We start from the raw sequence: 72,089 nt of genomic DNA on the forward strand, positions 1-72,089 counted from the left end.
AAACTACGCCCAGGAAAACCAAAATATGATTCAACATGGGATCCACATCCCGTCTTGGAACACATTGTTCAGTGGGGTTCAAATGATACAATTTCTTTAGAACACCTCACCTTCAAATTGGTCACGCTTTTGGCTTTAATCACAGCACAGCGTATGCAAACTCTAGCTCTAATTGATGTTAGAAATGTGGAAAGGACAACGGAACTCATCGAAATCAAGATACCAGACAGAATCAAAACCTCCAGGATAAATAAGACACAGCCAACATTAATAATTCCTTATTATACAAAAAACCCAGCTGTCTGCGCGGCTCTAACTCTGGAAACATACATAAATAGGACCAAGGAGTTACGTGGGTCAGAGAACCGGCTATTCATAGCCCTCAAAAAACCCCATAAAGGTATATCTAGTCAGACTCTAAGTCGCTGGATTAAATCTACGCTCCACGATAGTGGTATTAACACAAATATATTTGATGCGTATAGTACTCGTCATGCTTCGGTGTCAGCGGCAAAAAGAGGAGGTGTCAATATTGATGCAATTATGAGAGCAGCAGGTTGGTCAAAAAAGTCAGACACCTTCGCGAGATTCTATGATCGCAATATTGCCAAAGAAAAAGCGACATTCGCGAAAACTATACTAAGTAAAACACTTAAGTAAATCTATATATATCTATATATATATGTTGTTACATGTCAAGTTTAATTAATATAATAATAAACTAATATATTAAAATAATAATAAACTAGTTCATAGAATTTCTGAAACACTAATTTTCCGCCGTAAAAAGCTTTAAACATCTACAATATGATCTTGAGGAAGAGGCGCGCAATACAATTTAATGATTAAACGAACTTACCTGTAAGTGAAGTTCTATCATAATTGTATGAAGCGCCTCTTCCGAAAAGATCAGTCCCACCCGGTTAACAACCCTTTTTTCCTCTTTTTTTTTTACAAAAAAAAAAAAACCCTATAAGTTTTACGGCGGCACTTTGAAAACATGAGAAACTCACCGGAACGGATGGAACAGGAACGGAAGTAAAAGTTTTCAACTGTAAATATTGTGGCGACATCGGTGCATCGTAGAGGCACTACAATATGATCTTTTCGGAAGAGGCGCTTCATACAATTATGATAGAACTTCACTTACAGGTAAGTTCGTTTAATCATTAAATTATTTTGCAAAAAAAATTATTTATATTAAAAGAATTTTAAATGCATAAAACAAATAATAATAATAATTTTTATTGAATAATTTAAAGGATTAAAATATAATAGATAATTAAAACCAATATGAGAAAATTTATTTTACGACAAATATATATGTACAGGGTGTTTTCCTTTAATTTTCGTAAAAGCTCGAAAACATGGCGTTTTGATAAAAAATGTTTAAAATAAAAGTTGTAGGACTTGGAGGGGGAAAAAAGATAGGGATATTTGTTTGACCTTGGGTGGAGGTGCTTCGGAGATTTGAAGGTCATCTCTATTTTTTTTAATGGAAGCACTCGTTTTTTTATATAAATCGATTCCTTCCAATATTCGCGGTAAAAAGTTATTCTTCCATTTAAAAAAATAGAGATGACCTTCAAATCTCCGAAGCACCTCCACCCAAGGTCAAACAAATATCCCTATCTTTTTTCCCCCTCCAAGCCCTACAACTTTTATTTTAAACATTTTTTACCCAAACGTCATGTTTTCGAGTTATTACGGTATGAAAACTAAAAGAAGACACTCGACACACACGCGCGCGCACACACACACACATGATGAATTTATAAACAGAATCATATTTGTACAATAATTATTAATAAAAAGCAATATAATCTGAGCATCGATGATATAATTTTTCCCTAGGAGCGGAAACGTGTGAAAAGTGAAAGTTTCACGTGAATTCGACAAATAGAATTGTGGAATTCACATAAGTTTTCATTTTTCACGTTTTCGCACCAAGGGAAAAATTACATGATCGATGTCCTGATGCTGAAATATTCCTCAATTGATGATAAATAACCTTTTTAGCGATCCTTTCCTCAATGACAGTCGCTAACGAAAAAGAGGCAATTTTTTGCTGCTATATATTTTTCACATCTTCTTTCTTCTTTTCCTTCTTCTTTTTCTTCTTTTCCTATCTTTTTTTTTCTTTCACTTTTACTCACTAAACACTATAAATATACACACACGAGTTTATTACGCGGTGTTATAACTGCAATAACTTTTCCCGCTACTTTGACTATCAGCTGTAGTGTATCCAGTAATGTATGTACCTTCGCGCGGGTCCTAGAAATTTTAACGCAAAATACTTGTGCTAACAAAATTAATAAAAACTAAACATAAAAATAAAAACATTACTTTTATTTTTATTTAGTTAATATTTTTAATAATACATTTTTATAATATGCAAGATGATATAAAAGCATAAAAATATTGATATTTTCGTTGAGCACACTTAAGAGGTCAGACGTCTCACTTGGTCGAGCACAAATCTTATTCTGAGCAAACGGCAAATTCAAAAAGGAGAGGATAGGTAGGAAGTTAGGACGCAAGAAGGGGGGGGGGTATTTAAAGAGGGGATAGTAAACTAATGATATGACTGTATGACGCTGGTAACGAATCCGTATCACTTTGAACATTTATGCCATGTGACTGTCTCTTGATGAAAATCATTTCAGAAATTAATCTTTTGTTATAAGAATGTTCTATATCACAGATCTCTGCACCGTCCCAATTAAAATTATGATTAAGTCGACTGCAATGTTCCGTAATGACTGAATTTTGACCTCTCCTGACAGAACTTCTGTGTTCATCGACTCTAGTTCTTAATTGTCTTTTTGACTGTCCTACATAAGTCACGTTACAGTCATTACATGAAATCTTATAGACAATGTCATTGTGGGAGTTTTTTTCTGCAATGTCTTTATGTCTCTTAATAAAAGTATTCAGTTTGTTAGGTATAGTATGTGCTAATCTGAATTTGTATTTTTTTGTAATATGTTTAATTTTTTCTGACACAATGTTAGCGTAAGGAAGAACAAAGAAACGTTTTTTGTCCTCATCATTGACATCATTATCCAACAATAAGCGTCTGTTATTATATATGTAATATTTTATTCTTTCTCTAATACCGTTAAAAATGAAAGGTAAAGGATAACCATTATTCAATAAAATGTCAATAATGAGAACAAAATTCTGTTGATAAAATTGTGGATGAGACAAACCCAAGACCCTGTCTATCAGGCCAACTAGCACACCTCTCTTGTGTGATATCGGATGTTGAGAGTGGAAATTCAAAAATCTGCCAGAGAAAGTAGGTTTTCGATACCAATTAAACATAAACTGATTGTTGCCTCGATATAATGTTATATCTAAGAAATTGATATTATCTCCCCCTATCTCTGCGGTAAATCGCAGACGATCGTGTACGGAGTTGAAAGATCTGAGGACATCCTCAATATGTCTTCTAGGAACCATAGTAAGAATGTCATCAACGTATCTAACATAAATCGGTAAGCTGAATTCTAAATTTTTCATTGCTCTCAATTCAAGATCCGTCATGACGATGTCAGCCAAAATAGGAGAGAGGGGGGAGCCCATTGGACTTCCAAAGGTCTGTTTATAGATCTTGTTATTAAAAATGAAAAAGGTTGAACTTAGAACAAATCTTATGGCACTGATGAACTCCTCCATAGAAAACAATGTGTTATTAGAAATAATTGGCCATCTGTTAACAATACCTGCAATAGCCAATTCCGAAGGCACGTTGGTGAAAAGAGAAACAACATCCAATGACACGAGGTCCGTATCATCATCAATTATCTTATCCTTTAACATATCAATTGAAAACTATTTTTTATGTGACTGTCAGGTTTAGGAATACTGTTATGCAAAACATTGTGTAGAAACATGGCTAGTTTATATAACGGGCTATTAATACATGAAACAATGATTCGAAGCGGACAGTTATCTTTGTGAACTTTAGGAAGTCCGTATGCTCGTGGTAAGGTGCCGTCAGAGGATAGTAAGGACAAATATATAGATTTGCTAATGAAACCTTTCTGTCTCCATCTGTTAAGGTGTGTTTTAAGACCATTAATAATCTTTCTTGTCGGGTCTACAGTCACAACCTCGTAAGTGCTCTCATCGGAGAGAAGCAAATTCATTTTGTAAAGATACGTATTCTTGTGTATGGCCACGGTCATGTTGCCCTTGTCAGCATTCATAAAAAGAATGTCTGAATGATCTTTTAAAAAGTTTTTTGTCGATGACATCCAATTTAAGATTGATTTTTCCGTGGTGTTATGTAAAAACGGTTTGTGATAAAGGTCTTTAAGAATAACGATAGATCTATTTCTTATGTCATTCTTTTGATCCTCCGGCAGTTTCTGAATATTAGACTCAATGCATTTTAGATGATCCATTATTAATTTGTCTTTAGTTCTTTTATTGTACGGAGCGCTGAAACGTTCACCCAGTTGAAGTAGACACTTGACATGACCGTGGCCATACACAAGAATACGTATCTTTACAAAATGAATTTGCTTCTCTCCGATGAGAGCACTTACGAGGTTGTGACTGTAGACCCGACAAGAAAGATTATTAATGGTCTTAAAACACACCTTAACAGATGGAGACAGAAAGGTTTCATTAGCAAATCTATATATTTGTCCTTACTATCCTCTGACGGCACCTTACCACGAGCATACGGACTTCCTAAAGTTCACAAAGATAACTGTCCGCTTCGAATCATTGTTTCATGTATTAATAGCCCGTTATATAAACTAGCCATGTTTCTACACAATGTTTTGCATAACAGTATTCCTAAACCTGACAGTCACATAAAAAATAGTTTTCAATTGATATGTTAAAGGATAAGATAATTGATGATGATACGGACCTCGTGTCATTGGATGTTGTTTCTCTTTTCACCAACGTGCCTTCGGAATTGGCTATTGCAGGTATTGTTAACAGATGGCCAATTATTTCTAATAACACATTGTTTTCTATGGAGGAGTTCATCAGTGCCATAAGATTTGTTCTAAGTTCAACCTTTTTCATTTTTAATAACAAGATCTATAAACAGACCTTTGGAAGTCCAATGGGCTCCCCCCTCTCTCCTATTTTGGCTGACATCGTCATGACGGATCTTGAATTGAGAGCAATGAAAAATTTAGAATTCAGCTTACCGATTTATGTTAGATACGTTGATGACATTCTTACTATGGTTCCTAGAAGACATATTGAGGATGTCCTCAGATCTTTCAACTCCGTACACGATCGTCTGCGATTTACCGCAGAGATAGGGGGAGATAATATCAATTTCTTAGATATAACATTATATCGAGGCAACAATCAGTTTATGTTTAATTGGTATCGAAAACCTACTTTCTCTGGCAGATTTTTGAATTTCCACTCTCAACATCCGATATCACACAAGAGAGGTGTGCTAGTTGGCCTGATAGACAGGGTCTTGGGTTTGTCTCATCCACAATTTTATCAACAGAATTTTGTTCTCATTATTGACATTTTATTGAATAATGGTTATCCTTTACCTTTCATTTTTAACGGTATTAGAGAAAGAATAAAATATTACATATATAATAACAGACGCTTATTGTTGGATAATGATGTCAATGATGAGGACAAAAAACGTTTCTTTGTTCTTCCTTACGCTAACATTGTGTCAGAAAAAATTAAACATATTACAAAAAAATACAAATTTAGATTAGCACATACTATACCTAACAAACTGAATACTTTTATTAAGAGACATAAAGACATTGCAGAAAAAAACTCCCACAATGACATTGTCTATAAGATTTCATGTAATGACTGTAACGTGACTTATGTAGGACAGTCAAAAAGACAATTAAGAACTAGAGTCGATGAACACAGAAGTTCTGTCAGGAGAGGTCAAAATTCAGTCATTACGGAACATTGCAGTCGACTTAATCATAATTTTGATTGGGACGGTGCAGAGATCTGTGATATAGAACATTCTTATAACAAAAGATTAATTTCTGAAATGATTTTCATCAAGAGACAGTCACATGGCATAAATGTTCAAAGTGATACGGATTCGTTACCAGCGTCATACAGTCATATCATTAGTTTACTATCCCCTCTTTAAATACCCCCTCCCCTTCTTGCGTCCTAACTTCCTACCTATCCTCTTCTTTTTGAATTTGCCGTTTGCTCAGAATAAGATTTGTGCTCGACCAAGTGAGACGTCTGACCTCTTAAGTGTGCTCAACGAATTTAGAGGTTTAATTAAGTCTTTTAACGTCAATAATGACTAACAATCTGTATTTCGAGCTATCTTTATCAACGGACTGTATAAAACATTGACCATTAATTATGTTTTGAGATTTCATTCTGGTATGTAATTTATTTATTTTATTTTATTATCCGAAAATTCGACTTAATGATTTCATAATATTATATACTATTATATTTGTCATTAGATTTAAACTATTCTGAAGATGGTCAAAATCATTGACCGAAACGTCAATAAATATCACTTCATAAAAAAAACTCTTGGCACGATCAACCAGCCTGACCCTTGATCTCCTATCTTTATTAAACAAGTTTTAATTTACTGTGGGTCTTCTTCTCAATATTGATATTTTCTTATAGCGCATTTCATAAATGCATATATTGCAATCACATGCTTTTACTAATATGTTTAGTTTTCTATCAATTTTGTTATATTTTAAAAAATGTGCACGCATAGAATTTTATTAAATTACTTTAAAATAAAAATAAATATCTAAAAAAAAAAAAAAAATTTGTGTGAAAAAATTACGATAAGATGAAATGGGATCGAAGCAGAGTATAGATATATAACTATCATTGAGTATCAGGAGACGCGGTAGTATCTCCGGCCAAGTTCAAAAAACGACACTACTAAGTCAGGAAAAGAATCTCTGGCAAAGTTCAGAAAATGACACTACTAAGTCTCTTATCCTGGGCGCACAAAGTCGACTTTTCGGGGGTTTGTAGCAACTAAAATATAAAAAATTTTATAAAAACACATAGTATATCCTTAAAGGCGGCATCGCCACGACTAATTTGAGCCAAAAAAAATTTAAATTGGTCCAGCCGTTTCATAGATACAAGCGGTCAAAAAGTGATGTTGGTAATGCAAAAATTAAGAAACGTCGTCTCCTTATTCTTCTCCTCTGTCCGCAGGGGCGGATGAAGAATTTACGGGGCCCAGAGTATTATCATTATCATTAAAATTTACGGGAATTTCTCGCATCAGGTGCCAAGAGTCGACGATTTCGACTTCCCCGAGTTGCGCTACGAGAATTCCTCGCACCAGGTGTCAAGGGTCGACGAATTCGACTTTCGCGAGTTGCGCTACAGGAATTTTTCGCACTAGGTGCAAAGGGTCGACGAATTCGACTTCCCCGAGTTGCGCTACGGGAATTCCTTGCACCAGGTGTCAAGGTTCGACGAATTCGACTTTTGCGAGTTGCGCTACGAGAATTTTTCGCACCTGGTGCCAAGGGTCGTCGAATTCAATTTCCCCGAGTTGCGTTACGAAAATTTCTCGCACCAGGTGTCAAGGGTCGACGAATTTGACTTTCGTGAGTTGCGCTACAGGAATTTTTCGCACTAGGTGCAAAGGATTGACGAATTCGACTTCCCCGAGTTGCGCTACGGGAATTCCTCGCACCAGGTGTCAAGGGTCAACGAATTCGATTTTCGGGAGTTGCACTACGGGAATTCCTCGCACCAGGTTCCAAGGGTCGACGAATTCGACTACCCCAAGTTGCGCTACGGGAATTCCTTGCACCAGGTGTCAAGGGTCAACGAATTCGATTTTCGGGAGTTGCATTACGGGAATTCCTTGCACCAGGTGCCAAGGGTCGACGAATTCGACTTTCGCGAGTTGCGGTACGAGAATTTTTCGCACCAGATACCAAGAATCGTCGAATTCGATTTCCCCGAGTTGCGCTACGGAAATTCTTTGCACCAGATGTCAAGGGTCGACGAATTCGACTTTTGCGAGTTGCGCTACAGGAATTTTTCGCACTAGGTGCAAAGGGTCGACGAATTCGACTTCCCCGAGTTGCGCTACGGGAATTCCTCGCACCAGGTGTCAAGAGTTGACGAATTCAATTTTCGGGAGTTGCGCTACGGGAATTCCTCGCATCAGGTCCCAAGAGTTGACAAACTCGAGTACCCTGAGTTGCGCTACGTGCATTTTTTGCAACAGGTGCCAGGGGTCAATGAATTCGACTTCCCCAAGTTGCACTACAAAAATTTCGCAAACATAAAAAAAAGAGAGAGAGAGATATGACATTTTGATGTAAAATCTAAAATTTTTTAAAATATTTAGTTATCGATAATCTTACCGTAATATTTTTATACGCAGAATAATAAAACGAATCAATACGTGTAAAAAAACCCATTGTTATTTTGAAAAAAAAGTATGTAATTTACAATGTACTTTTTTAACAATTATGCGTTTTCTTTACTACTTCTCATCATTCTAATCATAAAAGTATTACGGTAAGATTATTCATAACTTAATATTTTCAAAGATATTTTAATTTAAATTTTATATCGAAATATGTCAGATTAAAATATAAAATAACTCGAAGAGTATTAAAAAGAACTTCTGCAAAGTATGAAAAAGAAAATTATTATATCCTTTAATCTTGTTAATATTTTATTAACAAATAAACTGCCATGTAATAGAATTTTATTAGTATTAATGAACGAAGAACATCTCATCGACGTCGACATCGATCCAGTCGCAAAACTTATAATGTAAAATAATTTAGTTAATATGTTATTAAGTTAATATAAATGTTATATTCGAAATGTAGAAAAATAATTTAAAAATAATTTAAATTTTGTCACATAATTAATTTTGTACATTTCTGTACATTTTTATGTTAACTTAATTACATATTAACTAAACTATTTTACATTATAACACGTCTTGTGTTTTATATAGCATTTAAGTCATGTGAAACAGATGTTTTATTAGTAATATTAGAAAATAACTAATTACATAAGTCTTGCGTTTGATATCACAGTTACGTTATGTAAAACATAATAAGTGTCATTTCGAATGTTTTAACTAAATTATTTTATGTTTAACATGTCTTTGATTTGATATTATAGTTTTATTTCGTATATTTTGTAAAAATTTTAACAAAACTGTGATATCAAACCAAAGATATTTTATATCAGCTATCCATGACTTTATATCAATGGAGCAGTCAAACCGAAGACATGTTACAACAAAAAATAGTTTAGTTTGAATATTCGAAATAAAACATTTGTTTCACAAAATGTAAGTGTAATACAAAATACTTGTGTTAAATGTAAGATAATTTAGTTAATATACAACTGACTTAAGAGAATGCTTAAGTCCTACTTTATCGACCGGTATTTTCAATTTTCTAAAAAAGGTGGCGTTTTTTATTGCTTTAATAGAATTACAAATCCTTTGATGTAAATAAAGTACATATGCTAATCTTTCGGCAGTTGGTCAAATTTAAACCAAAAAATAAAAAAAATTTTTGAAAATTTACCGACAATGTCACCTCAAAGATTTATATCTTTTATATCAAAATTATACTGCTTCAATCTGCAAAACAAGACCATGTGCCGAAGAAGAGCGTATAAAACAATAATAGAAAACCAAAAAAATAGAGCTTAGAGACTTATTTTCAAAACGCCACCCTTTTCCAGATTTATGTAAAGCATGTGTGCAATATAGAAAGAATAACGTAAAAAAGAGCTATAGATTAGTTCCGGGATTTTGGGATAGAGGCGCTATACAGTTATCAGTGCTATCTGTCATATACAGAATCTTTTAGGTTAGTTATGTGTGTTAGTTGTGCGTGTGAGTGTGTGTTTGTGTTATGTGCTACAAAACCCGGCTGAAAAAAATGGGTTGAAAACACTCTGAAGGATAAAAAAGTGTATGTATTATACATAAATTTTGCAACATTCTTGCAAACATTTATATTATTTAGTTACATACATTCATATTCTAATTTCTGTAAAATACTTTTATTTATGTGCTTTATGTGTATATATTATGTATATTATGTGCTCCATATTATGTATATTTACATCAAAGTATCTATGTAAAAAGTTAATATCATTTTGTATATTGTATAATAAATGTATATGTCATATAACTTATTTATAAAGCATGAAATATAAAGGTATTTTTAGTTTCTTGTATGTATCATTTGTAAAAAAATCTTGATAAAAAAAAAACATTAATTTTGTGACTTGCAATAATTTGTTTCAATATATACTTCTTTTAAATACTTACAATTAGCCTTATTTTATGCGTTTATCTTGGTATCTAAAATACACATCAAAATATAAAATTAATTTCTAGTTCAATAAAAAAAAAACATTGTAGTCTTACACCAGAGAAGAATGGTAAAATATCATGTATATGTAATAACAAATAAATCACTCTTCCACTGACATTATACACAACTTTGCAGAAATAAATTTATTCTGTAAATTTTGAATGTGTAGTGCAGTTTAAAACACACAGTCGAAATATGTCTATATTTTTGAAATAATAGTTCTGATTTTTCATGAATCACAGTGGTTTTATAAAATGTTCAATTTTAACAGTTTTTATTAGACTGTACTTTAGACAATATTATATTTTGCCATTTCTTTCTGTTGTAAGACAAGAATGTTTCTTTTCTACTGTAATAGAAATACATCTTTGATTTTGATATGTATTTTAAATACCAAGTTAATCACATAAAATAAGGCTAGTTGTAAGTATTTAAAAGAAGCATATAATGAAACAGATTATTGCAAGTCGTAAAATTAATGTTGTTTCTTTTATCAAAATTTTTTTACAAATGATAGACACAAAAAAATAAAAATATCTTTATATTTCATGCTTTAGAAATGAAAAATATGGCATATATCATATATCATATATTGTAAAAAGAGTATACAAAATGATGTCAATTTCTTAGAAAGATATTTTGATATGAATATAGATAATATAGAGCATATAATATACATTATATATATACATAGAGCATATGACGTAATAAAAGTATCTTACAATAAAGAATAAGACAAGCCAGAGGCGGTTTCCTCGTGGACTGGCAATATAGAATAAGACAAGCCAGAGGCGGTTTTCTCGTGGACTGGCATTAGAAAATTCTTATTCTTGTCTTCAAGCCAGAGGCGGCTTTCTCGTGGACTGGCAATATAGAATAAGACAAGCCAGAGGCGATCTAACGTCAGCTGACCGTTTAGAAAAAAGAGAGCTAAAGGCGATTAATTCGTGAACTGGCAAATTGTAAGAAATATTGTCAGAGGCGATCTATCATGAGCTGACAATTTTTAATAAATATAGCCAGAGGCGATCTAACGTCAGCTGACAGTTTAGAAAAAAGAGAACTAAAGGCGATTTATTCGTGAACTGGCAGATTTTAAGAAATATTGTCATAGACGATCTAACGTCAGCTGACAGATTTGAAAAAATACGTATTTATGTTAGTTAGCAATTTACTGCACGTGTGGTCTGTTTATATTTTATCGGATAATTTATAAGGTTATTGAACCTTTTTTCTCGCAATTGAAATTCTATCGTATGGCTGAATGATGTACATACGAGACAAAATAGACTTATACAAGGTGTCTAATAGATATAAGTTAGATATGATTAAATATTTTATTTGAAAAATGTATGTATAATACTATATATCTAATTGGAAAAATATGTTATATGCTTTTCCTATTTTTATTCTTATGTAATTAATACAAAATAAATAAATAAGTTAATTAATTATTAAATACATACATATACATATTGAATATAGTTATCTTTATTTTGTATTTTATATAACTAAAATAATATATACTTTCATTATTTCAGTCATTATCATATAAAATACAAAATAAAGATAACTATTTATTGAATATATGTGTATATGTATATATTAATTAATTGATTAATTAGTTATTTAGTATTTACTACATAAGGATAAAAATAAGAAAAGTATATGACATTTTTCTTTAGTGATATATATAGTATTATATGTATATTTTTCATTTATTATTTTGTCATATTTAGTTTGTATTTATTTGACACCTTGTATACGCCTATGTTTTCTCGGACATTATATTGCAGCCTTGCGACAAAATTTCAGTCGAGGAAACAAGCGCATCGTTTGTTTACAAACTTTCGATGACACACGTACACAGACCACACGTCAGTGTAGTGAGTCACCACTACAAACAAATGCGTACACACAGACCTACGCGGCATAGGTCCGTAGGCTGCGCCGATAATGTCATTTTATTTTTAGTATCATTGAAATGATGGCGCTTTCGCGTCGGAGTTCGCCCGTCACTTTAGCATCCTTTTAATATAAATGTTACATCCGAAATGTGCAAAACTTATTGAAAAATAATCTCAATTCTGTCACATAATTAATTTTGTACATTTATAAAAAAGTAGGTGATATAGCACAAAAATTCATAAATGATAAGGTCTGGCCAAGTTCCAAAAAAGACATTCCAATATGTTTATATTTTAATAATTATCTAAATTTTTAATATATCACCAACATGAAAAGTAACTGATATGTTATTCAAGGTGCAAATCTAAAATAAACATACATAAAATATTTATAAAATGTATAAATAAAACTGATCAAAATTTGATTAAAAAAAAATTTAGTTAAAATAACAAAATATTTATTAAAAAATACAAAAACACTTGGCGCTGCCAACGGGCTTCACTCATCCCCCCTCCCCTAGCGCAATCCCTTCACGCCATTTCCCCCTTTCCTCCCCCCCCCGTCAAGAGGCTCCACCACCCCTTCACCTCTTTACATCTTTACACCTATAGTATTATGAAACAACAAAAATGAGTAATAATGTAATAATAGCATAATTAATTGACATCATGTAATTAATTGACATTATGTAAGTTAACATGTTGTTCGGTGTGGCAGCGCCAAGTGTTTTTGTATTTTTTAATAAATATTTTGTTATTTTAACTAAATTTTTTTTTAATCAAATTTTGATCAGTTTTATTTATACATTTTATGAATATTTTATGTATGTTTATTTTGGATTTGCACCTTGAATAACATATCAGTTACTTTTCATGTTGGTGATATATTAAAAATTTAGATAATTATTAAAATATAAACATATTAGAATGTCTTTTTTGGAACTTGGCCAGACCTTATCATTTATGAATTTTTGTGCTATCGTACTTTACAAACAGTGGAAAGCCGATTGCGCGCGCTGCTCAGCGATTGAAAATCGGTGCACGGAAGGCGGAATCACTCTTGTGCGATTTGCCGTCCGAGGAAGGACAATGGGAAGATGTAAGTAACCTAACCTCATTTTTATTTTCCAATAATCGTAAATGCGTTATTTTTAGTTTATACACTATTTTCTTTTCAGCAAAAAGCGAAGGAAATGTGCCGAGGACGGAGACGTCCAGTATGAAGACGGCGATGGTACTGTCGTCGTCCATTACGAGAACGGCAACAGTACCGTTATCGCCTAGCACGAAAGCGATGACGATACCATCGTCGTCTTACAATACGAGAGCGATGAGGGTACCATCGTCGTCTTATAATACAAGAGCAGCGGTAGTATCAACATCGAGAGCTAACGCGGGTATGTCGCCGTCACCGCTGCCGCCGCCGCCGCCGCCGCCACTGCCGCTGAAACAATTGCAGCAGACGCAGCCAACGTGGGGTGCGAAAACGCTTCCAGCAGAAAAATGTAAGTATAAATTGAAAAATATAAGTGCAAATAAGTGAACGTGGTGAAGTGATGTATATATGTATTGCGTATGTGTATTATGTGCGCATGTGTGTACATATGTGTGTATTGTGTGTGTAATGAGTGTAAGGTAATAATGATGCGGCGCGTTGTTCTGTTTCTCATTGAAAAGATATATAAGACAAAAAGAGAGTGAAAGAAAACATTTCAATGAGGAACAGAATAACGCGCTGCATTATTATTGCCTTACACTCATCACACACAATACACACATACATACACACGCGCACAATACACATACGCAATATATATATTTCACGTTACATTTTTTAACTCTTTTTATTAATAATTTGAAATTTTATGTGTTTTAGCGATTGAATGAAGCAGTGCGGCGAGCGATAAACAAAGAGCGACGACGCACCGCAAAACAATCATCTGTTGGCAATGGAACACCATTGCCAATGATGATCTATGCCGCTCCTCCTCCACTGCCGCCTCCACCTCCATCACAATATGGATCGCCATTTATGTACACAGAGAAAAATATCATTCTATTGCCAAGAAAAGTAATTATTCGGTTTACTTTTCTTCTTTTAAGTAACAATTATCTTTAATAAAAAATATTTTCTTGATAATAGTCTTAAAATATACTCGTCACAAATTTTTGATAAACTCATCATCATATACTCAAAAAAAGTAATTATTTTCCGTTGAAGAATATTATAAAATTTTATCGAAGAAAAGTCAAATTTGGTTAATTTGAATATTTGATAATATATTAATATAAGAAAATTTATTAGATCAGAAAAATTTAGTGTATTTCTTCCAATTCCATGTGTGGCGACCGTTCGCCACATGCCCAACTGAAAACGCGAGAATAATAACAAGAAGACGGAGAAAGAGACAAATATGTACGTACGTACACAGGTAACAGAGAAGTAACGAATAAACATGTTTTCAAATTTCACGAAGGACACGGGCCCCCCACGGTCGAACGAAAGATATAAGGCAAGGCAGAACGATCTCGCGCTTCGGCCGAGTAAGAGGAAAAGATAGAGTCGCGTATATACTTGTAACTCGGGCAATTTGCTGATAAGTTTTATATTAAACAGACAGTTCACGCACTCGATTTCAATTTATTTAGTGTACGATCACTCACCACCATTCCCATAGATATCCCAAAGTGGCGACACCGACGTGATCATTATTTTTTTTATCGATTATTCGTTTTCTTCGGACTTTTAATATTTTTTTTTGTTTGGACGACCAAGAAAAAGATTTTTCGCTGAATTGGCGTGTGTTCGGTGAGTGATTTCAAGAGTGCAACGATATGCCTGTCCTCCGAGACGACGGGGAGCAGCCGCCTGTGCCGCCGCTGGCGCAGCCGGCGGGGCAGCCTGCGTTGCAACCGGCGGTGTTGGGGCCGCCGGGGCATTTTATGCCTGGACCCGAGGTGAGTCGAGTGGGCATGCGAATGCCAGAGTTTTTGCCCGCGGATCCGGAGCTGTGGTTCAGCATCGTGGACCGTAGTTTCCACGCCGCCGGGATAACGACCGACTCGACGAAATTCGGGTACGCGTTGACGGCTATCGGTCCGCGTTATACCACCGAGGTTCGAGATATTATATTGAATCCGCCGGAGGAGCGCGCGTACGAGACATTAAAAGCGGAATTAACCAAACGCCTCAGCTCATCGCAGGAGCACAAGACGCGTCGCTTGCTAGAGCACGAGGAGATCGGCGACCGCAAGCCGTCACAAATTTTACGTCATCTTCGTAGCCTTGCCGGTAACGTCGTCGGCGATAGGGTGTTGCGGACGATTTGGCTGAGCCGTCTACCCGCTCATATTCAGCCGCATCTCGTGACGCGAGCGGAGGATTCGCTGGATCAGGTGGCGGACATAGCGGACACCATCGTGGAGGCGACGCGTGCCCCGTCGCTACAGATCGCGGAAGCCGCGCGACCTTCAGTTTCGCGCGGCGCGGGGCAGGACGACGGGTCGGCATTGGAGGCGAGACTTAATCTACAATTGGCACAGATGCGTTTGGCGTTGCAGCAGGAGATGGCGGAGCAGCTGACGGCCATACGAAGGTCCATCGAGGCAATCGGTGAGCCCGATCAGGGCCGCGGCGGCGGGCGACGGCATTCGCGCTCGCACTCGCGCTCGCATCCGAATTCGCGTTCGCGTTCGCGTTCTCGACCGCGAAGTCACGGTCATACATCAAATGGCCTGTGCTGGTTCCATTGGAGATTCGGACCAGACGCGAGACGCTGTGAGACGCCGTGCTCCGCGCAACAGCAGGCGGGAAATGCAGGGGCCCGTCGTTAATGGCGACGAGCGATTCGGGCCATCTGACGCGCCGCCTCTTCGTAACCGATCGCGAAACGAGAATCGATTTTTTGATTGACACGGGGGCCGACCTGTGCGTCTATCCGAGGAGGCTGATACGGGGTCCGCGACAGAAATCGAGCTACGAGCTTTCGGCCGCGAACGGAACTGCAATTTATACATATGGAGCGGAGTCCTTGACATTAAATTTTGGATTGCGGCGAGTTTTTGCGTGGCGTTTTGTCGTGGCGGACGTCTCCAAGCCAATTATCGGAGCCGATTTTTTATCATTTTACGGGCTGCTAGTGGATTTGAGAAATGGTCGACTAGTGGACGGCACGACGAGCCTGACAGTGCAGGGACGCTGTTCGCGATGCGAGACTCCGAGTATTAAAACGGTGACAGGTGCAACTCCGTACCACGAATTATTAATGCAATATCCTGAGGTGACAAGACCGGAAGGACGACCGGGCGAAACTAAGCACGATACGCGTCATTTTATTAAAACAACGCCGGGTCCGCCGGTGGTGAGTCGGCCGCGGAGGCTTGCGCCGGAGCGTTTGGCGGCCGCGAAGAAGGAATTCCGGAGAATGATGGAGCTCGGAATCGTGCGACCGTCCAGGAGTTGTTGGTCCTCGCCTTTGCACATGGTACCTAAAAAGGGCGAAGAATGGAGACCTTGCGGAGATTACAGGGCACTTAACGCTCGAACGATCCCTGATTGCTATCCGGTGCGTCACATTCAGGATTACGCACAGAACCTGCAAGGAAAAAAGATCTTTACGACATTGGACCTTGCCCGGGCGTATCATCAGATCCCGGTAGCTGAAGAGGACATACCAAAGACGGCAATAACAACGCCGTTCGGCATGTACGAGTTTCCGTGCATGTCATTCGGGCTGCGAAATGCCGCGCAGACTTTTCAGCGCTTTGTGGACGAGGTTCTTCAGGGCTTGGAGTTTTGTTTCGCTTATATTGACGATATATTGGTCGCGTCGTCATCGGAGGAAGAACACGAGACGCACCTGAGAGCGCTGTTCGAGCGATTGAAAAAATATGGGGTTGTAATCAACCCGGCTAAGTGCGTATTCGGGCGGCCACAAGTAGAGTTCCTCGGGTACCTGGTGACCGGAGAAGGAACTCAGCCATTGCCTGGGCGAGTGCGGGCTGTTCAGCAGTATCAATTGCCAGCGACAGCCAGGGATCTTCGGCGATATCTGGGAGTATTGAACTTTTATAGAAGGTTCCTGCCGAGAGCTGCCGAGGTGCAAGCACCGCTTAATGACCTACTGCGAGATAACGCGAAAGGAAAGGAGCCGGTACCTTGGACGCCGCAGGCACGGCAAGCGTTTGAGTTATCGAGGGAGAGCTTGGCACGGGCCGCTTTGTTAGCACATCCAAGGATGAGCGCGGAGTTGGCTGTGTTTGCGGACGCCTCGGATCACAGCGTCGGAGCCGCACTGCAACAAAGGGGAGACAACGGTTGGGAGCCGTTGGCATTCTTCTCGAAGAAGCTAAGTCCAGCCGAAGAAAAATATAGCGCATTCGATAGAGAGCTGTTCGCGATATATCTCGCAATCAAGCATTTTCGACATATGCTAGAGGCGCGAACTTTCGCGGTGTATACGGATCACAAGCCGTTGACTTTCGCGTTTCGACAGAAACCTGATAAGTGCTCGCCGCGCCAATTTAGACACTTAGATTTTATAGGACAGTTTACAACAGATATTCGATATATTGCCGGTTCCGACAATGTTGTTGCCGACGCGTTTTCCAGGATTGACGAGATGCAGTCACCCATGGATTACATAGCTCTAGCGGAGTCACAGAGATCGGACGAGGAGCTCAGAACGTTGTTGAGCCAGGAAGCGAGTCTACGACTGAAGGAAGTAGAGGTCCCTGGAGCAGGGGTGACTGTATATTGTGATACAACAACGGCAGCGCCGAGACCATTTCTGACGAAGGCCTTTCGCCGAATAGCATTCGAGAGCATTCACAACCTGGCACATCCAGGTATAAGAGCAACGACCAAACTCATATCCCAGAGATATGTTTGGCCGTCAATGAACATAGATTGCCGGAATTGGGCGCGAGCATGTGTGCCGTGCCAACAATCCAAGGTCACGCGGCACGTCGTGGCACCCGTGGGAAAATTCTCTGCACCATCTAGGAGATTTGAACATGTCCATCTGGATATCATTTTGATGCCTATCTCTGAAGGAAAGAGATATTGCCTCACGTGTGTTGACCGTTTCACACGATGGCCGGAGGCGTTTCCGCTAGAAAACCAGGAGGCGGAGACGGTTGCCAGGGCCTTCTACGAGGGATGGATCTGCAGATTCGGAACACCTCTGCGAGTCACCACCGATCAGGGTCGTCAATTCGAGTCGCATCTCTTCCGTCAACTGAGCGAGTTGACGGGAACAACGCACCTGAGAACGGCAGCATACCATCCGCAAGCGAATGGTATGGTGGAGAGGTTTCACCGTCAGCTCAAGGCGGCAGTGAAATGTCACGGAGGTAGCCGTTGGACCCGAGTGCTGCCGACCGTTCTGCTGGGTGTGCGAGCGGCCTGGAGGGAAGATCTGCAAGCAACGGCAGCGGAGATTGTATACGGAGAGACTCTTCGTCTTCCGGGACAATTCCTAACTCCAAGGCCAACAGAGGACGCGGAAGGCGGCGCGAATTTCGTGAAGGAATTGCGCCGCCGCCTTGACGATCTACGACCAGTCGAGGGGACGCGCCATGGAGAACGGCGCCCATTCGTGTTCCAAGATCTGGAGACAACCAGTCATGTATTTGTACGGCATGATGGTCCAAGAGCGATGTTGCAGCCGCCTTACGACGGCCCGTTCACGGTTGTGAGACGCGGTGGCAAGGATTTTGTCATACGCGTACAGAAAAAAAATGTAACGGTCTCGATAGATCGTATTAAACCAGCATATTTGCTTTCAGAAATGTTAACAGATGCTGGGGAAACAAATCCAGCAGAAACACAACCGAGCGGCCGAGACAATAACGCACGGGACCGTGACCGACGGCAAGGCGAGAGCGCGCCAATTCCTGTGGAACGAGCGGGAGCGGTGACGAGAGCCGGCAGAAGGGTTCGTTTCCCGGATCGTTTCCAGGCAGGCCTCAGATAGCAAGATTTTTTTTTTTTTAATTTTATGTAATGGATATCTTTTCTATGTGACAAATGTTAAGTATATAAAGATATAAGACCCGAGACGCGTAGTAGCACCGTAAATAATTATCGCTACACTGTGTATATAATTTCCGTATTTTATTTTAATTTACTTCTCTTTAATTAGACGATTTTTCTTTTTCGGTAATAGCCTGGCGCAAACGCAGCGAGCTGGTTTAATCAATGTATTAGTACTCGTTATTATTTATTCATTTATGGCGGACTGCATATTATTTATAAGTATAATTCATGAGGTATTTCTTCGAATACTCTTAGCGCGATTGCGAGATAATAGCATAATATCGGGATGTACATCACTGGCAGGGGGGTCCTGTGGCGACCGTTCGCCACATGCCCAACTGAAAACGCGAGAATAATAACAAGAAGACGGAGAAAGAGACAAATATGTACGTACGTACACAGGTAACAGAGAAGTAACGAATAAACATGTTTTCAAATTTCACGAAGGACACGGGCCCCCCACGGTCGAACGAAAGATATAAGGCAAGGCAGAACGATCTCGCGCTTCGGCCGAGTAAGAGGAAAAGATAGAGTCGCGTATATACTTGTAACTCGGGCAATTTGCTGATAAGTTTTATATTAAACAGACAGTTCACGCACTCGATTTCAATTTATTTAGTGTACGATCACTCACCACCATTCCCATAGATATCCCAAACATGCAATAGATTCAGAAATAGTGGAATATAATTTTGAAACAAGAAATTTGTTTTTGTTTAAAGTAAATCCATATTTTCAATTTAAATAAACATGTTTATTCTAGAAACAAAATTTATTATTTGAAATAAGATTTTTATATTCCGCACAACAATGTTATCTCAAAACAAGTAATTACTCTTATTTCAATAAATTAGCCTACTATAATTCTTTAGTGAAGAACATCAGATACTTAAAATCAACATTTCTTTTTTGAACCTGCACATTTTGCTTCCTCTACCAATCGCATATGTTCAGTTGCAACGGCTACGTTTAGCAGACAAAGCAGCTCGGTAAGTGCTCAATGCTCAATGATTCTTTATTGACTGCGTTTTGTAAAGAGCATATGCGCGCATGTATCTACAGTATACGTTACGTATACTATAGATACATGCGCGCATATGTGCTTTACGGAACGCAGCCATTATGATTGATTTTCACACGTAGATCAAGCGAAAAATTATAGATGAGAACCAATCATATTAAAGAATCATTGTATACTCGCCGAGTTGCTTTCTTTGCTGAACGCAGACAAATAACTATTGACTATCTGTTGCGTCAGCCGCGTCTTCATTCTTTCGCGTCCTAATGTGCAGGAGCCAAAACGACACCGTCTTGTGTTTCATGTCGGGTACGTGCACGTTGTGTCGTCGTATCATTAATAGATTCTAATCATCTTACATATATTTACCGACTGTGTGGAAAATACGGCGAGATCATATTTCGATCGTCATTTTCGGAATTGTGATCATGTCCACATCGACATTGTGTGATGCCATGGAAAATAATGAAGATGCTGTATTGCCCAATATTGCAGATCTGTTAGAAAAGATCAATTGCAATAATTTGATACCACGTTTTGAAGGTAAGTGTATTTCGATTATTCCAAAATTAAAAAAATAAAATTTTTCATATTTTACTCAAATTTTTAAGTAATAAATAAGAGTGAGATGAGTATGATCAGTAAGAGTGTGTGATCAGTATGACACAGTATCAGTATGATACAAAAAAATTCTATATAATAAATATATAATTCTTACTTTGGTATTTTTATTGTAGAACATAACATTAAAACACATCACATATCAAAATTGTTAACAAATAAAGATATGATAAATGAACTTATTCCAAATATTGGAGATAGACTTAACTTTATCGAAAAATATGAAGAATTTAGTTTACAAAAAAAAGATAATGTAAGTTTTTAGGTTAATTTATTCAGATATTTGTGAAACTATTTACCACTTATTAATACTTACATATTTTATTTTTTTATTTATTGAATATTTTATCGTCGTTAGGATTTATGTATCCTTCAAGTGGAAAATGATGGGTCAATAATCCCGTTAACTTCAATAATTCAATTAAATAAGCATTATTTAAAAGAGAAAGATCTCACATCTTCGACTGTTAGTACGGATTCCATTGTTAGTACTTCAGATAGTGATGGTACTGTTGTAGTACCCGAAGACGAAAACAAACATAGGCAAACATGCCATTCCTATGAAGAATTTTGTAAAAATATCGAAATGCCTGACTTCAATTTAATTCAATTACTTGAATTAGCTCCAATGGGAAAAGCTATTATTTCTTTCTATAATAATAAAAATTGCCTAAATGATTGCCTTAGAAATAAGCTTGTGGATATAATAATGAGACATTTATTCCCATTTCATTGCAGACAGTAAGGCCATTTATATCATTACATAATAGGTTATAGATTTTATAAAATTAAATATTATATATGAAATATATCAAATATATATAATTATCTTTTAATAAATAAAATATATCTGCAACTACATATATTTTTATTCTTTTTATACAGTTTTGTGTTGTTTTCAGGCGATTAAGTCACAAAAATTATCAGTCAATAGTAGCAAAAATAAAAAGTCTATTTCCTAACGAGCCTTCAACAATTTATTATATACCTGCAATACGAAAACAAGATTCTCCAACTGGAAAAACTATTATATGTAGAAGAAAATTAATTGATAAAGCTAAAAATTTGATTCATCAAGGTGGTTATGCAAGACTAACAAAAAAAAGAAAAACAACAGATAATTTAGAGATTATTAATGAATCTACAAGAAAACCAAAAATAGGTAAAATAAGAATTTAAGAAAGAAATATGCTGTATATATAATATAAATTTAAAATTTTCAGATTTGTCTACGAACGACTCCTATTTGTGGTTAAGTTCTAGAAACGAACCTTGGGAACAAGTTCTCATCCATTGGAAAAATACGTTTCAATTGAGACAAGAATCAGAAGCGACTACTGCATTTGACTTTATTGAGCAATGGCCTATTTTGAAACAATCAAATGTAGACACTCTTGTAAGTTATTAATTAATATAATTCTCATTTTCTCTTTCTCTCTCTCTCTTTTTCTCTCTCTCTCTCTCTCTTTCTCTCTCTCTCTCTCTCTCTCTTTCTCTCTCTCTCTCTAAAATGCATGTTTTATTCTCTTACAGATAAACAATGATTTTGACGAATTATTTCCAAATTGTAGTCTTAACCTATTTAAATATTGGAACTTATTCTTTGATAAAGTAATTCATTATAAACAGGGCCTCGACAAAAATATTCTGAAAATTGACATTGAGGATTTGGAATCACTTTCTGAAAGTGAGTATATATTTAGTATAGAATGAATTAAATCTAACAAATCTGTAAAGATGATTTTAGTGTGATATAAAAAAAGTATAACAATATAATATAAAAAAAGATACAGAGAACGTTCCATATAAGATGGCTTGCTGTTTTATTTCAACTAAACATTGTGGTGAAAAAGTTTCATACAAAGGTTACAATAAAATAAATTTTCATTTTTTCATAGTTTTAATTATATAGCTTCTCCGCCCCACACTCCCACTCCACGAAAATTCAAACTCAACTTAACCTAGAGATTATAATTACCAGAGAGATTAATTTATCAGTAATTTGTCTGATTGTCAGCAAGAAAAATAATTATTATGGAAGCATCTTTATTTGTTAATAATTTTTTAATTAATTATGGATGATAATTAAAAGGTTTTGAGAGTTATCTAGGTTTATAATCTTGACAACATATGTCAAGATTAAGATTGTCAGATTTAATTGTGTACAGTGAGATGTTTTTCTATTCTAGATTCCAAAGTAGCAAAACAAATCATACTACTGTGTCATATTTTACCACCAAAGGGAAGACTCATAGTAAAAAAAAGGCACTGTAAATTTTCGACCCAAGAATGTATAGATTCTATTATAATTCATGCAACTGTGAGTATTATTAAAAACTACCAAAAATTGAAAAAGAGGATGTCGAAAAAATACTAATGCTTGTCCTCGGAGTGGCAAGTAGGTAAAAGCAAATGGTAAAAGCGATATATTTTTTTCTATAGCTTGCGAGCTACAGAATTTGATTATAATCAATTTTTATTTGTCGGGAAAAGATTAAAATCAGATATCTGAAGCTATTAAACATCTAGTACCGTAAAGTATTATTGTTGAATTTGACAAACGTATTAATTTGTGTTTTCCTGTTGGTAAAACATTTGTTCATGAAGCTCTACAATAATAATAATTTACGATACTAGATGTTTAAAAGCTTTATATGCTGATTTTATTACTTTTCCAATAAATAAAAATTTTTGTAACATTAGAATCAAAGTCTGCAGCTCAAAAATTATAAAAAAACATGCCGCTTTTACTTGCCACTCTTGGAGCAAAATTGGCACTTCTTTTAGCTTTTTTGTTCTCTCGAATTATCTTTAAGGGGATATCTGAATGTTTTCTATTCCATTAGAGTGCAGTCGATATTGAAAGTAAAATTAATTTGCAAAAGGAACGAGCAAAAATACGGGATCTACATTTACAACCTTTCCTTTTAGTCGAAGGTCCAACTTACACTGAGATTAATAAAATATATATTGTCATTAATAAAGTGAAATATGAATATGAGAACTGTCTAAAGGCATTAGATATATTTTTCAAAATTTTTCATGTTATGCGTATTCGCTATCCTCCACAAAGCGAACATATTTATGAAGCCATTGAAATAGCGATCTTTAACAGCCAAAGAAAATATTTAAAAAGATATCCTTATATTCAAGATATTATTCAAAATATAACATTTGATCAGTAGATTTGATTAATATATAAACAGCCAAGAAATTACAATATTCAAAATGAATTGTGCTTATTGTGATGTTAATTTTAATGATATTGATAAATATATCTTTCATTTAAAATATATTTATACGAAAGATATCTTTACTTGTCATATCGATAATTGTCTTAGATCATTTCATAGAAAAGATAGTTTTAAAAAACATATTTTAACTCATGGATTCGATGCATCTTCAAAAAAACCTGTAGATGTTCCAACTACATCAGACACAATACAGGTGCACACTTTCGATTCCAATTCAGATACGAAATTTTGTCCTGAGACAGAATCTTTTTCAAACCATAAAAAAGATATATTGAAGGATGTTCCATTGTTTCTAAAAAAACTCGACATAGCAATCCAACATTTAGTTGCTCAATTATATGATAATTTATCTCTAACTAAATCTGACATTCAAAAAATTATTGAAATTATTCACAATTTTTGTTGTTTGGAATTATTAAATGGACTTGAACAAATTATTTTAAATTGCGATTTGAATGAGGTAGTGGATTCTTTTAAAGTAATTTCCAAATATTTAAATAATTTTAACACAGAATATAAAAGAGAATCTTTTTTTAAAAATTTAAAGTATTTTATAAAACCATCACAGATTATCATAGATAGGCACTTCACCTGATGAATCCAGACGGCAGAATAGAGTATCACTTACAATAAAGAATAGAACTTGTTGTTATGTTCCTATCCAAGAACAATTACAACAATTTTTTAAACTTCCCAATGTTTTACAACAAATTTTGGATTATCAAAAATATTTAGAGATTAACAATACAGAATCTTATAAAAATATAGTACAAGGTTCTCTGTGGAAATCCATAAAAACAGTTACAACTTCTAATAAGATAATTTTGCCATTAATTCTATACTTTGATGATTTTGAAGTTGATAATCCACTGGGAAGTCACGCTGGTTATTATAAAATTGGATGTTTGTATTATAGTATTCCGACCATTCCACCAAAATACAGTAGTCGCCTAGAAAATATATTTATCTCTACATTATTTCACAGTTTAGATAGATGTCATTTTGGAAATAGTGCTGTTTTAAAGCATGTGATAAATGAATTGAAATTTCTGGAGAAGGATGGTTTATACATAGAAAATGATAAAAAACATATATATTTTGCATGTTCTTTTGTAATAGGCGATAATTTAGGAGTTCATTCAATACTCGGGTTGACTGAAAGTTTTTCTTCTAATTATTATTGTAGGTTTTGCTTGGCAGACAAAAATGTTACAAAAGAACTGATTACAGAACAATCAAATCTATTAAGATTAAAAAATCAATATGTGGATCATTTGGAAAACAAATATTTTGGAATAAAGGAGAGATGTATTTTTAATGATTTGGAATATTACCATATTTATGAAAATCAATGTGTAGATGTTATGCACGATTTATATGAAGGTGTTTTAAGATATGATATGGCAAATATTATATCAAAATTAATATATTCAAAATATTTTACATTGGAATCTCTTAATTTCAAAATCAAATACAATTTATATGATCCACATGAAAAAAACATACCTCCAGCCATTAAAGAAAATCACTTAAAAAATGGAAGTATAATCTGTTCAGCTGCTGAGATGAATGCATTGGTAAATCATTTTCGTTTTATAGTCGGTGATATTGTTCCACAAGGCAATAAAATTTGGGAATTTTATTTATTAGCTTTGAAAATAACAGAAATTTGTTCCAGTCCATGTATACCTAAAACAGCAATTCGACAACTAAGTCTTTATATTTCTGAACACAACAAATTATATATATCTCTTTTTGACCATCTTAAACCTAAACACCACTTTTTGACACACTATCCTCGCATTATTGAAAAAATGGGACCTCCTCATTACTTATCATCTATGAGATTTGAAGCTAAGCATAAAGATTTGAAATTGAATGCTCAGAATTGCAGGAGTCGCGTGAATCTGCCTTTTACACTTTGTAACCGAATCCAGCTTAGATGTACGTATCGATATTTAAATAAGAAAGGATTTTCTGATAATATTAAGTGGGGTCATATTAACACAGCAAAATTTAGAAATAAAACGAATACCAAATTATTTGAAGATTTTCTGTTTATTACATATTATGAAGAAAATGGTATTTGCTATAAACCTTCTTCTGTGATTAGAACAGCAGATGATATTTTACCACAATTTAGTAGAATAAAATATGTTCTGAAAAAAATATCTGATAACAGCTGTTACCTCTATTGCGAGAAATTAATTACATTCAATTATAATGAACATTTTCATGCTTACGAAGTAATTAATGATAAAAAAAAGAATTTTACATTTTATTCCATTAATGAATTGAGTTATCTTGTTCCACTTAATTTACATGTAATTAATACAGGTCAGATGTGTGTGTGTGTGTGTGTGTGTGTGTGATGCTTTCTCTCTCAAAATATTAACTACAAACAATTTCTTGGCTGTCTACATAAATATATACAGGAATAATTTTAATATTTTTATTAATTAAATGAACTAAAGATAATTAGTGATAAGAATGAGGTATCTTTTCATTATTTAATCATCTCATTGTTGCGGAATAGAGTTTGTTTAGTTTCATTTTAAAAGGTATTTCTTTATTTTTGTATCTCTATTACAGATTAGAGATTATACATTTATTTTTGTATCTCTTTTAGATAGAGATATTACTATCTGTGAATTAAGGATATTTTTATTTGTTATTAATCTGAATAGAGAACAACTTGAAATGTTTAGAAACATTATTTATTAGCATAATGTTTTTTCTATGAATATTAATATTAATGTTTGTTTATTTCAATAATGAAGATATATCTTGTATTTAGAATATTTATATTATGTTCACATAATTATACTTCTGTAACAAAAATAAAAAAAAATAAATATTTTTTTCAAATATTTTGTTTTATTAATAAAACCCAACTGCTTTTTACTTATACTTTTCTTAAAATAATTATTACTTAAATTTTAAATATATTATTTTTAGAAAAGTACCATGTTATTCAAAAAAACTTACTCATAATATTGAACGATTTAAAATAAATAAATAAGTAAATTCTTTTAAATATATTGCATTTGGAAAATATATGATTCAAGAAAATTTATCATAGTAGATCTTGCAAAAAAATCGCTTGGTTGCTTAAGCCTTGATATAAAGATATAATAAATTCTTTATTTAAGATAAATGAAGATAAATACTAATGTTGAAATATGTATGTAATTTTTTACTTCATACAAGAATTTATATATTCAGTTAGAATAAAATTTCCATAAATACAAATAAAATTAATATTTATTCCTAATATTTGATTTTCTCAAGGAATAGCTAAATAGTTTGAAACAAAGTGATAAATAAGTTTTCTCAAATATATTGTTTTTAGAGAAAATATGATTTAAAAAATTCATTGTCTTGCAAAAAAATCGCTTGATTGCTTAAGCCTTGATATCAAGATATAAGTTAGTAAATTTAACTTATTTCTCTCTATTTGATAAATTAAGATTCTTAATTGATACTTTTCTCGCAATGCTGAAGCGGTGTGAAAATATGACTTTCTATATTTCATATTGCTTTAGCATTGAAATAAATATCAGTTAAGAATTTTAATCTATCAAATAGAGAGAAATAAGTTAAATTTACTAACTTATATCTTGATATCAAGGCTTAAGCAATCAAGCGATTTTTTTGCAAGACAATGAATTTTTTAAATCATATTTTCTCTAAAAAATATATATTTGAAAGAACTTATTTATTACTTTGTTTCAAACTATTTAGCTATTCCTTGAGAAAATCGAATATTAGGAATAAATATTAATTTTATTTGTATTTATGGAAATTTTATTCTAACTGAATATATCAAATTTTTGTATGAAGTAAAAAATTACATACATATTTCAACATTAGTATTTACCTTCATTTATCTTAAATAAAGAATTTATTATGTTAATTAAATAATATTCTTGTTTCAAATTAACGAATAACTTTTTCTGAAAAAATTTATACTCTGGCACTGAATACATATTCTCTTATTTGAAAGTAAGTAATTATTCTATATAAGTAAATATAATACTTGATTCAAACAAAGGAAGAGTTTATCTCAAGAAAAAAAGATATCTTTATTAAAACATATTGTTCTCTTCCATCGACTCTATATAATAAGTAAGTAGAATTCTTTTTTTAATCTAATATTCTTGATTGAAGTATTTAACTTAATAGGATCTAAAATATGTTTTGAATAAATGTTATGCTTATAACGAACTTACAATATATTTGCGGATATATGAACTTATGAAATACTTGAAATAAATATTATTTACTTAAATACAGTATGTATTTTTCTGTGTGTACGGATATGTGCCAGGGGGAATGCAATCTCCCATGCACCCATACGTGGCTTATCCCGGATCTTATCCCGGTTTCTATTTTCGCTAATCATAACAAAATCATGACTATTTTGTAAAACATTTCATTATACAGGGTGTCTGGCAATAATCGCCCCACTGGTCATATACAGGTAGAGGAGGTCAAATCGAGGAGAAAAGTCCTTTACCATTTTTTAATTTTCATAATAAGTACTGAATAATTAACGAAAAAAGATCGGCGAATCCGCGCGAGTAAAGCGCGCGCGGTGAGAAGGACGTCCCACTGCTACGCGATCACTAGGACACAAGGATCTAGCGTTACGCGCCGCTCGTATGTTGCCATTGTCATTTGTAGAGCGCTCCTCCCAACGCTTCATCGCGCGCCTAGTGATCGCCTAGCAGTGGGATGTCCTTCTCGCTGCGCGCGCTTTACTTGCACGGATTCACCAATCTTTTTTCGTTAATTACTTAGTACATATTACAAAAATCAAAAAATGGTAAAGGACTTTTCTACTCGATTTGACCTCCTCTACCTGTATATGACCGGTGGGGCGATTATTGCCAGACACCCTGTATATATATATGTCCGATAATTGCTGAATCACCTCTCGGGTGTAGGTAAAGCGGTTTAAACCGAATAGAAAAGTCCTCTATATATCATTTTGCGATTTTTGCAACAATTAATGAGGAATTAATTAAAAAATATCGGCCAATTCGCGCGAGTTTAAGAGCGCGGCGAGAAGAGACCCGTGGTGATACAGCCCACTGTTATTTGGTTACTAGGCGCGCGATAAATCGTTGGGAGGAGCGCTCTATGAATGACAACGGCACATACGAGCGGTGTGTAACGCTAGATCCTTGCGTCCTAGCGACCACGTAACAACGGGCTGTCTCTTCTTGCCGCGCGCTTAGACTCGCGCAAATTGGCCGATCTTCTTTAATTAATTTCTCATTAATTATTGCGAAAATCGCAAAACAATACAGGACTTTTCTACTCGGTCTAACCCGCTCTACCTGCACCCGAGAGGTGATTCAGCAATTGTCGGACACCCTGTATATACAGGGTGTCTGGCAATAATCGCCCCACCGGTCATGTACAGGTAGAGGAGGTCAAATCGAGTAGAAAAGTCCTTTACCATTTTTTGATTTTTGTAATAAGTACTAAGTAATTAACGAAAAAAGATTGGTGAATCCGTGCAAGTAAAGCGCGCGCAGCGAGAAGGACATCCCACTGCTATGCGATCACTAGGCGCGCGATGAAGCGTTGGGAGGAGCGCTCTACAAATGACAATGGCAACATACGAGCGGCGCGTAACGCTAGATCCTTGTGTCCTAGTGATCGCGTAGCAGTGGGACGTCCTTCTCACCGCGCGTGCTTTACTCGCGCAGATTCGCCGATCTTTTTTCATTAATTACTCAGTACTTATTATGAAAATTAAAAAATGGTAAAGGACTTTTCTACTCGATTTGACCTCCTCTACCTGTATATGACCGGTGGGGCGATTATTGCCAGACACCCTGTATATATATGGCCCCAGTGGCTGCCGCGCGCGCGGTAGGGAGAGGAAAGGAGACGTATACCACGAGAATCGGTTGAAAAGATGAAAAAATTCCGAGCCTTGTTTTATGTGATAATGACTGAAATAATGAGAGTATATATCATTTCAGTTACATAAAATACAAAATAAAGATAACTATATTCAATATGTATATGTATGTATTGAATAATTAATTAACTTATTTATTTATTTTGTATTAATTACGTAAGAATAAAAATAGGGAAAGCATATAACATATTTTTCCAATTAGATATATAGTATTATATATACATTTTTCAAATCAAATATTTTATCATATCTAATTTATATCTATTAGACACCTTGTATAAGTCTATTTCGTCTCGTATGTACATCATACAGCCATACGATAGAATTTCAATTGCGAGAAAAAAGGTTAAATAACCTTATAAATTATCCGATAAAACATAAACAGACCACACGTGTAGTAAATTACTAACTAAAAGAAATACGTATTTCTTCAAATCTGCCAGCTCATAGATCACCTCTAACAATATTTCTGACAATTTGCCAGTTTACGAATAAATCGTCTTTGGCTCTTTTTTTCTAAATTGTCAGCTGACGTTAGATCGCCTTTGACTATATTTATTAAAAATTGTCAGCTCACAATAGATCGCCTCTGCTTTTCTAATTCTACATCGCCGGCACACGTTAGATCGCCTCCGGCTTTTCTAATTCTACATCGCCAGCACACGATAGACCGCCTCTGGCTTTTCTATTTCTACATCGCCAGCCCACGATAGACCGCCTCTGGCTTTTTTAATTCTACGTCGCCAGGATACGTTAGATCGTCTCTGGCTTTTCTATTTCTACATCACCAGCACACGTTAGATCGCCTCTGGCTTGTCTTATTCTTTATTGTAAAATACTTTTATCACGTCATGCGCTTTATATATATATTATGTATATTATGTACTCCATATTATCTACCCGTACGAAAAAAAACTACAGAAAACTATTTAAAAAACTATTAAAAAACTATTGAGAAAACTATTAAAAAATATTGAAAAACCATAGAAACACTATTGAAAAACTATAGGATCACTATTAAAAATTTATTGGAAAACTATATGAAAACTGCAGATTTCAACTCAGCAGTATTTTCGTCTCTAATAGTGCTAAATATTATTAGCAAAACTATTAAAGATAATATTGAATAAACTTTTAGAAAATTCTAGTTTTAATACAAACAAATTGATATTGAGAATAACTGAAAAATAAATTATTGAATTATCAGTAGTTTTGCAGAAGATTCAATAGTTTTTTTACTTCTTTTAATTAACTATGAGTTTATAATAGATATTTAATAATAGGTAACTATATAAGTAAATTTCATAATAAATAATTATTTTTTGTAATAAGTTTATTTACTAAAAGAAAAGATGCAATCACTCATAATTAATATAGATACAACTACATTATTATTTGTGTCAAATGTGTATGTAATTCACACATAATATGATTTATAAATATTTGTTAGTTAATAAATATTATTATATAAGACATGTGTATTAATGAAATATTATTTATTCTCTATAACTTTATATAATTTACATTTATATATAAAATTTATATAATATAAAATATTATAAACTTTTATTTTTTAATAATATTTTATTATAATATTTGGCAAAACTTATATAAAATAATTTATCCGCAGAAATTAAATTGGCACATAGTTAAAAGTTAAAATATTATATATTTTATTATAAAAAAAATGTCAAGGTGACACATGCGGAACTGATATACTTCCAGCTTTTATACTGGCAATTCCAAAAAACTAAAATAAAAATGTAGTTCAACGTTACATTAATGATTCTGATGAGTTTTTGATGCCCGAGGTACAGCATTATTGCACTTTTGCCGTATTGCAAGTTTGAACAGCTTTGTACTATCTTTCGTACACTCAAATTTTGAAAATACATGTGCTTTAACAAAATCAAGGCATGTTAGAAGCATGTCAAATCTTATTTTAATAATAATAAATAGTGAAGACTGGTTTTTACAAGAAATATTTTTATTGAGTTTTATGTCAAATTGCATTTATAAAAATCTTTCTGCTGAGAAAAAGTATGCAGTATTCGAAATAAAACACAAATTAACCAGACAGCAGTAAACTTTTAAAGTGAAAGATTATATAAGATCAAATTCAGACAGTACGAAAATGTTTCAATCTTTATATTATTTAATAAACTGTTATATTTGTATCTTTACCTTCAATTGCTTCGATGCGATTTGGATCGAGACGCGGCTTAGCTTTAGTAGCTGTATCTTTCATAGTATTTGAGATTTTTCCCGTTAAGCTACAAGATGCTAATTCTTCTTTAGTAAACATAACTGATAGCAAATCGCACGTATATTGTGATACGCTACTTTTGTTACAATTTCTTATTAAAGAGGCATTGAGAAAATATTTGCCTTTTCCGCCGAGATCAATCTGTTTTTCCTGCAAATAAATAATACAAATTAAATAATACAAATAGTTTTTATAAACATACTTTTAATTAAAATAAATAATCATTAGATGACTCACATCATTAGATGACTTTTTACTGGGCATATTGAATCTTCTATCGCTGCATTCATCTATAGTATTCTACAAATATATTAGAAGAAAACATTAGATTATATCAATTAGTAGCGTAAAGAAACATTAAAAATTATAGCTTGAAATATATATTATGATGTTTGGAACAAAATTTGATATTAAGAACGAACCTCATTAGTAAAATAGGGAATAGGCTCTTCATCAACTCGCGATTCAGAACTTCGTTTATCTGTAAATTATAATAATTTCATAATTAGCTTTCAAATGTATTTCATTTTCCTAAATTAAAGTTTTGCTTAAATATATTTAAGATATTTATTAAATGTGACAATTTCAATTAATAGAGAAGCATATATTATTATTATACTTCGCATCCAGAATAACATTAAATTAAAGCGATACAGATAAATATTAAAAGTACTATTTATACATAATTATTATTTCAATATTTTTACTATTCTGTAATATTACTAAAATCATGTCATATATTCTTGAAACATTTATGAAAAATATGTTACTTTGTGAGAAGGGAAACTAACCTTATAATTAGTAGTAGGATTGAGTTTTGAAGTTGAAGGTGCAGTCTCCAGAAGATTTTTACCCAAAAACTATAATTAAATAAACGTTATTATTAACATTGATTAAGCAGAAAGTTATTAAAAATTTTAATATACAATTTTATAAGTGTTACCAAATTAACATTTTCATTAATCTTCTTCAAATTGCTCAGAACAGTTTCCGCCATGTCTTTTATCTTTGGCAGATCTAAAAATCAAATATAAAAAAGTTATAAATAAAGAAAAAATGGTACAAAATTACGATATTTAAATACATACTTAATGACATAGGAAAATACTCTCTTAATGTACAAATGACAAAATACAAAATGTACTAAAATTTCTGAAATTAAAAAATTCAGTTTCTGATGGATTAATATAACAGTGTACGAGGTATAATATATAACGAATAACAAACTTTCTAAGGAATGTAGAATAACCTATAGTGCAGTGTTTTCTTTTTTTAACGATTTATTTTCGAACTTCAATAAGTCATTCTTCACTCCCAAATCATTTTTTGACATTTTGGAATAATTTTCTTCATCTGAAGATGTTCCATAGTCAATCTATTTACAAAAGAGGAAGAAATCGTATCATTACTTTTGAAAACTTTAGATTATTGTTTTTCCTATTTTAAAAAATAAAAATAAATATTTACTTCAATTGGAGATCTTTTAGATGTTTTTAATTCTTTAAGTAATTGTAATGATTTTGATTCATTAATTTTATTTTTTGTTACACCAACTTTGTTCTATATTCAAAAAAAGTTCAAAATTATTATACAATATAAACGTATTTATATTAGTATTTAAAGTTATATGTTATTTATAAAATTTAACCATTTTTTTCTTTGAACGTATTTCACTATTTTCATCATCATCACCCCATTCTTTTCTTCGTATTATTTTTCGATCTTCTTTGGTTGGTTGTAATACGCCATATTCTGTTAAAATCTCTATACTCGCACATTTTTACCCATTCTTAAAAATTAGAATCAGAAAAATTTAAATACAATTATTCAACAAATATTATCTTAAAGATACACATACAATCAGGGCTTAATTTCGACCGGAATAGCGTTCCAATTCTTTTAAAATCTGGAATTTAATATTTATTTAATAAATATCAGAAGAAGAAATATCTTTTTCATGCGTTTCGGTTCTTATTTTTTTAGAAATTAAGCTCTGCGTACAATTCAATTAAAATTATGATTATAACTTTAATCAAAATTAATTTAAAAAAAATGGTGATCATATATAATAAAATACAACTATCTATCGAAACTCTCTTTATATATCTATATGTACATATGCCAGTCTATTAATCGAAAGTATAGATATCTACAATAAATAATATTAAATTATTATACTTATTACTTACCTTCAAAAGCAAGTAACTTAACCACAACCACCTGCCATTGACACGTTTTCAATCGTTTTTTCATATTTGATGTCGGTGCAATGTCGCAATTAGACCATTTTATTTCAACTTCAATATTGTTTTCGATTAATCTGGCAAATTCTTCTTTTTCTGTGACTTTTTGCAGAAGCCAATCTTGATAACCAATTGCTATCTTTTTATCCTCGTTCACAAATTCAAGCAGAATACAGTCGTTATCATTCATTTTTATTATCGTTTTGCAAGCAGTTGCTATTATAATATATAATAACTACTATAATCTGCTAAGATCTGTTGACAACTATACACATTCATCGCAATATTATAAATCTGACTTAGAGAATAAGAACACAACATACGAGTGACCAGAAACAATTGCAAGGTATAATCTTACTCATTGTGAGTCTGACTTCTCCAGTGAAAATGAAAATAATTTAGAAGAAAATTATCTTAATTATTCTGAAGATGAAAACAGTGATAATTATAATAATGACAATGTAGATATTCACAAAAATGAAAGCGACAGTGAAAGTAATGAAGACAACGAAGAATATGAGAATCAAATACAAGTAATTTCAAGAAATTCACTATTTAGAACTACTATTTTATTGAAATAAATGTTATATTGGCATTGAGAATATAGCATTAAAGAAATAGAGAATTATAAAACTAAATAGTAATAAAAAAAATTTATTACAATTAATAAATTCAAGGCAACATATAATGTAAGAAGTATATATATATATATATATATAATTCCTATTTCAGAAAATAAATAACCTACAATTATTTAAAATAATATAAATGCTTTGCTTTTACAAACTATTTTTTTGTTTTTCCAGAATATGCATTCAGTAAGAATAACGTTCATCATAACATGGATGTATATTTAATGTATATGTATAAAATTTTTTTTGCAGGATATAATACGGGTCCCCATATATGAAGGATGTAATTTGACTAAAGAAGAAAGCCAATTATTAATTATGGGAACAGCTATTCGAAACAAAATGACGGACGTAGGATTGGAAACTTTACTTAAAATTGTAGATTGCCATTTGCCACATACGCAATACAATTCAAAGTATCATTTTCTTAAAACGTTTCCAAAGGTACAAGCTAATATATATTACTTTTGTCCAAAATGTTTAATAATATTGAAGTTTGAAAACTGCAACAGAGTGGAATGCAAAAATTGCGAAAAAATTTACGATCGTCGTCGATTGCAAAGACAATTTAATTATTTTTATCATCTTCCATTGAAGGAACAGTTAATAAAACTAGTAAATGTGTAGTAAATATTCTACAGTAAACACAAAGTTATTTACATATTTTAGAAAAATGTCATATGAAAGCGATGTTATAAATGGAAACATATATTATCAGTTGAGAGAAAAAAATATTATTTCTGATCAAGACATTAGTATTCAATGGAATACAAATGACGAAGAAATATTTAATTCGTCAAAATATTCTATATGGCCTATCCAAGTATCTATTAACGAATTACCTTATAGAATTAGACGTGATAATATTTTACTTTGTGTGGATTATGATTTAATTCTGAGAAACCACCTATGGAACTTTTTCTTAGACCATTTATAGACGAACTTCTTGAGTTACATATTAATAGAATTGAATGTAATACATTCAACTATCAAGAACCTATATTGATTAAAGTTCATGCGCTTTTCTCACTAGTTAATTCAGTTGCTCGACCTTTGATTCAAAATATTAAACAATTTAATGGAAAATATGGATGCTCTTATTGTCTTAATAAAGGAGAACACATTGCTATTGGAAGGGGGTACACACGAGTATATCCTGGTGATAAGGGAGTAATGCGTACGATAACAAAACATAACATATGTTGAAAGGGCAGTTGAAAAACAAAAAGCAGTAAAAGGTGTTAAGGAGCCTTCTATTACAATGCTTCTGCCTACTTTTGATGTGATTCATTCATTTCCACCAAAATACATGCATTCGTGTTTATTGGGTGTCACAAAATTGTTCGGTACGTCTTGGTTTGATTCCAAAAATAACAATAAAGATGGGTATTTAGGTTCTAAAATCACTGAATTCAACGAAAAATTACTTGCTATTCAACCTCCTTGTGAAATTACGAGAACTCCACAATCAATGAAAGATAGTAAATTTAAAACAAATAATTGGAAATTTTTTTTATTGTATTATTCGCTGATTTGTCTAAAAGATATAATGCCACAGAAATATATTAAACATTGGTTGTTGTTTGTATACAGTATAAATATTTTTTCAAAAACAAAAATTGAAGAAGACGAGTTATTTAAAGCAAAAACGACACTTCGCGAATTCGTTTTAAATGTGGAGTCGTTGTACGGAAAGGAGTATATGAAATACAATGTATACCTATTGCTTCACATACCAGAGTATGTAAGAAATTACGGTGCTATTTGGGCTTGGTCAGCGTTTCCTTTTGAACATTTTAATGGTATTATAGCAAGTTTATTTCATGGAACTCAATGTATACCTTCGGAAATCTGTAAATTATATTCCAGATTAAGATATATTAAACAACAATCTGAAATTTTCAATAGACCAAACTGTAGTGTTCAGGGAAAAGCTATATTCCGATATACATATGGCAATTTAGTGTCAGTAACATGCGAGCATAATTTCCATTCTGAATTTAAACTATATTGCCAATAAGTTTTGCTATTTGGGTACATTTAAATTTCATAAAAATATTTTATATATTTTTTTTTTTTTTTTAAATAAGTACTATATTCATGTACAAAGCTAGTATAAAAATACAAACAAAAGTCAATAATAGCAAAAAGGAAAAAAATTAAAAAAGACTAAAAACTAAAAATAAGAGACTGATTGAAAAATGATACATTTAATTAAAATGTTAGTACAAAGATGTATGTAAATATCTTTTTTCAAAGGAAATAATGTTTTGTTTATTATATATGTAACATATTAGTAACATATAAAATGTAAAATGTGATATATATTTTTATTTAATAAAATTGGAATTCTATTCTTTTTAATTTAGTCTTCAATTATGGTCTACACAAGATTATGTGAAATAACATTTAATTTGCAAAGCATTTAAATATTATTAATTGGTTGATTCAACGTTGAAATTACATCGAAGTGATAGTCGAAAATTCGTCAACATTTTGTTCCACTTTGATGTTGATTCGACCAGAATTTCTACATATGGTTCTCGACGTTAATTCAACGTTGTATCAACTATATATTTCTGACTGGGATATACGTACAGCTGCCAGTGAAACCACCCCTGCTCCTAAAGAAAGGGCTGAACAAAAGGTCAGCCACCCAATAGAGATCAGAGATTTAATCAAAGAACGAAGAAAAGTAAGACGTATCTGGCACAGATCCAGAAATCCTAAGGACAAAAGAATTTTTAACCAGATAAACAACACATTAAACAAACTAATTAAAGAGTTTAAACAAAACTGCATTAACGAGTACCTGAGTGGATTGAGTTTTGGGGCCGATCAAGACTACTCCCTGTGGAAGGCAACACGCAGATTTAAGAGACCTCTTATCTAAATGCCACCAATCAAGGATGCGCAAGGACAATGGATAAGAAGAAACGAAGAGAAGGCCGAACTGTTCGCGCTGCATCTTGCAGCAGTATTCCAGCCTCACGACATTCCGTCTGGAATGGACATAACCATTGAACCAATCGTCTGAACCATTTAAATTTATCACTCCAATGGAAGTGGCCAGAGAGATCGATAGTAATATTAACCCAAAGAAGGCTCCTGGATACGATGAAATCTCCCCAGGACTCCTCAAAAAACTCTGTAAGAAAGCAATCGTCATGGCGACATACTTGTTTAATGCTTGTCTCCGGCTACATTACGTACCGAGCTGCTTCAAAACAGCACAAATAATTATGTTGAAAAAACCAGACAAGTTAGTAGAACAGGTCGCATCATATAGACCCATATCGTTGCTATCTTCGATATCCAAATTGTTCGAAAAGCTCCTCTTGAGACGTCTCAAATCACTTATCAGCATTCCTGATTTCCAATTTCGGTTCAGAAATAAACATTCAACGATAAACCAAGTACATCGAGTAACAGCTGTAATTGTACGGACGTTCGAAGAAAAGTACTGCTCGACAGTACTTCTCCTGGACATCTCCCAAGCGTTCGACAGGGTTTGGCACCAGGGTCTCATCCGCAAGATGAGCAAATTGTTACCACAAAATGACTGTAAATTACTTGAATCATATCTTTTTGACCGCAGGTTCAGAGTTTCACATAAGGAAGCCTATTCTAGCTTCTACTCAATCCAAGCAGTACCACAAGGCACCTTGGCCCCCTCCTGTATCTCCTTTATACTGCCGATAGTCCAACAACAAAAAATACGTTCGTTGGAACTTTTGCAGACGACACCATTATCATGGCCACAGACATCTCTCAAACCAGGGCAGTTAAAAAACTTCAGCATGCCCTAGACAAGGTCAGCCGTTGGACTTCGGACTGGAAAATCAAACTAAACGAGTCGAAGTTAGTCCATGTTACATTTGCGCCGCGCAAAAAAGATAGCAACCTCAATACTTACCTCAACGGGGTCCAAATCTCCCAAGAAGAGTCAGCTAAATATCTGGGCCTACATTTGGACCACAGATTGAACTGGAAACACCATGTGAGACAAAAAGCAGAGCAAATCAAGCACAAACAGCGACAAATGTATTGGTTAGTTGGTCATTACTCCTAACTTAACTTCTAAGCGATTTATCTACCAATCAATCATAAAACCAATTTGGATGTACGGAATCCAGCTCTGGGGTTGTACCAAACAATCCAATAGAGACGTTATTCAACGCAGTCAAAACAAGTTTCTCTGCATGATCACCAACGCCTACCGGTTCGTGACCAACAAGGAAATCCACGATGACCTGGGCGTAAAATGGGTAGAAGAAGTTATTCGAGAATATGCCAATAAACACGAGAGAAGACTTCTCGAGCATACCATGTTGAAGCGATTCAACTCGGCAAGCCGCTTGATGACGTTTGCGTTAACGTGTCTGATACTTTTTGTTTTGAAACTATCAATTTACTTATAATTGAAAGCAATTTGCAATGTATTTAACAAGTTAGCTATTTTAACCCGGTTCACGGTCACTACCAGTCGCGCCAGTATCACTGTCCAAATTGTACACCCGTTTTTATCTCACTTATCTCGCACTTTTCAGAGCTCAGTCTGAACATCCGTTCACTTCGGTAGTCAGACGAAGACTATAACTGTGTTATATGAATTATAATTTTTAGGACTGTGTTATATGTGTTATACGTGTTAACTGTGTTATACGTGTTATAATTTTTAAGACAAATTCAGCGATAATGTTTGAAATACATGTAATTACAATGAAATAGGAATTTAAGTAAACACATGTTTTAAAGCAAATTCTTTCCTTTTATTAATTTAAAGTTATTAAAAATTACTTATTTAAAATTTGCTTATTTAAAAATTCAATCATACGTTAGCTCCATTGAATTTATTTGTATTCATTAAATTTTTGCAAATTTAAGCCGTTTTTGTCTTATAGGCCTTTTGAAAGAAATTGCTGAACAGGTAGATAAATGTGACAAAGACTGTTAGAAAGAAATAAGTTAGAGCCTTTGTCATTCGGCAGTCCAGAGCCAACGTTGTTATTAGATAGAATGACAGCATTCCAAAGTGCGACTGAAATTTGATAAATAATTTCAATTATTACATTTGAATCATTATATTATAATAAATCTATGTATAATTATTATTTCTTCTAATCTTTTTTTATTAAATAAACAAATATAATAAAAATATATTAAGCACACTAATTGAAAAGAATAGCTGGGAATAATAAAATAAAACGTTTAAAAGTAATGTCGACATTAAATTCAATTATTAAGTTATAGAAATGTAATCGCGTATTGAAAAAAATGGACGAGAATTAATTCAATGTTAATTGAAATAAGATTCGAATAATCTGTATAAATTATTATTTATAATTATTATTTAAATTATTATTTGTATATATTACATCCTATATATATATATATATTTATTTCTTGTAATTTCTATATTTCATAGAATTGATGCCGAGCAATAAATACATTAATTGTAAAACATATCAATTTCAAAATTATTACATTTATGATGAAATCAGCATTACATATATTTATAATTAACTTTATTCACATGTATTATTTATAAATACATTAAAAAATTAAAACTATTAAGAAAATAAAAAAACAAAAAAATTTAATCAAAATAAAAAAATATTTATTTAAAAATGCAAAAAAAAACTTGGCGCTGCTACATCTCCAAATATTGGCGTTCAGAAATTCACTGCCTGTCCTAAAATCTACAGTTTACGTTACGTACATTGTAGATTTTCAATACTGGCAATGAATTTCGGAACGCAGCCCTCATAAAGCAATGAAAATGAATAATAATATAATAATTGGCATGATTAATTGACATCATGTAATAAATTGACATCATGTAAATTAACATGCAGTTCAGTGTAGCAGCGCCAAGTTTTTTTTGCATTATTTCTCTATGTGGAATATTGTTTTTATTTTTTATGTTTTATCTAATAGATGGCAGTATGGTATAGGATGGAGGGCAGCACCAAGATCTATAGAGAAAAGGTTACCTCACGCGCAAAGAGGGACGAGCGGCAAGAGGGGCAATGATGATCTCATCGACAAACAGTAGCTGTCTCTCTCGCTTTAGTGTTTTCTCTCTCGCTCCTTTAATATAGAAATGCTTTGAGTTTTTATCGAAAAAATACTTTTATTTTGTAAAATATTGATAGCACTGGAAATTGCGTAATAATAATTGAAAAGTAAATTAGAAAGGCGCTATAAATTACATATATTTCAAATTATAGCGCTAGATATTTAACGTTTATAATGTTAAATATCGCTGCAACAGATGAATTTGTAATACAAATTGCTTTGTACTCGTATTTAGACTGTAATATCAATGAAAATAAAATATAATTTGGGGATATACACAAAAAACATCATTTGTAAAGTAGTAAAATAAAAGAAAAAATAGTACATATTTAAAAATTATTTTTAAAATAATATTTACTGTTTATATGCATTATTTACAAAAGAAATACTATAAAGAAATTTATTTTTTATATTTAATTGTGAAAACCTCAAAAATTGTCAAGAAATTGTAACTGAAATTCATAAATGTAAGTACAATTCTAGGGTAATATAAAAAGCATCATACACAAATTTATTATGATACAAACTTAAATAATGAAATTGTAATATATGTTTCAACATTGCAAATGTAAATATTTATATGATAAAATTAACAAGGTGTTAACAATTTTCAAATATTTGCTAATAAAATATTATTGAGAGAAATGTTTCTGTTGAAATCTTAAAATAATTCTTTAAAACAAATATGATGGGGTATATATTAGGGATCATTAAATATGCGGCAACATTGTGATTATAAAATTTTATAAGTATCTATAATAAAAATTAAGTATAATAAATATAATAAGTATACAAGTATAATAATAAAATTTTTATAAGTATCTATAATAATAAAAATACACATATATATATATGTTGTATTAATCTGTTAATTGCGTTAAATTAATTAATAATTTTTTTATATTTATTGGCGACTCTTCTTTGATTATCTTCAGCTTTCCTCTTATTACCTACGTGCTTGCGATTTTTTTTGGCAGTATTATAAAATTTAATGCGTACATAAGTTCTTTGGAGAATAAATGCAAGCAAGTGACAGAGTTAGAAACAGTTAGACAAGGAAGAACTTTGAAAGAGAGAGACAGCTACTGTTTGTCGATGAGATCATCATGCTCTCCCCTTCCTTCATCGCCCCTCGCCACCAAGCTGTTTCTAGCTCCCCCCTTACTTCATCGTCCCTCGCCCACAACCGGTTTTCCTGAGGTAACCTTCTCTCTATAGATCTTGGAGCAGCACTACGAATCGAGCTTGCGTATTTTTGAGCCATCTGAGTAGCACACCTTGTTTATGTTCTTATTATTCTGAGACAGTACAGAAGAAAGGGAATTGTACTCGTAATTATTAATATATTATAAGTTTGATATCATCCAAGTGTTACTATTTGATTCCATCAAATAGCCTCAATCCCCACAATTGATAGCAGAGCTCCGTGGTTCGTTTAACCTCTTTCTTGAGGTTGCCGAGTGTTGAGAAACTTGCGTGAAAAAAAAAAAAAAAAAAAAAAAAAAGGATGGCAGAGAATTGGAATCTTACGAGCGTGGAACAACTTGATGATACAAACTATTTCTTATGGAGCGAGAAAATTGAGGGAATCTTAAGAACTAAGAAACTTTGGAAAAAAGTAATAAATGTGAAGCCGCCAGAAAAGCCCGAAAAAGGCGTAAATAACTATGATGTGAAATTCCGGCAATGGAATGAATGAGACGATGATAATTACGCAGCACGAACAGTAATTATTAACACTATGAGTAAAGCGCAGTTGTTGAAATATAGCCATGAAAAAAGCGCGGATAAACTGTGGAACTTGATTAAGAATAATATGGCAGCAGAAACGGAACAATTAAAGGCAAGATCACTATGTGACTTATCAAATCTGCGAATGAAAAAGGATGAAAGTATAGACGCATACATAAACAGAGCTGAAGCATTATGAAATCAGTGCGTGCAACTTGGTAGAGTAATAGAAGATTATGAATTGAGGATGTACATCATTAGAGGATTAAGGCCCGAATTTGACTAAAATGTACGAGTATTAGAAACTCAAAAGGAGATAACAATTAATGATATACGTTACGCGCTAAAACAAGAAGAATCAAGAAGATATAAACGAAAAGAAGAAAAAACATCGAGAAATGAGTATGTAAGGAAAGCAAGGGAGAAATCAAAAGGTGATATCGTATGCTATAATTGCGGAATGAAGGGACACATTTCAAGCGAATGCCGAAATAGACAAAAATGTTTTAACTGTCAAGGACTCAATCATATTGCGGCAGATTGTAAGGAACCAAAAAGGAACATACCGCGAGGAAGAGGTTATAGAGGTGCATCGAGAGGAAGAGGAACAGGACGAGGTTTCGGACGGGCTGAGGTTACATTGAAAACTACAGGCGAAGCGGTGTTATCAGTAAGAGACAGAGTACATGTGAGTACAACATGCAATAAACAAGATAATAAAGAGGTAATGCATAAAAATTATATGTGGTTATTAGACTCTGGCGCGACAAATCATATAGCAAATAGCGAGGTTATATTTAATAATATAGAAAAAGATAGAAGAGATATCTCGTTAGCAGACAAAAACGGAAAGAAATTACTTTCTAATGGACGAGGAGAGATAATAATGACGCAACATATAAAATACGATAAAATACGACTCAAAAACGTATTATGTGTACCAGATATTAACATGAACCTTTTATCTGTAGCAAAAATAACAGACTATGGATATAGTGTGAAATTTAATAAAAATGAAGCCATTGTCTACAGGAATGAAGGTGAAATAAAAATGACAGCTGTGCGAGAAGAAAATGCGTACTATGTGAGATCATAATAAAAAATGAAATAGCTGCAACAGCGGATGACATCGATATTTGGCATAAGAGGTTTGGACATGCAAATAGGAGGCTTATTGAGGAGATGAAGAAAAAAAATCTGGTGACAGGAATGAACGAATGTAAAGAGCAGAAGCAGTGTGAACCATGCGTCGAAGCAAAAGTGTGTCGAAAAGCACATCCTAGATTGATAACTAAAAAAACAAATAAGTTTATGGAGCTATGGCACATGGATTTAATTGGCCCAATACATCCTTTGTCACGAGGCGGTAAAAAATACATATTTACGATAATAGATGATTATTCCAGAGTAATATTTGTTGAACTATTAAATAAAAAGGGAGAAGCAATGGAAAAACTAAAAAATTTAATTATTTTGAAGGAAAACCAGTCTGGACAAAAATTGAAAGCAATCAGATTTGATAATGGAGGAGAATTCGCAGGAAAAGAATTAGCAGAATGGTTAAAGAAGAAAGGAATAAAGCATAAATTCAGTCCCGCTAGAACCCCACAATGTAATGAGGTAGCAGAAAGGGCAAACAAGTCCATAATAGAAATGACCAGAGCAATAATGGCGGATTCGAAAATGCCAATGGATTTCTGGGCACAAGCAACGTGTACGCCAATGCATATTAAGAACAGGAGCAAATCAAGTGTGCATGGAAAAACTCCGTATGAGATGTGGAATGGAAGAAAACCAAATGTCAAGCATATGAAAAGATTTGGCTGCATGGCATATTTAATGAATAAAGGAGAGCAAAGAAAAAAATTTGATTCGAAGATTATTAAAGAAATATTAGTAGGATATGCAGCAAATAATACTTACAGAGTTTATATTCCAGAAACAGGAAAAATAAAAACGGATTATGACGTCAAATTCGATGAGAGTAAAAAAGGATGCGAATTATTGAATAAAGAAGAATGGCAAAAGCATATAATAGATGAAAAATTGACAATTGTAGGAATGGAGATAGAAGACAATGAAAGAATGGGAGAACAAGCTAAAATTCAGGAATATGAAGAAAATGAAAGGACAGAATCTGAAAATAGTGACTATGAGGATGCAGAGTCAGAAGAACTTGATGATAGGCGCGAGACAGAAGATACAGAAGATAAAAATGAAGAATGTCTAAGAGAAGATGTGGATGTGGATGAAATCCAAGTACGACCGATAGAAATAAAGACTAAAAGAAGACCAAGAGGAACTACAAAAGCTATGATAGAAATACAAAAAATTTTAAGGCGTGAAGAAGAGGAAAGAAAAAGGGAACAAGAAAATGTTAGGAGATCAGAAAGAATAAAAAATCAACATTCTGCGATGATAATTACAGATAAGGATATTCCAAAAAACGTTCAAGAAGCAGAAAGATCAAGCAACTGGAAATGTTGGAGACAAGCTATCAGTGAAGAATTGGCATCAATGAAGAAACATAAAGTATGGGATACTATGCCTAGACCTAAAAATAAAAGAGTCATAAAATGCAAATGGGTGTTTGACATAAAGGAAGACCCGAATACAGGGCAACGAAGGTATAAAGCAAGACTCGTCGCACTAGGATGTGGACAACGTCCAGGGGTAGATTATGGGGAAACGTTTGCTCCAGTAGTGAGAATAGAGACAATAAGATTGTTATGTAGTATAAGTGCACAAGAAAACAGGAGGTTGAAGGTCTACGACGTAAAAACAGCATTTTTACATGGAAGATTAAAAGAAGAAATATTTATGGAATTACCAGATGGGCTACAAGTTAACAAGGAACAAGTCTGTAGATTAAAGAAGAGTATATATGGATTGAAACAAGCTGGAAAATGCTGGAATGAATTTCTTACCAATGTTCTAATAAAATGTGAATTAAAACAGTCTAAGGAAGACCCATGCTTGTTTTATGCAAAAAGGGAAAACAGATTCTTATACTGCGGAATACATGTGGACGATATGTCGACTGTGTCAAGCGATGATAAATTTGAGAAAAGTTATATATAATAGATAAGATAAAAGAATACATAGACATTAAGGACCTCGGGGAAGGAAAAGTTGTGTTGGGAATGCAAGTGAATCAAGAAAAAGGAAAAATATACGTACACCAGAAAAATTATATTGAAGAACTACTTGAGTTATATGGAATGAGAGAATGTAATGCTGTGAAGACGCCGATAGATGTAAACACAAGGATGGGAAATTGTGAGGAAAGTAAGAAAGCTGACATTCAAGCATATCAGGAATTGATAGGAAAACTTATGTACTTAAGTGTACATACACGACCAGATCTATCATTTGCACTAAGTTGTTTATCACAATTCAACAATGATCCAAAGGAAATGCACATGACAGCATTAAAGAGAATTCTTCGATACTTGAAAGGGACTATTGATTATTGCCTCGAGTTTAAAAGGGAGAACTCAACAACAAAAATAAAATGTAAATCTGATGCATCGTGGGATAGAACAGAAGACGCAAAATCCTTTACTGGATTACTATTATATGTGAATGGAAACTTAATACATTAGAGAAGCAAGAAACAGTCAATAGTTGCGTTGTCTTCAACAGAAAGCGAATTAGAAGCCATGATGGAAGGATTAAAGGAAACAGTGTGGAGCTCTAGATTGTTACATGAAATTGAACCTTCGGAAAAAACATCAAAAAAATTAAATTGTGATAACTTGAACGTCATTAAATTGGCGAACGGTGGAAATTTCAAAACTAAATCTAAACTGATGAACCAAAGATGCCACTACATCCGAGAGACTGTGAGTAAGGAGAATATTATAGTGAGACATGTACCAAATGATAGTATAACAGCAGATTGTCTAACAAAGCCACTGACAGGTCCAACTTTATCTAAACATATAAAAAAGATTATGAACACTATGGATTGATAAAACCAAGGGGGCGGATTGTGGAATATTGTTGTAACGGTGCGAATTTATTTCGCGATCTTATTGCTAAGCGCGGAATAGCTCGCCGGTGCCAGGATTCGGGATAAGCGGTTAGACAGGGAGACTCCAATCAACTAGACCAATTAAGGGTAACAAAACAACTATATTCTTAAACAAAAGAGTAATAATACATTTGCAAAGCAATTATGGAGGGCAAGCGGTAGCCATCGAACAAGCGGGTGCGCATAATAAGCGGTGTATAGCGAGATCGCAAGGTGAGCGTACAAAAGCGGGGGAGCGCAAGAGGAGCGAACAAAAGCGGGGGAGCGCAAGATCGGATTTAGCCGCTATGTCCCAGAAAAAAAAACGGTCGCGAGCGGGAGCAACTAAAAGGTCGGAATACGCCGCGGAAGAATACTAACTAAAGAATACAAGCTAAAGAATACAAACTAAAGAATACAAACTAAAGAATACGTAAATCTACGAAGGAACGGTAAAATGGATTGCTAGGAAGAGCCGAGTCGGAGTGCTTCTCGGTGGCTCGGGAGATCTGCAGCGTGCTCACTGCAGACCGGGACGGTGCCTACTGGCCGGAGCGACAGCCTTATATACCCGGCCGCCCCACTCGGCGGCAGCATTCCGGTGACGCATTACGGTGACGCATTACGGCGACGCATTACGGCCGGCGGCTTGATGCATGGCCGATCGTCGTGGTCGATCGCGCGACTAGTAATATGGGTTAAGTTTATGTTACACTACTCCCCTCTTTAATTAGGGCGCGATGCGGGTGGCGGAATGAGGCGTGAAGAACGCGCCTGACTGTAGTGGTCGAAGCGCACTAACCATCGTCCGGCGGTGGTAATCACGTGGTATTTCCTGCTGCGGTGGGCGCCCCAGTACGGTACTTGTACCCGGGTCCCGTCTGCCAACTAGACATCCACGTCTGGTGGGGTGGTCGGAGTTGGTGGCGTCGTCGATGAGGCGGCGGCGGCGGACGATGTGCCTGATGGCCGGGTAGTCGGGTATCTCCGTGGCGGTGTCCGTGGGTTCGGCGGGGGCTCGGTTCGCCGGCCGGTCCGTGCGGAAGGTGGTGTGGCGAATGCCGCACGTAGAATCCGCATTCGCGGCGAGGCTAGTGGGCCTGCAGCCGTATGCATGGCCCGTAGCTCTGCGCTCATCCACCGCCGGGGCTAAATCGGCGGTGGTAATAACAGCCAGGCAGTTTTTTCCCGCTGCTCGCGGTCGGATCTTTGTATCCGCGTCCCTATGTTGGGCCGACTGTGATCTGGGCGCATGCAGGCGCCTCGTTGTCTGAATCGTCGGATATATCGCCGAATAGACGACGCACCTCGTCTTGCCGTGTCGACATTGCGAAGAAAACTAATTGCTAGCGGTTACTTGTTGTGTATACAAACTCGGATAGGCCGCTTTTGCGGGGTGTCGCGGCGCGCGACATAGTAAACATTATGGCTGGGCTTGCGGCGCGGTCGACCCTTGCCCCGTGTTTTATATATTAGGAATGCGGTGCGGGCCGTGTTTACATTCCGGGCGGCGCCGATTTTAGGTCTTGTACGTGCACGCGGCGATACCACCTATTATTTACCGAATTGCATAAATCGACGATGACGGGCGATATTATCGATTTTACGACTAGCGGTCCGATATACTTTGGCGCGAGTTTCGCGTTGAACGCTTCGGCTTTGTCGGAGAGGTGTCGGTCTTGCTTCCAGACTTCTTCTCCAACTTTCGGACGCCAGTCTCGGCGGCGTAGGTTATAGTGCCGTTCCTGGCGTTGGAAGGCTTGTGCTAATTGCACCCGGACGACTTCGTAGGCTCCCTCCAGCTGCTGCCGGTTCGCCTGTAGGTTCCTGCCGGTGATGGTCATGATGCGGTCTTTGGGGTGTGGCCCGGCTAGTTCTCGACCGTGGTTGAGGAAGGCCGGAGTATAGCCGGTGACCTCGTGCCGGGCGGTGTTGTACGCGAATTGTAACTAGAGATGGCCAAAAAAATGAATTGAATCGATTCCCGTGAATCGATTCAAATCGAATAAGGCCGATTCGATCTATCTTAATAATCGAATAATTTGAATTGATTCAATTTGATTCAATTCAATTTATGATTTAATATTTTTGTATTTTATTAATAAATTATTATTTATAGAACAGGTTATAGACAGATAGATAGATAGATTTAGATAATTTTTTTATTTATTAAGATATATTTAGATATAATTAATAATAATAAAAGATATAATTTTACATTAAAGAAAATTATAAAGTACCTAACCACTGTTCTTTGGATAGAGATCCAAGAAATAATAATTTTGATAATCTCTTTGGAGACAATCTGTTTCTTTGTTGTGTTATTATGTTCCCTGCTTTTGAAAAGAGACGTTCTGAAGGAACTGATGTTGCCACAATTGGTAGAAATTGCTTCATAACTTTATATAAGCTTTTATAAATCATTTTCATATTTGTCCAATTTTTTAATGGGTCGTCTAAGCGATCAATCACGGGCTGATTTAAATATTGCTTTAATTCAATGTCTTCTGAATCATCGTTGGACCGACTATTAGCAGAAAGAACTAATTCATCATGTAAAGACCACAACGAATGTTCTGAAGATGCTACAATTTCCTCCGTAATCGAAAGGGTTTGTTCTCTAACTTCTCTAAGATTTGAATGATCTGGTAGTTCTCTAAGTTTAGTTGTTATTTTTCTCATTGCGTTTACAAGAGCTAGTGGATTTTGAAAATGTAGCTTTTTAAATCTAGGATCTAATAATGTTGCTACCGCCCAAATTTAATTATCCTCGATGTTTTTAAAGCGTTTATTTAATTTGTTACGTCCTGATAGATGTAGAATTTTTTTCGTTGGGCTCGGCGATCGACGTAAACGGACCTGACCGCACGAGCCGAGCGGCACGTTTAGGACTTGCGACGGGTCAGCGACTGGAAGAGTCGTTTTTACTCCGTCAACAAGTCAACCGCTCGTGGTTCCCTTTTTGGGTCAAGGAATTGAATCCCTATTAGAGAGGAGGAAAAAAAAAACAAATGAGCCACCAGGAATAGGAATGTAAAACCCTATCTACTAGCTAGAGTTCCCGTAGGTGGAATCCAAGAGTATGACTAGTTGGTGCCAGTTTTTTCTTTTTATCTCTTACTCTAACCGTCTGGAGTCGGTTAAGGACTCCAGCTACCGCGAAGTTTTGACTTTTACGGTTTTTCTGGCGACGATAGGCACGCTGAGCGGCCAAGGTGAGTTTTGTTGGTTCCGCGTTTACTAGGTCTGGTATTTAATGAAAAGAAAAGAATCGTGTAGTCTGATCAGGACGTAACAAATTCATTAAGCAAATGTTGTTTAAAATTTTTCACAATATCCGAATCAGGAAAACAATTCTTGATTGCATTGCTCATGCAGTTGACTAAAGGAATTACAGTGCTACAGGTAACATAATTTTGTCCAGAGAGTTCTTTTGTAACCAGTTCAATAGGTCTTAACAGATGAACAATTTCTTTTAAAATATTAAGCTCATTACCAGTTAGCATTGGCGGTGCACGAGGAAATTTTAACAAAGTAGAATTTACTATATCCGCTAACAGAATAAATCGTTCTAACATATAGAAAAGAGAATTCCATCTTGTTGGACATTCTTGAATGAGCTTTAAAAATGTGCTATCTGTTTTACCATGCTGTTCCTGAATCCTCCGTATCTCATCTGCAGCACTGACACTCTGCTTACAGAAGGTCACAATAGTTTTAACCTTTTTAATTACATTTTTGATGTCTTCCGTAGATTCAATTGCTTTTGTCGGAACTAAATTCAATAAATGCGCAAAGCATGAAATGTGTTTGTTTTTGCCAAAAAGATCGCTCACAGCTTTTACTATATTTGCCGCGTTATCTGTCACTACAGCAATAACTTTTTCTAATTGAATATTCCAATCGTTGCAAAGTTCCTCCAATTGTTCTCCTATTAAAGCAGCTGTATGACTCTTTTTTAATTTAATGACGCCAATAGTAACGTTGCATAGATTTTCTTCTAAATAGTGAACGGTAACTCCTAAATAACTTGTTGTTTGCATTTCTGTCCAAATATCTGTAGTCAATGTAAAGTGCGATACAGAAAGAAAATGATTTTTTATTTTCTTACTCAAGTAGTCATATTCCTTATCCAATCCTCTTGTTATAGTTTGCCGACTAGGTATTTTATATAAAGGAATAGCAGTTTTCATAAATATTCGAAACCCTTCATTTTCTACAGTAGATATTGGTAAACAATCCCTTGCTATCATATAAAGTAAAGCTTTAGTAATTTTCTCGTTTTGAACACCCCCACCTAGGAAAAAATATATAATGTTTATACAAATATTTATACCTACTTATTAATCAATATCTAATATAGTTTCACTTACTTGAATATGAATTTATGCTATCAAATGCAAAATCAATTGGAATTTGTCTTTTCTTTTTGGTAGTTGATGTTGATGAAGTAGTTGATGATGAAATAGCTGAAGATCGCTTTCTGCTCTCACTGTTCTCAGAACTAAATTCTTCATCAAAAGAAGCGGCTGAAGTTGAAGGCTGTAATATTTACATAAATTACTAAGTATAAATATTTTTAAAATCATAGTTTTTACAATTAGCTTACAAACTCAGATAGCACATATGTTCAAAATACATCCAAAGGACACTCAAAGACTCAAAAGATCCAATTTCTGTTGTCTTCAAGACATCTTTGGCATATCCTTTAAACATAGATATGCTATAGCTGTCTGAAAACTTACCCGTGATCTTTCGTATCCGTAATCACATATCATCCTTATCTGTTGAGAACTTCGAGCCACGCAAGATGAAATAGCTTCTGGTTCTGGACTTGGTTCTGGTGGAATTGGTGAATCCAAATCCAAAACTATCTGAGATTGCACAGATCGTAAAGAACTCGCACTCACGCATGATAAATTTGAAAGACGGCTTGATGAATGCGATTCTTGCTCAAATTCACAAATTTTTGTTTTATTAATGTGTTTTCGTTTTAAATGATTATTTAAATTAGTTGTATTGCCGCAGGTTTTCATAACAACATTGCACAACCTACAACGTGCTGTTGTAGAAGATTCTTGAATAAAATACTTCCATACACTTACTCTCGGTGGAGGCATTATAATTGCAGAAATAATAATACAAAAAAATTTTGTTATTTTTAATTTTTTATTGCACATTTAACAATTGATGCAACAATTAAGTTAGATACACATTAATGCGTAAGCATTAAGCATAGCTACACTCTGTGATTCTATTGGCTACACGTATTGTATTACACAGCAACAAGAGCTAATAGAGTCAAAGCTAATAGCTGATAGAATCGCAGAGCGCGGCTTACGCATTTGCGTGATAATGTGTATCCGGCCTTAGGCTGGCGTCCCATGGACTGATATTTTCCGCGTAACGCATATCGCCTAACCCAATCAGAAATGTCCTACGTTTGTTGTTTGGCCTATTTCAAAAAGTTGATTGGTTACGCGATACGATTATGGCTTCTGCACACAGGACACGGTCAAGATTTATAGAGAGAAGGTTACCTCAGTAAAACCGATTGAGGGCGAGGGACGATGAAGTAAGGGGGGAGCTAGAAACAGCTTGATGGCGAGGAGCGATGAAGGAAGGGGGGAGCTAGAAACAGCTTGATGATGAGGGGCGATGAAGGAAGAGGAGAGCATGATGATCTCATCGACAAACAGTAACTGTCTGAGATAGCTTCTGTTCGCCGATGAGATCATCATTGCCCCTCTTGCCGCTCGCCCTTCTCTGCATTTGCCTTTCTTGCCGCTCGTCTCTCTCTGCATTTGCCCCTCTTGTCGCTCGTCCCTCTTTGTGCATGAGGTAACCTTCTCTCTATAGATCTTGGGACACGGTAACCTTTGCCGTGCGGCAAGACGCGACGCGGTAACCAATCAACTTACAACTTTTCCATAAGAGCAAAAAATTGATTGGCTGCCGCATCGTCTTTTGCCGCGCGGCCAGCGTTGACCACGTCCTGTGTGCAAAAGCCATTACGCGGAAAATATCAGTCCATGGAACACATGGGACGCCAGCCGGGATTTGGAATTCGGGATTGTCACTTCTCGTGAATCGATTCATACGATTCATCGGAACACTTGAATTGATACAATTTTTTCGATTAATCGAAATAAATAAATCGATTCATTGTTGAATCGATTAATAATCGGCCATCCCTAATTGTAACGCGTATATACGCTTGTCCCAATCGCAATGGTCGCGTCCTACGTATTGTGCGATCATTGTTTTGATCGTCCGGCTTGCCCTTTCTACCGGGTTGCAATGTGGTGCGTAGGCGGGAGTTGTACGGTGTCGGACCCCGAACACACGGAATAGTTCCCGGAATTCTCGTGACGTGAATTGGGTGCCGTTGTCGGACGTAATTTCGCTAGGCGTCCCGTGGCGGTAGATCAGCCGATGGGTAACCTCTCGCGTAACGGCGAGTGCGGTGGCCTGTCGGAGGGGTGCCATCTCTACCCACTTGCTGAACCGGTCTTGCATGGTTAGTAGCCACGTATGTCCTTGATGGGATCGTGGTAGAGGACCAACTAGGTCTATGGACACCTGTTGCCATGGGGTGCCCACCGGAGTTGAGTGCAGATTGCCCGCCGGTCGTTGTTGGAGAGTTTTATGTGCGAGGCATGTTTGGCACTTCCGGACGTAGTTGGCGATTTCCCGGAATATGTTCGGCCAGTAATAGGCTCGGGCCACTCGAACAATTGTTTTGGCGGTCCCGAGGTGTCCGGCGGCTGGCTCGTCATGAGCGCGTCGTAAGACGGCCGTCCTTTGGTTACGGGAGACGCACTGCTTCCATTGTTCTTCGATTGGTGTGTCGTGGAAGTTGAGGTCGTGTAACAGATGGCGATAGAGGCATCCATCTCGGAGCTCGTAATCCGGGTATCCGGCCGGGTTGGCCCGTACTGCCGCCTCTAAGCGTCGGTACCACTTGCAGGTTTCCTCCTGCTGTACCGCGCTTACCTCCGGCTCTCTTGATAGGGCGTCAGCCAACTGGTTTTGCGAACCCTTGCGATATCTGATGTCGAAGTCGTACTGTTGCAGTTCGAGCGCCCAGCGGGCCAGGCGTCCGGTTGGTGACTCGATTTTCTGGAGCCATCGTAGTGACTGGTGGTTTGTTATGACCGTAAAGCGGTACCCCTCCAGGTGATCCCGCATCCGGCGTACACCCCAGATCACTGCCAAGCACTCGAGCTCCGTAGCGCTGTAGTTTTTTTCGGCGAAACTTAACGTTCGGCTGGCGTAGGCCACTACCCGTTCTCCCTCGTCATGTTGCTGGGTGAGTATGGCGCCGAGGCCTACGGTGCTAGCGTCGGTCTGCAACACAAACGGGCGGCTGAAGTCCGGACAGGCGAGTACCGGCGTAGTGGTTAAGGCCTGTTTGAGGCTGCGGAACGCTTCTTCTTCTTCGTCGGTCCATCTCCATCGTACGTTTTTGCGGGCGAGGCGGATGAGTGGCGCGGCGATAGCGGGGAAGTCCGATGAATCGTCGGTACCATGAGGCTACCCCGAGGAATTGTCAAACTATGCGGATCGTCGTAAGTGTCGGCCAGCTTGTGATGGCGTTGACCTTGTCTGGGTCGGTATGGATGCCATCCTGATCGATGATGTGGCCAAGGTATTTTAGGCTACTACGGCAGAAATGGCACTTTGCCGGATTCAAGCGTAAGTTGGCGTTTCGCAGCCGTCGAAAGACTTCTCTCAGGTGTCGCAGGTGGTCGTCGAGGGTTTGGCTGGCCACCACTATGTCGTCGAAGTAGACCAGCACGTTTGGCTCGAGTTCAGGCCCGAGGACGGTGTCGAGCAATCGTTGGAACGTGGCTGGTGCAGAATGCAGACCGAACGGCAGGACCCGGAACTGTCGGAGCCCTCGACCGGGGACGGTGAAGGCGGTCAACGGACGGTTCTCTGGCGTGAGCGGTACCTGCCAGTATCCGTTCTTTAAGTCCAGTGTGGATAGGTACCGGGCTCCCCTCAATTTGTCCAGAGTTGCCGTTATGTGTGGTAGCGGGTATGCGTCCTTCTCGGTGACTTGATTTAGCCTTCGGAAATCGACGCAGAATCGATACGTGCCGTCCTTCTTCCGGACGATCACCACGGGCGAGCTCCAGGCACTGGTGGACGGTTCGATTATGCCTTCCCTTTCCATTTTCTCGACTTCGCTGTCAATAATAGCCGCATAGCTGCATAGCCGGGTTTCTGGGGCGATACCGTTGCTTAATCGGCGCTTCGCAACGTAGCCTAATGTGGTGCGTTGCGTGACTCGTTGGCCTTGTGATTTGGTCGAACTTTGGTAGTTCCCTGGCCAGAAATTCCTTAAGACGGTCGGCTTTGTTCGTAGCTGCCGTAGAAGCGGTCGGGGAAACTGTCCCGGTGGCAGGATCCCAGCTGATCCGCCGTGTTGGTGGTGGTGGTAGAGTGAGCCTTAGTTTGGCCCATAGGTCCGTCCCTATGAGGACGGTGGTGCTCAGCCCCAGTAGCACGGCAAAATGGTGCCTTGCGATGCGCTCGGAGGTGATTACTCGAGCTCCTATCAGTTGGCTTATCGCTACTCGAGTGCCGTCAGCCAGATGGATTCGGCGGCGGCATAAAATGGTGCTGCATCCCTTTAGTTGCGCTGTCATTTTGGTACTCATCAGCCATACCTCGGATCCAGAGTCTATCAGGGCCTGGATGCTGTGGCCCCCCATAGAAACTTGTACGTGTGATCGCGGGCAGTAAATTATTCGGACTCGGGCCGGTCGGCGACCGCTACTACTCCGGCCCGGGTGTCGATTCCCGATGGCGGGTGGCACTCTCGCGTGAGTACGCCGTCCTTTCCGCATTGCGAGCAGAATTTAAGCGGTGGCCGCCTACAGTTTTGGCGCGTGTGTCCCCGCTGCTTACATCGCCAGCAGCACTGAGTCCGATCGTACGTAGCTGCGGCGACTCGGTTTCTAATCAATTCTGGTTGGGGCTGCCGTTTGCCCCTTCGAGCCTGGATTTTGTCTATGTTGGCCACTTTTGCCTCGAGCTCTTCTATGCTTGTCACGCCTTCGAGCGGTACGTAGAGCTGGTAATCCTGGTTCATATTCTCGTGCAGGATCTCAAGTTGGTCTTCCGGTGAGTATCCTCCGGCACGTCGCATCATTGTCTGCAGCTCGGTTACATAGGTGACGAAGGTTTCGCCCGGCTTTTGCTGCCTGGCCTGGATCTCACGTCTCAACTGCCGCTGGTACCCCAGTGTCAGATAGTGGGCCTTGAAGGCCTGGCAGAATTCCGCCCAGTTCGCCCAAGAGGTTCGGTTGTTGCGGAACCATAGAAGGGCATTGCCCCGGAGTAACTCGGGTAGTCCGAGGAGTAAGTGTGCTTCTTCGTACCCATACTCCTGGCCTAGTTCCTCTACCCTTTCTATAAAGCCTAGAGGGTCTTTTCCCTCAAAATGTTGGCCCCACTTCCGGATCTGATTTAGTAGCTTGGTCCGTTCGAAAAGGTTGAGGGCTGGTTTTACTTCGGCCCTCGCTTTGGCCAATCCAGCGCTCTCCGTTGATGGCCCTGGTATGTCTGGCATCGCGATTTTTGTCTCAGGGTGGGCTTTTACGAACTGTGCGAGTCGTTTGCGCAAATCGTCCAATTTTCCGCTCGCGTCAATGTTAAGCCGCGTTAAGATCTGTATCACTTGCTCCTTTGTTAATTGATATATCCACGCGGACATTGGGCTACGTAGATTGGAGTCTCGGGATTACGGTCCCTGTTCGGGCGCCATGTAACGGTGCAAATTTATCTCGCGATCTTATTGCTAAGCGCGGAATAGTTCGCCGGTGCCAGGATTCGGGATAAGCGGTTAGACAGGGAGACTCCAATCAACTAGACCAATTAAGGGTAACAAAACAACTATATTCTTAAACAAAAGAGTAATAATACATTTGCAAAGCAATTATGGAGGGCAAGCGGTAGCCATCGAACAAGCGGGTGCGCATAATAAGCGGTGTATAGCGAGATCGCAAGGTGAGCGTACAAAAGCGGGGGAGCGCAAGAGGAGCGAACAAAAGCGGGGGAGCGCAAGATCGGATTTAGCCGCTATGCCCCAGAACAAGAAACGATCGCGAGCGGGAGCAACTAAAAGGTCGGAATACGCCGTGGAAGAATACTAACTAAAGAATACAAGCTAAAGAATACAAACTGAAGAATACAAACTAAAAAATACGTAAATCTACGGAGGAACGGTAAAATGGATTGCTAGGAAGAGCCGAGTCGGAGTGCTCCCCGGTGGCTCGGGAGATCTGCAGCGTGCTCACTGCAGACCGGGACGGTGCCTACTGGCCGGAGCGACGGCCTTATATACCCGGCCGCCCCACTCGGCGGCCGCATTCCGGTGACGCATTGCGGCCGGCGGCTTGATACGTGGCCGATCGTCGTGGCCGATTGCGCGACTAGTAACATGGGTTAAGCTCATGTTACATTGTTTTTATTTTTTATGTTTTATCTAATAGATGGCAGTATGGTATATGATGGAGGACAGCATCACGAATTGAGCTTGCGTATTTTTTGCGAGCCATCTGAGTAGCACACCTTGTTAATGTTCTTATTATTCTGAGACAGTACAGAAGAAAGGGAATTGTACTCGTAATTATTAATATATTGTGAGTTTGATATCATCCAAGTGTTACTATTTGATTCCATCAAACAGCCTCAATCCCCACACTTTATTCCTTATTTCTCTATGTAATTGCTGCCTTGCGCTGATTATTAATTAATTAACTAAAATAATCAAGAAACATCAGACCTCGATTATTGAGTAATTAAATAATTGAAATTATTTCCTTCTGATTACCGATTAATTAAGTAATCAAAAATTTTCAATTCTAATTACTGATCGATAAAGTAATTGAAATTTCCTCCTGATTACCGATTATTCAAGTAATCAAAAATTTTATTTTTTGATTATTGATTGATAAAGTAATTAAATAATTTTACGCTTTGATTACCGATTAATCAAGTAATCAAAAATTTTATTTTTTGATTATTGATTGATAAAGTAATTAAATAATTTTACGCTTTAATTACCGATTAATCAAAAATTTTATTTTCTGATTACTGATTGATAAAATAATTAAATAATTTTTTGCTTTGATTACCGATTAATCGAGTAACCAAAATTTAATTTTCTGATTACTGCTTGATAAAGTAATCAAATAATTTTCGAGTTTGATTATTGGTTAATCGAGTAATCAAATAATTTTTGAGTTTGATTATTGATTATCTAAGTAATTGTTAATCAAAGCTGTAATTATTACTGAAAATATCGATGATGCTGATCCCTGATAGTATATAGTATATATAGTATAGTCTATGTAATATATAGAATCTATTATATATAGTATAGTATACGTAAAATATAGTAAATATAGTTGTGGCGGCATACCGCCACGCCGCTGCACCGAAGCGGCATAGTACGCCGTGGCGCCACTACGCGCCGCAGGCCCTCAACCAAGCGCTAAGCCTACAGATACACCACCAGGTTGCGCAGGCAGTGTAAGGCTTTCTCACGATCGAGAATCGATCGACGCTGTATAAAAGAGCGTCAACGCAAGCATGATATAAATACAAGGGTATGCTCATCCCGTGGACGAAAATTAGAACCGTACTGCGCATCGCAGCCTGCATCTTGACTACGTCACATTCGTGCAGACTCGATACTTTTCGAAGCGTTTCGACTCGATAAAATATGGCTGCCCGCTGTTGAAAGCATGGCATTATTCTGAGATTGAGAACGCGTGGATATTTGACAGTGTTAATTTTTCAATAACACTGAGTGCTTGTGCAATAAAAAGTTGCACTAATTCATTCCAAAAAACGGCTGCAATGAAAGGCCAGAGGATGAAATATTTTACGTTTCCAAAAGACACGGAATTTGCTGAAGCGTGGCGTAAAGTATGCAGAAATGGAATAAATGTGACGAATGGTAAGATGACTTTGACATTAACATATTAATTAATTGCTCAATTGTTCACATTGATTTATGAATATATGTATTTCTTTATTTAACAGTCATGTAGCATAACATTTAAAAACATAGAAATTATGACGTTTTAATGTTTTTAAAACAAAGTTGTATCGTGAGAGATGTGCGTAAAATATTTATACTTTTATAGTTTTATAGTATGCACATTTATTTTTATAATGAAAGTATAACAAAGATTTGTGTGACATAGCTAAGAAGTAATCAAGACATTTAGTGGAACTTTTAGTAAGAGATAGGCAAAGTCAAGAATGCATATATTTAATACGAGTATTTATATAATGTTCTTATCTATATACTTGCTTGCATGAAGTTCATTTTGAATTGAATCTCGAGCTAAAATAACTATAATTTCTGTAAATATAACATACATTTTATTGTTTTACAGCGAGGATATGTTCGAAACATTTTGAATCCTGGTGTTATAAACCAGCGCAACAAGTTGCCTTAAAGTATTCACCTTTAAGAAGACGGAAAATACGAGCGGACGCAATCCCCACACTGCATTTGTGTTTGGAATCGCATATGACTGTAGAGTTACACGAGCCAACACAATCCGACGATGCACGAAAAGCAACTCTCGAAGCAATACAGGAGGGTATTGATAATATTGAACCGACAAGTTCACAAACGGTATTGGAAGACAGTGCTGATGTGGCATTTAAAGCTCCTCACGCAGAAGCGGGTAGTGCTAGTTATGCACAACAATCGAAGACAATTCCAAATCCAGTATCCGAGAGTACTGCTGAAGAAGCAACATTAGCTTCTGCTATTGACTATCCTATGATAATGTAAGTGCAAAGTATCTACTTATTTGACATTACATTAAAGTCTATTAATTTAATAATAATTTAGAATACAGTAATAACAATATTTAATTTTTTTATTGAAAAATGTTGATTTTTGTTTTTATTTTTACGTTACCCCTAAATATTAATTTAATACTTTGGTTTAATATTAATTCTTTTAAAAAGTTTAATATTAATTAACACTTTTTGTTAATTTATTATAAAATATAGTTCACATACTTACAGAGAAAATCTGCAAATAGAAATTGCAAAAATGAAGAAGGCATTAACGCAGTCCAATAAGGAGAAAAAGAAAAAGGAAAAACAAAATATGGAGCAGCATACACGGGACGTTCTCAGCTAAGTTTTTACACCGGGGCAGATCACAGTTTTGATGAATCCAACAAAAAAACGTGTGGTTTGGTCATCTGAAGATATTGCAAACGCAATATCGTTACGGTGTGTAAGCCCAAAAGCGTACCGGTACTTGCGGAATGTGATGAAAATTCCGCTCCCTGGCCTATCAACACTCCGCAGGTGGGCAAATGGAATTAATATAAATCAGGGTGTACTATTTCCTATCTTGGATTGCATGAACATTAAAGGTAGAAGCATGAAAGCACGAGAGAAATTGGTAGTACTAGCTTTTGATGAAATTCATCTGAATAACAAAATAGCTATTGACTTAAAAACAGAACAAGTCGTTGGACCGCACAAGACTTGTCAGTGCGTGATGGTTAGGAGTCTCTTTTCTAACTGGAAGCAACCAATATATTACTGTTATGATCAGTCTATGACTAGAGAAATTATAGTTAATATCATAGCACGTTTGCATGCCATACATTATATAGTTGTTGCAATTATAAGTGACATGGGTCCCAGTAATATGGCGTTATGGACTGAACTGGATGTCGGGATTGCACCTAAAAAGACCTATTTTGAGCATCCTTCCAACTTCGATTACAAAATATTTGTATTTGCAGATGCACCGCATCTATTAAAACTACTAAGGAACCATTTTCTCGACCAAGGATTCAGCAGAGAGGGACAATTAATTCAAAAGAAACCCATCCAGAAACTTTTAACGATCAACGTTAAGGATTTCAAAGTGGCGTTTGCAATATCGCAGTATCACTTGGACATACAGGGATCCGAACGACAGAAAGTTCTTCCCGCTGCGCAATTGCTGTCTAATAAAACGTCTGCTGCGCTGGAATGGTGTGGCCAAAAAGGGTTCTTAGGTGACACATTCTGGAAAGAAACGGCACGCTTCGTCAAATTAACCAACGACTGGTTTGACGTCTTGAACTCCACTAACATGTATGGCAATCACGAAGGAAAAAATGCATACGGCACTAATTTGGAAAAGCAAAATAAAATTCTAGATGACATGACGGGTCTAATGATGACAATGAAAGTTGGCAAACACGAGAAGCTAGTACAATTTCAAAAAGGCATAATTGTAACTAATGCTTCGTTGCGACAACTCTTGATTTATTTAAAAGAAAAATATTCTGATGAAGAGTTTCAAATGAAATACATCCTTACGAACCGTTTAAATCAGGATCTGTTGGAGAATTTTTTTTCTTTTATAAGGGCTACGGGGGGAGCGTACGATCACCCAACGGCGCTCGATTTCAAATTTCGCCTAAAAAGATACATTTTGGGTAAACACTCATCTAATCTTTTTTGCTCAACTTCGAACACAACGGAAATAGAACCAAATGTATCTTGCCTTGTATCCCCGCTTAACAATGACAGTTTGTCCAACATTTCAAGCAGTATGCTGTCGCCATACGTTCAAGAGGAAGAAGCAACAAATTATGCGGAAGAAGTATTTGCAAATTACGGTGATACTGATGGCGACAAAGATCATCCCGTTAGCGATTTGTCGTCATTCGTGATTTCTTCGGAGGAAGAGCAACTTTTAAAATCACTCGACGAATTAGATGTCATAGATACAATCGAAGATGAAGGTTTAAAGTACGTGGCTGGCTACGTAGCGTATCGATTTAAAAATAAGTATCCAAACTTAGGAACCGAAACCTCTCTCTTGCCAGCTGTCGACGACGTGGACTGGCTGCAATTTGTTTCGCGAGGGAATTGCCTCTATCCATGCAAAGAACTTCTGCAAACTGCGCGTATTATGAATGCAGAATTTACACGGTACCATGGATCCAATCTGTGTAAAGATGCATTTATTTTTAAGACATTGGCAACAAAAGTTCAGACATTAATCCATCCAACAAAAATACCCGAAGAGGTGATACTGTGTTTAGTGCGTACGCGAACATTTATTCGAGTACGAGAAATAAATCGAGCAATAGCTATAAAAAATCGAATGAGAAATATAAAAAAAAAATTGTCAAAATTTGTTAATAAAAAAATTGATTAGTATTTGCACACAATTTTACACCTTCATGTTTTTTTATTTGTAATCACCATCATCCTCTCCAAATTTTTCAAAATTTTCCTAAATTATACGAAAGTTTTTATACTTAAGAGGATTAAATTAACATAATAAACATATTAATGTAACGTTTGAAACTTAAGGTAAAGCCAAAGTGATTGTTTCAAATTCTATGTTTGTGATTTTTATTTATAGGTAAATAATAACAAATATTGTTGTTTACATTGAAAAGTAATTTTGTTTATAAGTAAATAATAACAAATATTGCTGTTTACATTGAAAAGTAATAAAAGACGAAATTTTAATCAAAATATATATTTTAAAATTGTTCCGTATTTTAAAGAGTTTACATATAAATGTTTAAATGGGGAAAAAGAAAACTTTGTTTATACATTACATACAATCGTATGTAGAAAGTTTTATTTTTTTCCCATTTGTTATACATTTACATATAAACTCTTTAAAATACTGATCGACTCGAAAATATATATATATGTTGATGAAAATTTTGTCCATTATTACTGTTCAATATAAATACCAATTATTTTTATTTTTTATTTATAAATAAAAATTACAAAAATTAACAAATATCTCAAGATATAAACTTCTTCATAATTTTAATATTAAATTGCGCAAAATTTATTAATATTATTAAACTAATGTTGTTAAAAGATTCAAATTTGCCGCTTAATGATGACGTAGTCAAGATGCAATTCTCATTGGCTGGCTGCCATTAGGATGCGCAAGAGCATACCCTTGTATTTATATCATGGACCCATGTAGCACAAAACATCCTGGAGACATCTTAGGGATATCTCGATGTCCTGAGGATAAGTCTAGGATGTCCCCAGAATATTTTGTGCTATCTGGGGAGACACAATAAAATAACAGAATGAATTGCTAGATTTTTATTTGCTATTTTCGTAACAAATGTGTATAGATTTTTGTGATTCTAGAAGAGTTCAAAAAGGTCTCCCAAGCAATTTATAATATGATAATATAATCTTTTTGTATAATAAAAAGTAAGTATTATCTTAACCTCTGCAAATATTTTAATAGTTAAAACGGACTGTTGTTTTCCGTCAACATAAATCAAACTCGTGTACCTTTTGTGCTGACCACCATTTCAATCGCTCGATAAGATATGAACAAAAACTGACTGATATCAAGAGGCTTCTGGCCTTAAAGTAACTCCATTACTAACTTTTTTCTCATAGGCGACTCGCCTGCATGCATATACAGGTTTTTGAAAAAACTTTAGTAATTGAAATCGTTAGAGCACGAATGACCCATGAGTTCGTTTTGAGGGTTAAATAATGGCAACTTTATACAGTTTCGTCCTTTTCTACCGTTTGATTATGTTTTCGGCGTACAAAAACTAGACGTACTAATGTTTAACATTTGAATGCGTTCTCACACATTTGCGTTATCAAGTCCTTATTAAAATACCGTACACTGAGGAAGGCCAAAAACAATGACCAAAACGTCTGTACTTTTAATTTTAATAACTGAGCACGTAAAAAATCCAGCTCTGGCTATATAGTTGCCCCCCCCCCCCCTAACGCAAATCGTAAAAACATTTATACACTACGCGTCAAAATTAAGGGATAGAAAATTTCGGGTTGATTTTTGGGTGTTTTTTGAGCGGCTGTATCTCCGCGAAGATGAACGAAAAAAATATTTTTTTAAAAGCGTTTTAAAGCTTGAATCTTCTAGTTTCTGAATCTTCGAAGAAAACTCCCGTATCATCATTTTTAACTGAGTTATGCTTCATTGAACCAATCCGGAAATAAAAAAAAATTTTCCCAAATTGGGCAACGTGCATAGACTAGAAAATTTTTTTTTGTCAAAAATTGATTCCACGACGTTAAAGCTCACACAATTCTCAACAATTTGCTTTTTTAGAGAATGCTGTGCGATTTTTTTTTTTGACCGAGTTATTGGCGGTTAAAGCAAAATTGGTACCTTCAACTTTAAACATCCGTAGCTCCGGAACAAATTGTCGTACGACATTCACCATGAGCTTTTTGGAAAGTTCAAAGTCTCCCCTATAAGACGCTCTCTTCAGAATTTCGATCTGACATTTTTTTATTTCGATATATCGATTGTAAAAGCGTGTTAAAAATCGCATTTTTCTCTTTTTTTATTCACCTGGGCGGCACTTCGTGAAAAATGATTGAAACCTCTTAGTGTCCACGTTTTTTTTTAGTTAAAGATATGCCCAGTAACCACGCAAAATCCCGAGAGCGCTGGACTTTTTTTTCCTAGTGTTCTGAAGCTCGTAAGTTACGTTAACGTACGAAAATGACTAAAAATCCTTTATTTTGCCCCAAAAATGCCAATAATGCAAAAATTCGAAACATTTTCCATCTGATCATTGATCCTTGCTTGGTTATTTCCACATAAGAAGTCAAATTTCCGATATAATTCTCAATACAATAACACGGTAGATTACCGTCGGCATTAGCGTTAACCAAACGCACGCACACACATGCAAACGCACGCCCACGCACACACGCGCATTCATTCATTCAACAAACATACACGTGCTGTTTTTTGTGGAGAGAAAATATAGACAAATATAGATTGAATAAAACTGGAAAAAACCGAATCTCGGTGTCAAAAAATGTGAAAAAATTATGCAATTGTTCAAAAAAGAACAAACACTGAATAATTTCTGAGCTTGATCAAGAAACGGCATGGCTGCCCGCTCTCGAGGCTTAAGACAAAGATGCATAACGGCCTATCCAGATAAACTTGTTATAATCGCATAAACATATGATAACATTTGGTCCATAAGCAGATACATAAGGATATGGACCAATCAATTTCCTTATGCATATCTTTATGCGATTATGCAAGTTTGTCTGGATAGGCCCTAACCAATGATTTTGTGAATAAGTGCAATGACAACATAAGAAACATGTAAGTAAAACTTAATTAGTAAACAAATTAACTAATTACAGTATGGTATTCTCGAAAGCGTAAGATTGATTAGCCAATTTGTTTACTGCTTAAATTTTACTACTAACGTTTCTTTAAGCGCCATAGCCCTGAGTATTTACATAAAATACTTCAGTGATTTCTTTTGTTTCAGCAGTTGACTATCATATTTCAGTCTTGATGATGGTGAAATTAACACCATTGAAATATATACCATACTGGAAGGCGCACAGGCTACCCCCTCCATTCGACAAAACGGTCAGACAAAGCAGTGACTCGGTACCGGATTTCTCTTTCTATCTCGTCTACTCTCGACTAATAGTAGCTGTGAACACGTGACCGAGACTGTTGGTTAGATAGAGAGATCCGGGTCCGAACAGCTATCTCCATCTGACCGGTCGAGAACAAAGGCGTGCTCGTTCCAGTATGGTATATATTTCAATGATTAACACTAATGTAAACGCACTTTGAAGATTTATCCGCCATTTTCTAGCAGGAAGTAACTAAAACGCATGCACACCCGCTCTGTGCTCCGTACCCGCCATATTCAAATAAAAATTATTTATTTTGCGTTTTAAACAAAAACAAAATGTTGGAATTATAAATTTAACCGATTATTAATAATGTACAAACAACGTACAAACGATTAAGCACGATAAATTTATAAATTATAGTATACGTGACGTAATTGCGACATAGGGGGGGCTAACTATCATTGGCACTGTTACGAAAACTTTGTAATTTTTTTTTAAATTAACGAAAAATGTACAAATGATAAAAATCATAGTACATCCATGTACAAACAATGTACAATCCGAATATATAAATGTTTTTACGATTTGCGTTAGGAGGGGGGCTAACTATATAGACCTTGTAATTGATTAAGGGCCACTTTTTCCCAAGATCTATAGAAAGAAGGTTACCTCAGTAAAACCGATTGCGGGCGAGGGACGATGAAGTAAGGGGGGAGCTAGAAACAGCTTGATGGCGAGAAGCGATGAAGGAAGAAGGGAGGTAGAAACAGCTTGATGGCGAGGGGCGATGAAGGAAGGGGAGAGCATGATGATCTCATCGACAAACAGTAGCTGTCTGAGATAGCTTCTGTTCGCCGATGAGATCATCATTGCCCCTTTTGCCGCTCGCCCCTCTCTGCATTTCCCCCCTCTTGCCGCTCGTCCCTCTTTGCGCATGAGGTAACCTTCTCTCTATAGATCTTGACTTTTTCCAACGTCGGCTAACTTTAACCGACTGGTAACTTTTCAGAATAGCCAACTTAAAACTGAAACTTGTATATACATATACATATACAAGTTTCGAGTTTTTTAAGTTGGCTATTCTGCAAAAGCTACCAATCGGTTAAAATTAACTGACGTTGGAAAAAGTCAAGATCTATAGAGAGAAGATTACCTCGGTAAAACCGGTTAAGGGACGATGAAGTAAGGGGGGAGCTAGAAACAGCTTGATGGCGAGAAGCGATGAAGGAAGAAGGGAGGTAGAAACAGCTTGATGGCGAGGGGCGATGAAGGAAGGGGAGAGCATGATGATCTCATCGACAAACAGTAGCTGTCTGAGATAGCTTCTGTTCGCCGATGAGATCATCATTGCCCCTTTTGCCGCTCGCCCCTCTCTGCATTTCCCCCCTCTTGCCGCTCGTCCCTCTTTGCGCATGAGGTAACCTTCTCTCTATAGATCTTGGGAAAAAGTGGCCCTAAGAGGATGCTGGAGTTACCGACCGGATATTATATTTTTTTGAACAAAAATATCTTTTTATTGGTTGCATAGAATTGTAAATCCTTTTGTAGGATTACAGTGTACACAAAAACGAAATTCGGACTGCTCGACTTCATTCGGAAAAAAAAGGAATTAATAACAAAATTTATTTCTATTCATTAATTTCTATTCTGCTCTTAGGATAACATATTGTATAGAGCTATCTATTTTCGTTTTTTATAAAAGTTTAACAGTTTTAAGACGCTGAATAAGAGCAGCCCGAATTGCGGACTGCAGAATAGAATGTTATAGAACGATTAAAATTGGGCTGAAAAGTCTAATGTAAAAGATAATTATGTCCGACTATTTTTACATACGTGTGCGTCCAATATCGGTATAACAAACGAAAAAACAGCAATAAATTAACAGTTATGGAATAAGAAGATCAAAGGCCGCAGCAGGATCTTGATTGCTAAACAAAAATTATTTTTCTCTTTTCCCTTCTTTAATCAGAAATGAAAATTAACCGTTTCGATCGGCATTTCCGATCATCTTCAGTATAAATCTAATTCCGCGTGCTGGGATTCATTGGTGAGACATGAATTATCATTAGTACAAATTGGTCACCGGTAACATTATGAGGCTGTGCAAAGAACTGCTATATGAGAAATCAAAGTACCGATCATCTCAGATTCGAAAAGGAGACTGTTAAGCAATAAATTAGTTCCCGGATAATATCAGAGAGGCGCTATATAGTTCTCACAAGGAAAGGGACCCAAGTGTCCCCCTCCGATTTTGACGAGCTTTAAATATGTTGTAAAGTAGTTCAAAATAAGAGACACGTATTTTTTTTTATGTGCTTTCTCGCACGTTTAGGGTTGAAACAACCCCTACAAGCTAAAACGGTTTTTTTGGTTTTGACTGAATATCGTCAAAACTGTAAGAGGTATCAAAAAATGTTTCGAATAAAAGTTGCATGGTCTTTTATGAGCTTTATAACCGCGTAAGTCGATTTTTAAAAAAATTTATATTTTTTAATTTACCCTCACCCCTTTTTATTATTTTTTCGAATTTCAAAATTTTTGTAATGACAAAAGTTGTAGCATTTTTTACGCTGAATTCAACCATATATGATTTTATTATGTTCCGAAATCGCATTTTTTTAAAATGAGTCATCAGTATCACATTATATGCGTCGCGCTGCATGACGCATTGTTTATACCGCACTTGTGTTGTGCATAGTCGCAAAATAAATATAAAAATGACATGTTATTACATATTTAAAAAAGAACAGTTAACTAAAATTGTTGCTAAAGCATCCCTTTCACATTACACTCTTATAGATAATCGCTGCATTTCGTGCGCAGCGCGTTGTCATATACAAGTTTGCTATCAGCGCATATTACACTTTGAAGTTTTGCTTGTAGTGACCACGGGAAAATAATTTATGAAACGAAAACAGTGAATGAATTACAATCTATTCAACATATATCCACCCTGACTCTACCTTCTTGGCCCGACTTGACTGACAATGAAATAAAATATAAAATTTTGTACAGTTTACTGTTTTTCAATAATTTTAATATACTGCGATTCTACATACTATTACATTCCACTAAATTACTATGATACTTATAAACTATAAGGTATATAAAATGTATATCATAAGTATAATTATAATATATACAATAAATAATTTTTTATATATATATAAGCTTATTTATATATATTATAATTATACTTATAATATACATTTTATATACTTTATAGTTTAAAAGTAATGATAGTAATCATAGTAATTTAGTGGAATGTAATAGTATGTAGAATCGCAGTATATTAAAATTATTGAAAAACAGTAAACTGTACAAAATTTTATATTTTATTTCATTGTCAGTCAAGTCGGGCCAAGAAGGTAAAGTCAGGATAGATATATGTTGAATAGATTAATTCATTCACTGTTTTCGTTTCATAAATTATTTTCCCGTGGTCACTACAAGCAAAACTTCAAAGTGTAATATGCGCTGATAGCTAACTTGCATATGACAACGCGCTGCGCACGAAATGCAGCGATTATCTATAAGAGTGTAATGTGGAAGGGATGCTTTAGCAACAATTTTAGTTAACTGTTCTTTTTCAAATATGTAATAACATGTCATTTTTATATTTATTTTGCGACTATGCACAACACAAGTGCGGTATAAACAATGCGTCATGCAGCGCGACGCATATAATGTGATACTGATAACTCATTTTTAAAAGATGCGATTTCGGAACATAAAATCATATATGGTTGAATTCAGCGTAAAAAATGCTACAACTTTTGTCATTACAAAAATTTTGAAATTTGGAAAAATAATAAAAAGGGGTGAGGGTAAATTAAAAAATATAAATTTTTTTAAAAATCGACTTACGCGGTTATAAAGCTCATAAAAGACCATGCAACTTTTATTTGAAACATTTTTTGATACCTCTTACAGTTTTGACGATATTCAGTCAAAACCAAAAAAACCGTTTTAGCTTGTAGGGGTTGTTTCAACCCTAAACGTGCGAGAAAGCACATAAAAAAAATACGTGTCTCTTATTTTGAACTACTTTACAACATATTTAAAGCTCGTCAAAATCGGAGGGGGACACTTAGGTCCCTTTCCTTGTCAGTGCTATCTGTCATATACATCAGAATTTTTTAGGTTGTTTTAGATTTGTGTGCGTGTGTAGTTATGTGTGTGTATTATGTGCTAAGAAACCTGAGTGAAGATAGGTTGAAGGCACTCCAAAGGATAAAAAAAGTGTATGTATTATATATTAATTTTGCAAAATTTTTGCAACATTTTCATTATTTAATTACATACATTTATATTCTGTATTTTAACATTTAATTTCTGTAAAATACTTTTATTCATGTGCTTCATGTGTATATATTATGTATATTATGTGCTCCATATTATGTATATTTACATCAAAATATCTATGTAAAAAATTAATAACATTTCGTATATTGTATATATTTTTATAATAAATGAATACGTCATATAACTTATATTATGTATAAATAAGTTATATGACGTATGACATATGTCATATGACTTATTTATAATACATGAAATATAAAGGTATTTTTAGTTTTTTGTATGTATCATTTGTAAAAAAATCTTGATAAAAGAAACAACATTAATTTTGTGATTTGCAATAATCTGTTTCAATATATACTTCTTTTAAATACTTACAATTAGCCTTATTTTATGCGTTTACTTTGGTATCTAAAATACACATCAAAATATAAAATTCATTTCTATTACAGTAGAAAAGAAATATGTTATAATATATGTTATTATATATATTATTATATATAATGTTCAATTTTAACAGTTTTTATTGGACTGTACTTTAGATAATATTATATTTTGTCATTTCTCTCTGTTATAAGACACAATGTTTCATTTCTACTGTAACAGAAATATATTTTTAATTGTAATATGTATTTTAAATATTAAGTTAAGCACATAAAATAAGGCTAATTGTAAGTATTTAAAAAAAATATATATTGAAATAGATTATTGCAAGTCGCAAAATTAATGTTGTTTCTTTTATCAAGATTTTTTTACAAATGATAGACACAAGAAATTAAAAATATCTTTATATTTTATGCTTTGGAAATAAAAAATGTGGCATATATCATATACATTTCTTGTAAAAATAGTATACAAAATGGTTTTAATTTTTCATATTTAGATATTTTGATATAAATATAGATAATATGGAGTACATAATATACATAATATATATGTATATAAAGCACATGACGTGATCAAAGTATTTTACAATAAAGAATAAGACAAGGTAGAGGCGATCTATCGTGGGCTGGCGATGTAGAAATTGAAAAGCCAATTTTGTTAACAGCTGTAATTATGTATTGTAATGAACGATGCAAGCGATCACTGAGATTTTTCGCAACCATATGGAAATTTAACTTATTTCTCTCTATTTGATAGATTAAAATTCTTAACTAATATTTATTTCAATGCTAAAGCAGTATGAAATATAGAAAGTCATATATTTTCACACTGCTTCAGCATTGCGACAAAAGTATCAATTAAGAATCTTAATCAATCAAATAGAGAGAAATAAGTTAGTAAATTTACATGGACTTACCTTTAAGGTTTTGCAAAATTTCAGTGTAATTGCTGACTAAATGCTGTAGGAGAGCCATGGTAGTAATTGTTCACGTTAAAATCTGTAAAAAAAAATTTGAAGCGTAAGTACAAAATATACTTGTTTTACACATTCACATATTTTTAATGTCTACTATATGCGATCAATGATAAATTAAAAAATTTTTTATTTACATTTTTATTTTAAACTTATAAAATTAAAGAAATAAAATAATTTAAAAGTTTATTTTTTTATCCTGATAAAATATTAACTTTTTGTCTTCGTGTTTAACATAATTTTCATAAATAAAATGCACATTTAATAAAATACTCTTTATAGAATACTAAAATTTATAAATTATGACAGTAAATGATAACACCGCTACTAATAAAAAAATAGAAACTTAATTATATTGTCATTTACAATAAACATAGTTGAAATTACTACACGGAGAAAATTTTATATCCAAAATTACTATAATACGGCAGTAGCTGCGGACCATCAAGTAATTATAAGTTTAAATGCTATAGCTATTTTTTTAAAAACAATAATGCAACGTAATTTTTACACTTTTTTATAGTAAAAATTTTAACGCTACGAAGGCAAAACTTGTTGGATGAAAGTTAGCATTGTAAATAAAAGTAAAAGATATATACCGAGTAAATTTTTACTGCATACCATAATAAAAATAAGTTTTTCTTACTTCAAAATATGGCATGAGCGCTAGTTCCACAAAAATTACTCTATCTATGTGATAAAAAGAAGTGTTGCCATAGTAAAAGTTACGTCAAAATCATGTAAACATTTCAAATTCGGTAACTAATTGTTAAAGACCATCACACGTAAAAAACTTTTAGTCGTAGGATTGGTGGGAAAAGCGATAGGCGTTGCCTGCCGCTTTTCCCATCGGTCGAAAGGCGCAGAAACAATTGAACGCTGCAGCCAAACGCGTACGTTTCCA

The 72,089-nt window shown here is 35.3% G+C and overlaps 2 protein-coding genes, 1 long non-coding RNA gene and 1 pseudogene across 3 annotated transcripts; 2 read left to right on the forward strand and 2 right to left on the reverse strand.

The window, feature by feature from the left end:
• Positions 1 to 15,091: 15,091 nt before the first annotated feature.
• On the forward strand, positions 15,092 to 16,090 carry LOC136998699 (uncharacterized). The gene has a single exon (XM_067351782.1). It carries the CDS (start codon positions 15,092 to 15,094, stop codon positions 16,088 to 16,090), a length of 999 nt encoding a protein of 332 aa, XP_067207883.1.
• Positions 16,091 to 20,741: 4,651 nt separating this feature from the next.
• LOC136998700 (uncharacterized) lies at positions 20,742 to 27,050 on the forward strand. The gene is made up of 3 exons (XM_067351783.1): positions 20,742 to 20,856; positions 22,158 to 22,330; positions 24,767 to 27,050. Exons 1-3 carry the CDS (start codon positions 20,742 to 20,744, stop codon positions 26,558 to 26,560), a joined length of 2,082 nt encoding a protein of 693 aa, XP_067207884.1. The 3' UTR covers positions 26,561 to 27,050.
• A 3,420-nt stretch (positions 27,051 to 30,470) lies between these two features.
• LOC136998881 (uncharacterized) lies at positions 30,471 to 32,930 on the reverse strand. Its single transcript, XR_010889402.1, has 3 exons — positions 32,630 to 32,930; positions 32,311 to 32,533; positions 30,471 to 32,024 (listed from the first exon to the last, which is right to left on the reverse strand). It is a non-coding gene; the product is annotated as an uncharacterized lncRNA (long non-coding RNA).
• Positions 32,931 to 47,824: 14,894 nt separating this feature from the next.
• Positions 47,825 to 51,930, reverse strand: LOC136998701 (uncharacterized; annotated as a pseudogene).
• Positions 51,931 to 72,089: the final 20,159 nt, after the last annotated feature.

The sequence above is a fragment of the Linepithema humile genome, chromosome 3, assembly GCF_040581485.1.
Source record: "Linepithema humile isolate Giens D197 chromosome 3, Lhum_UNIL_v1.0, whole genome shotgun sequence".
Taxonomy (NCBI): Eukaryota; Metazoa; Arthropoda; class Insecta; order Hymenoptera; family Formicidae; genus Linepithema; species Linepithema humile.

What these genes read in the sequence shown, in the direction of transcription:
- LOC136998699 (XM_067351782.1), top strand. Translation starts at nt 15,092, where the DNA reads ATGCCTGTCCTCCGAGACGACGGGGAGCAGCCGCCTGTGCCGCCGCTG.
- LOC136998700 (XM_067351783.1), top strand. Translation starts at nt 20,742, where the DNA reads ATGTCCACATCGACATTGTGTGATGCCATGGAAAATAATGAAGATGCT. An exon ending in TTTGATACCACGTTTTGAAG is followed by an intron (nt 20,857 to 22,157) that starts GTAAGTGTATTT and finishes TAAAATTTTCAG; the next exon opens with ATTTGTCTACGAACGACTCC. An exon ending in AATCAAATGTAGACACTCTT is followed by an intron (nt 22,331 to 24,766) that starts GTAAGTTATTAA and finishes AGATTATCATAG; the next exon opens with ATAGGCACTTCACCTGATGA.